We start from the raw sequence: 70,721 nt of genomic DNA on the forward strand, positions 1-70,721 counted from the left end.
TGCTGTGATGAACCGGAAGGTGCAGTGGTGAACCAGAGGGTGGTAGTGGTGAACCAGAGGGTGGCAGTGGTGAACCAGAGGGTTGCAGTGGTGAACCAGATTGTGGCAGTGATAAACCAGAGGTGGCAGCGGTGAACCAGAGGGTGCTGTGATTAACGAGAGGGTGCTGTAATGAACCAGAAGGTGCAGTGGTGAGACAGAGGGTGTCAGTGATGAACCAGAGGGTGGCAGTGGCGAACCAGAGGGTGGCAGTGTTGAACCAGAAGGTGGTAGTGGTGAACCAGAGGGTGGCAGTGATGAACCAGAGTGTGGCAGTGATAAACCAGAGGGTGGCAGTGGTGAACAAGAGGGTGGGAGTGGTGAACCAGAGGGTGGCAGTGATGAACCAGAGGGTTATAGTGATGTGCCAGAAGGTGGCAGTGATGAACCAGAGGGTGGCAGTGGTAAACCAGAGGGTTGCATTGATGAACAAGAGGGTGGCAGTGGTGAGCCGGAGGGTGGCAGTGGTGAACCAGAGGGTGCTGTGATGAACCATAGGGTGGCAGTGATGAACCAGAGGGTGGCAGTGATGAACCAGAGGGTGGCAGTGGTGAACCAGAGGGTGCTGGGATGAACCAGAGGGTGGCAGTGATGAACCAGGGGGTGACAGTAGTGAACCAGAGGGTGGCAGTGGTATACCAGAGGGTGCTGTGATGAACCAGAAGGTGGCAGTGATGAACCAGAGGGTGACAGTGGTGAACCAGAGGGTGACAGTGGTGAACCAGAGGGTGGCAGTGATGAACCAGAGGGTGGCAGTGGTGAAACCAGAGGGTACTGTGATAAACCCGAGGGTGGCAGTGATGAACCAGAGGGTGGCAGTGATGAACCAGAGGGTGGCAGTGGTGAACCAGGGGGTGGCAGTGGTGAACCAGAGGGAGGCAGTGGGGAACCAGAGTGTGGCAGTGTTGAACCAGTGTGTGACAGTGGTGAACCAGAGGGTGGCAGTGGTGTACCAGAGGGTGCTGTGATGAACCAGAAGGTGGCAGTGATGAACGAGTGGGTGGCAGTGATGAACCAGAGGGTGGCAATGGTGAACCAGAGGGTGCTGTGATGAACCAGAAGGTGGCAGTGATGAACCAGAGGGTGGCAGTGGGGAACCAGGGGGTGGCAGTGGTGAACCAGAGGGTGGCAGTGGGGAACCAGAGGGTGGCAGTGTTGAACCAGTGGGTGACAGTGGTGAACCAGAGGGTGGTAGTGGTGTACCAGAGGGTGCTGTGATGAATCAGAAGGTGGCAGTGATGAACCAGAGGGTGGCAGTGATGAACCAGTGGGTGGCAGTGGTGAACCAGAGGGTGCTGTGATGAACCAGAGGGTGGCAGTGATGAACCAGAGGGTGGCAGTGATGACCCAGAGGGTTGAAAGTGGTGAACCAGGCGGTGGCAATGGTGAACCAGAGGATGGCAATAGGGAACCAGAGGGTGGCAGTGGTGAACCAGTGGGTGACAGTGGTGAACCAGAGGGTGGCAGTGGTGTACCAGAGGGTGCTGTGATGAACCAGAAGGTGGCAGTGATGAACCAGTGGGTGGCAGTGGTGAACTTGAGGGTGACAGTAGTGAACCAGAGGGTGGCAGTGGTGAACCTGAGAGGGTGACAGTAGTGAACCAGAGGGTGGCAGTGGTGAACCAGAAGGTGCTGTGATGAACCAGATGGTGGCAGTGATGAACCAGAGGGTGGCAGTGGTGAACCAGAGGGTGGCAGTGATGAACCAGAGGGTGACAGTGGTGATCCAGAGGGTGGCAGTGGTGAACCAGAGTGTGCTGTGATGAACCAGAGGGTGGCAGTGGTGAACCAGAGGGTGGCAGTGGTGAACCAGAGGGTGGCAGTGATGAACCAGAGGGTGGCAGTGATGAACCAGAGGGTGGCAGTGGTGAACCAGAGTGTGCTGTGATGAACCAGTGGGAGACAGTGGTGAACCAGAGGGTGGCAGTGGTGTACCAGAGGGTGCTGTGATGAACCAGAAGGTGGCAGCGATGAAACAGAGGGTGGCAGTGGAGAGCCAGAAGGTGCTGTGATGAACCAGAGGGTGGCAGTGATGAACCAGAGTGTGGCAGTGGTGAACCAGAGGGTGGCAGTGATTAACCAGAGGGTGGCAGTGATGAACCAGAGGGTGCTGTGATGAACCAGAGGGTGGCAGTGGTGAACCAGAGGGAGAAAATGGTGAACCAGAGGGTTGCAGTGGTGAACCAGATTGTGGCAGTGATGAACCAGAGGGTGGCAGTGGTGAACCAGAGGGTGCTGTGAATAACCAGAGGCTGCTGTGATGAACCAGAAGGTGCAGTGGTGAACCAGAGGGTGTCAGTGATGAGCCAGAGGGTGGCAGTGGCAAACCAGAGGGTGGCAGTGATAAACCAGAGTGTGTCAGTGATGAACAAGAGGGTGGCAATGGCGAACCAGAGTGTGGCAGTGATGAACCAGAGTGTGCTGTGATGAACCAGAGGGTGGCAGTGATCAACCAGAAGGTGACAGTGATGAACCAGATGGTGGGAGTGGTGAACCAGAGGGTGGCAGTGATGAACCAGAGGGTGGTAGTGATGAACCAGAGGGTGGCATGGATGAACCAGAGGGTGGCAGTGGTGAACCAGAGGGTGCTGTGATGAACCAGAGGGTGGCTGTGATGAACCAGAGGGTGGCAGTGGTGAACCTGAGGGTGGCAGTGATGAACCAGAGGGTGGCAGTGATGAACCAGAGGGTGCTGTGGTGAACCAGAGGGTGTCAGTGATGAACCAGAGGGTGGCAGTGATGAACCAGAGGGTGGCAGTGATGAACCAGAGGGTGCTGTGGTGAACCAGAGGGTGTCAGTGATGAACCAGAGGGTGACATTGATGAACCAGAGGGTGGCAGTGGTGAACCAGAGGGTTGCAGTGATGAACCAGAGGGTGGCATTGATGAACCAGAAGGTGGCAGTGGTGAACCAGGGGGTGACAGTGGTGAACCAGAGGGTGGCAGTGATGAACCAGAGGGCGGCAGTGATGAACTAGAGGGTGCCAGGTGTGAACCAGGGGTGACAGTGGTGAACCAGAGGGTGGCAGTGGTGAACCAGAGGGTGGCAGTGATGAACCAGAGGTTGGCAGTAATGAACCAGAGGGTGGCAGTGGTGAACCAGAAGGTGCTGTGATGAACCAGAGGGTGGCAGTGATGAACCAGAGGGTGGCAGTGGTGAACCAGAGGGTGGCAGTGATGAACCAGAGGGTGACAGTGGTGATCCAGAGGGTGGCAGTGGTGAACCAGAGTGTGCTGTGATGAACCAGAGGGTGGCAGTGGTGAACCAGAGGGTGGCAGTGGTGAACCAGAGGGTGGCAGTGATGATCCAGAGGGTGGCAGTGGTGAACCAGTGTGCTGTGATGAACCAGTGGGTGACAGTGGTGAACCAGAGGGTGGCAGTGGTGTACCAGAGGGTGCTGTGATGAACCAGAAGGTGGCAGTGATGAACCAGAAGGTGGCAGTGGAGAACCAGAAGGTGTTGTGATTAACCAGAGGGTGGCAGTGATGAACCAGAGTGTGGCAGTGGTGAACCAGAGGGTGCTGTGATGAAGCAGAGGGTGGCAGTGATTAACCAGAGGGTGGCAGTGGTGAACTTGAGGGTGACAGTAGTGAACCAGAGGGTGGCAGTGGTGAACCTGAGAGGGTGACAGTAGTGAACCAGAGGGTGGCAGTGGTGAACCAGAAGGTGCTGTGATGAACCAGAGGGTGGCAGTGATGAACCAGAGGGTGACAGTGGTGATCCAGAGGGTGGCAGTGGTGAACCAGAGTGTGCTGTGATGAACCAGAGGGTGGCAGTGGTGAACCAGAGGGTGGCAGTGGTGAACCAGAGGGTGGCAGTGATGAACCAGAGGGTGGCAATGATGAACCAGAGGGTGGCAGTGGTGAACCAGAGTGTGCTGTGATGAACCAGTGGGAGACAGTGGTGAACCAGAGGGTGGCAGTGGTGTACCAGAGGGTGCTGTGATGAACCAGAAGGTGGCAGCGATGAAACAGAGGGTGGCAGTGGAGAGCCAGAAGGTGCTGTGATGAACCAGAGGGTGGCAGTGATGAACCAGAGTGTGGCAGTGGTGAACCAGAGTGTGCTGTGATGAACCAGAGGGTGGCAGTGATTAACCAGAGGGTGACAGTGATGAACCAGAGGGTGCTGTGATGAACCAGAGGGTGGCAGTGGTGAACCAGAGGGAGAAAATGGTGAACCAGAGGGTTGCAGTGGTGAACCAGATTGTGGCAGTGATGAACCAGAGGGTGGCAGTGGTGAACCAGAGGGTGCTGTGAATAACCAGAGGCTGCTGTGATGAACCAGAAGGTGCAGTGGTGAACCAGAGGGTGTCAGTGATGAGCCAGAGGGTGGCAGTGGCAAACCAGAGGGTGGCAGTGATGAACCAGAGTGTGTCAGTGATGAACAAGAGGGTGGCAATGGCGAACCAGAGTGTGGCAGTGATGAACCAGAGTGTGCTGTGATGAACCAGAGGGTGGCAGTGATCAACCAGAAGGTGACAGTGATGAACCAGACGGTGGGAGTGGTGAACCAGAGGGTGGCAGTGATGAACCAGAGGGTGGTAGTGATGAACCAGAGGGTGGCATTGATGAACCAGAGGGTGGCAGTGGTGAACCAGAGGGTGCTGTGATGAACCAGAGGGTGGCTGTGATGAACCAGAGGGTGGCAGTGGTGAACCTGAGGGTGGCAGTGATGAACCAGAGGGTGGCAGTGATGAACCAGAGGGTGCTGTGGTGAACCAGAGGGTGTCAGTGATGAACCAGAGGGTGGCAGTGATGAACCAGAGGGTGGCAGTGATGAACCAGAGGGTGCTGTGGTGAACCAGAGGGTGTCAGTGATGAACCAGAGGGTGACATTGATGAACCAGAGGGTGGCAGTGGTGAACCAGAGGGTTGCAGTGATGAACCAGAGGGTGGCATTGATGAACCAGAAGGTGGCAGTGGTGAACCAGGGGGTGACAGTGGTGAACCAGAGGGTGGCAGTGATGAACCAGAGGGCGGCAGTGATGAACTAGAGGGTGCCAGGTGTGAACCAGGGGTGACAGTGGTGAACCAGAGGGTGGCAGTGGTGAACCAGAGGGTGGCAGTGATGAACCAGAGGTTGGCAGTAATGAACCAGAGGGTGGCAGTGGTGAACCAGAAGGTGCTGTGATGAACCAGAGGGTGGCAGTGATGAACCAGAGGGTGGCAGTGGTGAACCAGAGGGTGGCAGTGATGAACCAGAGGGTGACAGTGGTGATCCAGAGGGTGGCAGTGGTGAACCAGAGTGTGCTGTGATGAACCAGAGGGTGGCAGTGGTGAACCAGAGGGTGGCAGTGGTGAACCAGAGGGTGGCAGTGATGATCCAGAGGGTGGCAGTGGTGAACCAGTGTGCTGTGATGAACCAGTGGGTGACAGTGGTGAACCAGAGGGTGGCAGTGGTGTACCAGAGGGTGCTGTGATGAACCAGAAGGTGGCAGTGATGAACCAGAAGGTGGCAGTGGAGAACCAGAAGGTGCTGTGATTAACCAGAGGGTGGCAGTGATGAACCAGAGTGTGGCAGTGGTGAACCAGAGGGTGCTGTGATGAAGCAGAGGGTGGCAGTGATTAACCAGAGGGTGGCAGTGGCGAACCAGAGGGTGGCAGTGATGAACCAGAGTGTGCTGTGATGAACCAGAGGGTGGCAAAGATGAACCAGAGGGTGACAGTGATGAACCAGAGGGTGGGAGTGGTGAACCAGAGGGTGGCAGTGATGAACCAGAGGGTGGTAGTGATGAACCAGAGGGTGGCAGTGATGAACCAGAGGGTGGCAGTGGTGAACCAGAGGGTGCTGTGATGAACCAGAGGGTGGCTGTGATGAACCAGAGGGTGGCAGTGGTGAACCTGAGGGTGTCAGTGATGAACCAGAGGGTGGCAGTGGTGAACCAGAGGGTGCTGTGATGAACCAGAGGGTGGCTGTGATGAACCAGAGGGTGGCAGTGGTGAACCTGAGGGTGTCAGTGATGAACCAGAGGGTGGCAGTGATGAATCAGAGGGTGGCAGTGGTGAACCAGAGGGTGACAGTGGTGAACCAGAGGGTGGCAGTGGTGAACCTGAGAGAGTGACATTAGTGAACCAGAGGGTGGCAGTGGTGAACCAGAAGGTGCTGTGATGAACCAGAGGGTGGCAGTGGTGAACCAGAGGGTGGCAGGGGTGAACCTGAGGGAGGAAGTGATGAACCAGAGGGTGGCAGTGGTGAACAAGAGGGTGCTGTGATGAACCAGAGGGTGGCAGTGTTGAACCAGAGGGTGCTGTGATGTACCGGAAGGTGCAGTGGTGAACCAGAGGGTGGTAGTGGTATACCAGAGGGGGGCAGTGGTGAACCAGAGGGTTGCAGTGGTGAACCAGATTGTGGCAGTGATAAACCAGAGGTGGCAGTGGTGAACCAGAGGGTGCTGTGATTAACCAGAAGGTGCAGTGGTGAGACAGAGGGTGTCAGTGATGAACCAGAGGGTGGCAGTGGCGAACCAGAGGGTGGCAGTGTTGAACCAGAAGGTGGTAGTGGTGAACCAGAGGGTGGCAGTGATGAACCAGAGTGTGGCAGTGATAAACCAGAGGGTGGCAGTGGTGAACAAGAGGGTGGGAGTGGTGAACCAGAGGGTGGCAGTGATGAACCAGAGGGTTATAGTGATGTTCCAGAAGGTGGCAGTGATGAACCAGAGGGTGGCAGTGGTAAACCAGAGGGTGGCACTGATGAACAAGAGGGTGGCAGTGGTGAGCCAGAGGGTGGCAGTGGTGAACCAGAGGGTGCTGTGATGAACCATAGGGTGGCAGTGATGAACCAGAGGGTGGCAGTGGTGAACCTGAGGGTGGCATTGATGAACCAGAGGGTGGCAGTGGTGAACCAGAGTGTGCTGGGATGAACCAGAGGGTGGCAGTGATGAACTAGAGGGTGGCAGTGGTGAACCAGTGGGTGACAGTGGTGAACCAGAGGGTGGCAGTGGTATACCAGAGGGTGCTGTGATGAACCAGAAGGTGGCAGTGATGAACCAGAGGGTGACAGTGGTGAACCAGAGGGTGACAGCGGTGAACCAGAGGGTGGCAGTGATGAACCAGAGGGTGGCAGTGGTGAAACCAGAGGGTACTGTGATAAACCAGAGGGTGGCAGTGATGAACCAGAGGGTGGCAGTGATGAACCAGAGGGTGGCAGTGGTGAACCAGGGGGTGGCAGTGGTGAACGAGAGGGAGGCAGTGGGGAACCAGAGTGTGGCAGCGGTGTACCAGAGGGTGCTGTGAGGAACCAGAAGGTGGCAGTGATGAACCAATGGGTGGCAGTGATGAACCAGAGGGTGGCAGTGGTGAACCAGAGGGTGCTGTGATGAACCAGAAGGTGGCAGTGATGAACCAGAGGGTGGCAGTGGGGAACCAGGGGGTGGCAGTGGGGAACCAGAGGGTGGCAGTGGGGAACCAGAGGGTGGCAGTGTTGAACCAGTGGGTGACAGTGGTGAACCAGAGGGTGGCAGTGGTGTACCAGAGGGTGCTGTGATGAATCAGAAGGTGGCAGTGATGAACCAGAGGGTGGCAGTGATGAACCAGTGGGTGGCAGTGGTGAACCAGAGGGTGCTGTGATGAACCAGAGGGTGGCAGTGATGAACCAGAGGGTGGCAGTGATGAACCAGAGGGTGAAAGTGGTGAACCAGGCGGTGGCAATGGTGAACCAGAGGATGGCAGTAGGGAACCAGAGGGTGGCAGTGGTGAACCAGTGGGTGACAGTGATGAGCCAGTGGGTGGCAGTGGTGAACTTGAGGGTGACAGTAGTGAACAAGAGGGTGGCAGTGGTGAACCTGAGAGGGTGACAGGAGTGAACCAGAGAGTGGCAGTGGTGAACCAGAAGGTGCTGTGATGAACCAGAGGGTGGCAGTGATGAACCAGAGGGTGGCAGTGGTGAACCAGAGGGTGGCAGTGATGAACCAGAGGGTGACAGTGGTGATCCAGAGGGTGGTAGTGGTGAACCAGAGTGTGCTGTGATGAACCAGATGGTGGCAGTGGTGAACCAGAGGGTGGAAGTGATGAACCAGAGGGTGGCAGTGATGAACCAGAGGGTGGCAGTGGTGAACCAGAGGGTGGCAGTGATGAACCAGTGGGAGACAGTGGTGAACCAGAGGGTGGCAGTGGTGTACCAGAGGGTGCTGTGATGAACCAGAAGGTGGCAGTGATAAACCAGAGGGTGGCAGTGGAGAACCAGAAGGTGCTGTGATGAACCAGAGGGTGGCAGTGATGAACCAGAGGGTGGCAGTGATGAACCAGAGTGTGGCAGTGGTGAACCAGAGGGTGCTGTGATGAACCAGAGGGTGGCAGTGATTAACCAGAGGGTGGCAGTGATGAACCCGAGGGTGCTGTGATGAACCAGAGGGTGGCAGTGGTGAACCAGAGGGAGACAATGGTGAACCAGAGGGTTGCAGTGGTGAACCAGATTGTGGCAGTGATGAACCAGAGGGTGGCAGTGGTGAACCAGAGGGTGCTGTGAATAACCAGAGGCTGCTGTGATGAACCGGAAGGTGCAGTGGTGAACCAGAGGGTGTCAGTGATGAACCAGAGGGTGGCAGTGGCAAACCAGAGGGTGGCAGTGATGAACCAGAGTGTGTCAGTGATGAACCAGAGGGTGGCAGTGGCAAACCAGAGTGTGGCAGTGATGAACCAGAGTGTGCTGTGATGAACTAGAGGGTGGCAGTGATCAACCAGAAGGTGACAGTGATGAACCAGACGGTGGGAGTGGTGAACCAGAGGGTGGCAGTGATGAACCAGAGAGTGGTAGTGATGAACCAGAGGGTGGCAGTGATGAACCAGAGGGTGGCAGTGGTGAACCAGAGGGTGCTGTGATGAACCAGAGGGTGGCTGTGATGAACCAGAGGGTGGCAGTGGTGAACCTGAGGGTGGCAGTGATGAACCAGAGGGTGGCAGTGATGAACCAGAGGGTGCTGTGGTGAACCAGGGGGTGACAGTGGTGAACCAGAGGGTGGCAGTGATGAACCAGAGGGTGGCAGTGATGAACTAGAGGGTGCCAGGTGTGAACCAGGGGTGACAGTGGTGAACCAGAGGGTGGCAGTGGTGAACCAGAGTGTGGCAGTGATGAACCAGAGGTTGGCAGTAATGAACCAGAGGGTGGCAGTGGTGAACCAGAAGGTGCTGTGATGAACCAGAGGGTGGCAGTGATGAACCAGAGGGTGGCAGTGGTGAACCAGAGGGTGGCAGTGATGAACCAGAGGGTGACAGTGGTGATCCAGAGGGTGGCAGTGGTGAACCTGAGTGTGCTGTGATGAACCAGAGGGTGGCAGTGGTGAACCAGAGGGTGGCAGTTGGGAACCAGAGGGTGGCAGTGATGATCCAGAGGGTGGCAGTGGTGAACCAGAGTGTGCTGTGATGAACCAGTGGGTGACAGTGGTGAACCGGAGGGTGGCAGTGGTGTACCAGATGGTGCTGTGATGAACCAGAAGGTGGCAGTGATGAACCAGAGGGTGGCAGTGGAGAACCAGAAGGTGCTGTGATTAACTAGAGGGTGGCAGTGATGAACCAGAGTGTGGCAGTGGTGAACCAGAAGGTGCTGTGATGAAGCAGAGGGTGGCAGTGATTAACCAGAGGGTGGCAGTGGCGAACCAGAGGGTGGCAGTGATGAACCAGAGTGTGCTGTGATGAACCAGAGGGTGACAGTGATGAACCAGAGGGTGGGAGTGGTGAACCAGAGGGTGGCAGTGATGAACCAGAGGTTGGTAGTGATGAACCAGAGGGTGGCAGTGATGAACCAGAGGGTGGCAGTGGTGAACCAGGGGGTGCTGTGATGAACCAGAGGGTGGCTGTGGTGAACCAGAGGGTGGCAGTGGTGAACCTGAGGGTGGCAGTGATGAACCAGAGGGTGGCAGTGGTGAACCAGAGGGTGCTGTGGTGAACCAGGGGGTGTCAGTGATGAACCAGAGGGTGATATTGATGAACCAGAGGGTGGCAGTGGTGAACCAGAGGGTTGCAGTGATGAACCAGAGGGTGACATTGATGAACCAGAAGGTGGCAGTGGTGAACCAGGGGGTGGCAGTGGTGAACCAGGGGGTGGCAGTGGTGAACCAGAGGGTGGCAGCGATGAACCAGAGGGTGGCAGTGATGAACTAAAGGGTGCCAGGTGTGAACCAGGGGTGACAGTGGTGAACCAGAGGGTGGCAGTGGTGAACCGGAGGGTGGCAGTGATGAACCAGAGGTTGGCAGTGATGAACCAGAGGGTGACAGTGGTGAACCAGAGGGTGCTATGATGAACCAGAGGGTGGCAGTGATGAACCAGAGTGTGGCAGTGGTGAACCAGAGGGTGCTGTGATGAACCAGAGGGTGGCAGTGGTGAACCTGAGGGTGGCAGTGATGAACCAGAGGGGGGCAGACATGAACCAGAGGGTGCAGTGGTGAACCAGAGGGTGTCAGTGATGAACCAGAGGGTTACAGTGATGAACCAGAGGGTGGCAGTGGTGAACCAGAGTGTTGCAGTGATGAACCAGAGGGTGGCATTGATGAACCAGAAGGTGGCAGTGGTGAACCAGGGGGTGGCAGTGGTGAACCAGGGGGTGGCAGTGGTGAACCAGAGGGAGGCAGTGGGGAACCAGAGTGTGGCAGTGTTGAACCAGTGGGTGACAGTGGTGAACCAGAGAGTGGCAGTGGTGTTTCCAGAGGGTGCTGTGATGAACCAGAAGGTGGAAGTGATGAACCAGTGGGTGGCAGGGATGAACCAGAGGGTGGCAGTGGTAAACCAGAGGGTGCTGTGATGAACCAGAAGGTGGCAGTGATAATCCAGAGGGTGGCAGTGGGGAACCAGGGGATGGAAGTGGTGAACCAGAGGGTGGCAGTGGGGAACCAGAGGGTGGCAGTGTTGAACCAGTGGGTGACAGTGGTGAACCAGAGGGTGGCAGTGGTGTACCAGAGGGTGCTGTGATGAACCAGAAGGTGGCAGTGATGAACCAGAGGGTGGCAGTGATGAACCAGTAGGTGGCAGTGGTGAACCAGAGGGTGCTGTGATGAACCAGAGGGTGGCAGTGATGAACCAGAGAGTGGCAGCGATTAACCAGAGGGTGGCAGTGGTGAACCAGGCGGTGGCAGTGGTGAACCAGAGGGTGGCAGTAGGAAACCAGAGGGTGGCAGTGGTGAACCAGTGGGTGACAGTGGTGAACCAGAGGGTGGCAGTGGTGTACCTGAGGGTGCTGTGATGAACCAGAAGGTGGCAGTGATGAACCAGTGGGTGTCACTGGTGAACTTGAGGGTGACAGTGGTGAACCAGAGGGTGGCAGTGGTGAACCTGAGAGGGTGACAGTAGTGAACCAGAGGGTGGCAGTGGTGAACCAGAAGGTGCTGTGATAAACCAGAGCGTGGCAGTGTTGAACCAGAGGGTGGCAGTGGTGAACCTGAGTGTGCTGTGATGAACCAGTGGGAGACAGTGGTGAACCAGAGGGTGGCAGTGGTGTACCAGAGGGTGCTGTGATGAACCAGAAGGTGGCAGTGATGAACCAGAGGGTGGCAGTGGAGAACCAGAAGGTGCTGTGATGAACCAGAGGGTGGCAGTGATGAACCAGAGTGTGGCAGTGGTGAACCAGAGGGTGCTGTGATGAACCAGAGGGCGGCAGTGATTAACCAGAGGGTGGCAGTGATGAACCAGAGGGTGCTGTGATGAACCAGAGGGTGGCAGTGGTGAACCAGAGGGTGAAAGTGGTGAACCAGAGGGTTGCAGTGGTGAACCAGATTGTTGCAGTGATGAACCAGAGGGTGGCAGTGGTGAACCAGAGGGTGCTATGAATAACCAGAGGCTGCTGTGATGAACCAGAAGGTGCAATGGTGAACCAGAGGGTGTCAGTGATGAACAAGAGGGTGGCAGTGGCAAACCAGAGGGTTGCAGTGATGAACCAGAGTGTGTCAGTGATGAACCAGAGGGTGGCAGTGGCAACCCAGAGTGTGGCAGTGATGAACCAGAGTGTGCTGTGATGAACCAGAGGGTGGCAGTGATCAACCAGAAGGTGACAGTGATGAACCAGACGGTGGGAGTGGTGAACCAGAGGGTGGCAGTGATGAACCAGAGGGTGGTAGTGATGAACCAGAGGGTGGCATTGATGAACCAGAGGGTGGTAGTGGTGAACCAGAGGGTGCTGTGATGAACCAGAGGGTGGCTATGATGAACCAGAGGGTGGCAGTGGTGAACCTGAGGGTGGCGGTGATGAACCAGAGGGTGGCAGTGATAAACCAGAGGGTGCTGTGGTGAACCAGAGGGTGTCAGTGATGAACCAGAGGGTGACCTTGATGAATCGGAGGGTGGCAGTGGTGAACCAGAGGGTTGCAGTGATGAACTAGAGGGTGACATTGATGAACCAGAAGGTGGCAGTGGTGAACCAGAGGGTGACAGTGGTGAACCAGAGGGCGGCAGTGATGAACCAGAGGGTGGCAGTGATGAACTAGAGGGTGGCAGTGGTGAACCAGAGGGTGCTGTGAATAACCAGAGGCTGCTGTGATGAACCAGAAGGTGCAATGGTGAACCAGAGGGTGTCAGTGATGAACAAGAGGGTGGCAGTGGCGAACCAGAGTGTGTCAGTGATGAACCAGAGGGTGGCAGTGGCGACCCAGAGTGTGGCAGTGATGAACCAGAGTGTGCTGTGATGAACCAGAGGGTGACAGTGATCAACCAGAAGGTGACAGTGATGAACCAGACGGTGGGAGTGGTGAACCAGAGGGTGGCAGTGATGAACCAGAGGGTGGTAGTGATGAACCAGAGGGTGGCATTGATGAACCAGAGGGTGGTAGTGGTGAACCAGAGGGTGCTGTGATGAACCAGAGGGTGGCTGTGATGAACCAGAGGGTGGCAGTGGTGAACCTGAGGGTGGCGGTGATGAACCAGAGGGTGGCAGTGATGAACCAGAGGGTGCTGTGGTGAACCAGAGGGTGTCAGTGATGAACCAGAGGGTGACATTGATGAACCAGAGGGTGGCAGTGGTGAACCAGAGGGTTGCAGTGATGAACTAGAGGGTGGCATTGATGAACCAGAAGGTGGCAGTGGTGAACCAGGGGGTGACAGTGATGAACCAGAGGGCGGCAGTGATGAACCAGAGGGTGGCAGTGATGAACTAGAGGGTGCCAGGTGTGAACCAGGGGTGACAGTGGTGAACCAGAGGGTGGCACTGGTGAACCAGAGGGTGACAGTGAAGAACCAGAGGTTGGCAGTGATGAACCAGAGGGTGACAGTGGTGAACCAGAAGGTGCTGTTATGAACCAGAGGGTGGCAGTGATGAACCAGAGGGGGGCAGTGGTGAACCAGAGGGTGGCAGTGATGAACCAGAGGGTGACAGTGGTGATCCAGAGGGTGGCAGTGGTGAATCAGAGTGTGCTGTGATGAACCAGAGGGTGGCAGTGGTGAACCAGAGGGTGGCAGTGATGAACCAGAGGGTGGCAGTGATGATCCAGAGGGTGGCATTGATGAACCAGAGTGTGCTGTGATGAACCAGTGGGTGACAGTGGTGAACCAGAGGGTGGCAGTGGTGTACCAGAGGGTGCTGTGATGAACCAGAAGGTGGCAGTGATGAACCAGAAGGTGGCAGTGGAGAACCAGAAGGTGCTGTGATTAACCAGAGGGTGGCAGTGATGAACCAGAGTGTGGCAGGGGTGATTCAGAGGGTGCTGTGATGAACCAGAGGGTGGCAGTGATTAACCAGAGGGTGGCAATGGCGAACCAGAGGGTGGCAGTGATGAACCGGAGTGTGTCAGTGATGAACAAGAGGGTGGCAGTGGTGAACCAGAGTGTGGCAGTGATGAACCTGAGTGTGCTGTGATGAACCAGAGGGTGGCAGTGATGAACCAGAGGGTGAAAGTGATGAACCAGAGGGTGGGAGTGGTGAACCAGAGGGTGGCAGTGATGAACCATAGGGTGGTAGTGATGAACCAGAGGGTGGCAGTGATGAACCAGAGGGTGGCAGTGGTGAACCAGAGGGTGGCATTGATGAACCAGAGTGTGGCAGTGGTGAACCAGAGGGTGCTGTGATGAACCAGAGGGTGGCTGTGATGAACCAGAGGGTGGCAGTGATGAACCAGAGGGTGGCATTGATGAACCAGAAGGTGGCAGTAGTGAACCAGGGGGTGGCAGTGGTGAACCAGAGGGTGGCAGTGATGAACCAGAGGGTCGCAGTGATGAACTAAAGGGTGCCAGGTGTGAACCAGGGGTGATAGTGGTGAACCAGAGGGTGGCAGTGGTGAACCAGAGGGTGGCAGTGATGAACCAGAGGTTGGCAGTGATGAACCAGAGGGTGACAGTGGTGAACCAGAGGGCGCTGTGATGAACCAGAGGGTGGCAGTGATGAACCAGAGTTTGGCAGTGGTGAACCAGAGGGTGCTGTGATGAACCAGAGGGTGGCTGTGATGAACCAGAGGGTGGCAGTGGTGAACCTGAGGGTGGCAGTGATGGACAAGAGGGTGGCAGTGGTGAACCAGAGGGTGCTGTGGTGAACCAGAGGGTGTCAGTGATGAACCAGAGGGTGACATTGATGAACCAGAGGGTGGCAGTGGTGAACCAGAGTGTTGCAGTGATGAACCAGAGGGTGGCATTGATAAACCTTAAGGTGGCAGTGGTGAACCAGGGGGTGGCAGTGGTGAACCAGATGGTGGCAGTGATGAACCAGATGGTGGCAGTGATGAACTAAAGGGTGCCAGGTGTGAACCAGGGGTGACAGTGGTGAACCAGAGGGTGGCAGTGGTGAACCAGAGGGTGGCAGTGATGAACCAGAGGTTGGCAGTGATGAACCAGAGGGGGACAGTGGTGAACCAGAGGGTGCTGTGATGAACCAGAGGGTGGCAGTGATGAACCAGAGGGTGGCAGTGATGAACCAGAGGTTGGCAGTGATGAACCAGAGGGTGACAGTGATGAACCAGAGGTTGGCAGTGATGAACCAGAGGGTGACATTGGTGAACCAGAAGGTGCTGTGATGAACCAGAGGGTGGCAGTGATGAACCAGAGGGGGGCATTGGTGAACCAGAGGGTGGCAGTGATGAACCAGAGGGTGACAGTGGTGATCCAGAGGGTGGCAGTGGTGAATCAGAGTGTGCTGTGATGAACCAGAGGGTGGCAGTGGTGAACCAGAGGGTGGCAGTGGTGAACCAGAGGGTGGCAGTGATGAACCAGAGGGTGGCAGTGATGATCCAGAGGGTGGCAGTGGTGAACCAGAGTGTGCTGTGATGAACCAGTGGGTGACAGTGGTGAACCAGAGGGTGGCAGTGGTGTATCAGAGGGTGCTGTGATGAACCAGAAGGTGGCAGTGATGAACCAGAAGGTGGCAGTGGAGAACCAGAAGGTGCTGTGATTAACCAGAGGGTGGCAGTGATGAACCAGAGTGTGGCAGGGGTGAACCAGAGGGTGCTGTGATGAACCAGAGGGTGGCAGTGATTAACCAGAGGGTGGCAATGGCGAACCAGAGGGTGGCAGTGATGAACCGGAGTGTGTCAGTGATGAACAAGAGGGTGGCAGTGGTGAACCAGAGTGTGGCAGTGATGAACCTGAGTGTGCTGTGATGAACCAGAGGGTGGCAGTGATGAACCAGAGGGTGACAGTGATGAACCAGAGGGTGGGAGTGGTGAACCAGAGGGTGGCAGTGATGAACCATAGGGTGGTAGTGATGAACCAGAGGGTGGCAGTGATGAACCAGAGGGTGGCAGTGGTGAACCAGAGGGTGGCATTGATGAACCAGAGTGTGGCAGTGGTGAACCAGAGGGTGCTGTGATGAACCAGTGGGTGGCAGTGGTGAACCAGAGGGTGCTGTGATGAACCAGAGGGTGGCAGTGATGAACCAGAGGGTGGCAGTGATGAACCAGAGGGTTAAAGTGGTGAACCAGGCGGTGGCAATGGTGAACCAGAGGATGGCAGTAGGGAACCAGAGGGTGGCAGTGGTGAACCAGTGGGTGACAGTGATGAACCAGTGGGTGGCAGTGGTGAACTTGAGGGTGACAGTAGTGAACCAGAGGGTGGCAGTGGTGAACCTGAGAGGGTGACAGGAGTGAACCAGAGAGTGGCAGTGGTGAACCAGAAGGTGCTGTGATGAACCAGAGGGTGGCAGTGATGAACCAGAGGGTGGCAGTGGTGAACCAGAGGGTGGCAGTGATGAACCAGAGGGTGACAGTGGTGATCCAGAGGGTGGTAGTGGTGAACCAGAGTGTGCTGTGATGAACCAGATGGTGGCAGTGGTGAACCAGAGGGTGGCAGTGATGAACCAGAGGGTGGCAGTGATGAACCAGAGGGTGGCAGTGGTGAACCAGAGGGTGGCAGTGATGAACCAGTGGGAGACAGTGGTGAACCAGAGGGTGGCAGTGGTGTACCAGAGGGTGCTGTGATGAACCAGAAGGTGGCAGTGATGAACCAGAGGGTGGCAGTGGAGAACCAGACGGTGCTGTGATGAACCAGAGGGTGGCAGTGATGAACCAGAGTGTGGCAGTGGTGAACCAGAGGGTGCTGTGATGAACCAGAGGGTGGCAGTGATTAACCAGAGGGTGGCAGTGATGAACCAGAGGATGCTGTGATGAACCAGAGGGTGGCAGTGGTGAACCAGAGGGAGAAAATGGTGAACCAGAGGGTTGCAGTGGTGAACCAGATTGTGGCAGTGATGAACCAGAGGGTGGCAGTGGTGAACCAGAGGGTGCTGTGAATAACCAGAGGCTGCTGTGATGAACCAGAAGGTGCAGTGGTGAACCAGAGGGTGTCAGTGATGAACCAGAGGGTGGCAGTGGCAAACCAGAGGGTGGCAGTGATGAACCAGAGTGTGTCAGTGATGAACCAGAGGGTGGCAGTGGCAAACCAGAGTGTGGCAGTGATGAACCAGAGTGTGCTGTGATGAACCAGAGGGTGGCAGTGGAGAACCAGAAGGTGCTGTGATGAACCAGAGGGTGGCAGTGATGAACCAGAGTGTGGCAGTGGTGAACCAGAGGGTGCTGTGATGAACCAGAGGGCGGCAGTGATTAACCAGAGGGTGGCAGTGATGAACCAGAGGGTGCTGTGATGAACCAGAGGGTGGCAGTGGTGAACCAGAGGGTGAAAGTGGTGAACCAGAGGGTTGCAGTGGTGAACCAGATTGTTGCAGTGATGAACCAGAGGGAGGCAGTGGTGAACCAGAGGGTGCTATGAATAACCAGAGGCTGCTGTGATGAACCAGAAGGTGCAATGGTGAACCAGAGGGTGTCAGTGATGAACAAGAGGGTGGCAGTGGCGAACCAGAGGGTTGCAGTGATGAACCAGAGTGTGTCAGTGATGAACCAGAGGGTGGCAGTGGCGACCCAGAGTGTGGCAGTGATGAACCAGAGTGTGCTGTGATGAACCAGAGGGTGGCAGTGATCAACCAGAAGGTGACAGTGATGAACCAGACAGTGGGAGTGGTGAACCAGAGGGTGGCAGTGATGAACCAGAGGGTGGTAGTGATGAACCAGAGGGTGGCATTGATGAACCAGAGGGTGGTAGTGGTGAACCAGAGGGTGCTGTGATGAACCAGAGGGTGGCTATGATGAACCAGAGGGTGGCAGTGGTGAACCTGAGGGTGGCGGTGATGAACCAGAGGGTGGCAGTGATAAACCAGAGGGTGCTGTGGTGAACCAGAGGGTGTCAGTGATGAACCAGAGGGTGACCTTGATGAACCGGAGGGTGGCAGTGGTGAACCAGAGGGTTGCAGTGATGAACTAGAGGGTGGCATTGATGAACCAGAAGGTGGCAGTGGTGAACCAGGGGGTGACAGTGGTGAACCAGAGGGCGGCAGTGATGAACCAGAGGGTGGCAGTGATGAACTAGAGGGTGGCAGTGGTGAACCAGAGGGTGCTGTGAATAACCAGAGGCTGCTGTGATGAACCAGAAGGTGCAATGGTGAACCAGAGGGTGTCAGTGATGAACAAGAGGGTGGCAGTGGCAAACCAGAGTGTGTCAGTGATGAACCAGAGGGTGGCAGTGGCGACCCAGAGTGTGGCAGGGATGAACCAGAGTGTGCTGTGATGAACCAGAGGGTGGCAGTGATCAACCAGAAGGTGACAGTGATGAACCAGACGGTGGGAGTGGTGAACCAGAGGGTGGCAGTGATGAACCAGAGGGTGGTAGTGATGAACCAGAGGGTGGCATTGATGAACCAGAGGGTGGTAGTGGTGAACCAGAGGGTGCTGTGATGAACCAGAGGGTGGCTGTGATGAACCAGAGGGTGGCAGTGGTGAACCTGAGGGTGGCGGTGATGAACCAGAGGGTGGCAGTGATGAACCAGAGGGTGCTGTGGTGAACCAGAGGGTGTCAGTGATGAACCAGAGGGTGACATTGATGAACCAGAGGGTGGCAGTGGTGAACCAGAGGGTTGCAGTGATGAACTAGAGGGTGGCATTGATGAACCAGAAGGTGGCAGTGGTGAACCAGGGGGTGACAGTGATGAACCAGAGGGCGGCAGTGATGAACCAGAGGGTGGCAGTGATGAACTAGAGGGTGCCAGGTGTGAACCAGGGGTGACAGTGGTGAACCAGAGGGTGGCACTGGTGAACCAGAGGGTGACAGTGATGAACCAGAGGTTGGCAGTGATGAACCAGAGGGTGACAGTGGTGAACCAGAAGGTGCTGTGATGAACCAGAGGGTGGCAGTGATGAACCAGAGGGGGGCAGTGGTGAACCAGAGGGTGGCAGTGATGAACCAGAGGGTGACAGTGGTGATCCAGAGGGTGGCAGTGGTGAATCAGAGTGTGCTGTGATGAACCAGAGGGTGGCAGTGGTGAACCAGAGGGTGGCAGTGATGAACCAGAGGGTGGCAGTGATGATCCAGAGGGTGGCAGTGATGAACCAGAGTGTGCTGTGATGAACCAGTGGGTGACAGTGGTGAACCAGAGGGTGGCAGTGGTGTACCAGAGGGTGCTGTGATGAACCAGAAGGTGGCAGTGATGAACCAGAAGGTGGCAGTGGAGAACCAGAAGGTGCTGTGATTAACCAGAGGGTGGCAGTGATGAACCAGAGTGTGGCAGGGGTGAACCAGAGGGTGCTGTGATGAACCAGAGGGTGGCAGTGATTAACCAGAGGGTGGCAATGGCGAACCAGAGGGTGGCAGTGATGAACCGGAGTGTGTCAGTGATGAACAAGAGGGTGGCAGTGGTGAACCAGAGTGTGGCAGTGATGAACCTGAGTGTGCTGTGATGAACCAGAGGGTGGCAGTGATGAACCAGAGGGTGAAAGTGATGAACCAGAGGGTGGGAGTGGTGAACCAGAGGGTGGCAGTGATGAACCATAGGGTGGTAGTGATGAACCAGAGGGTGGCAGTGATGAACCAGAGGGTGGCAGTGGTGAACCAGAGGGTGGCATTGATGAACCAGAGTGTGGCAGTGGTGAACCAGAGGGTGCTGTGATGAACCAGAGGGTGGCTGTGATGAACCAGAGGGTGGCAGTGATGAACCAGAGGGTGGCATTGATGAACCAGAAGGTGGCAGTAGTGAACCAGGGGGTGGCAGTGGTGAACCAGAGGGTGGCAGTGATGAACCAGAGGGTCGCAGTGATGAACTAAAGGGTGCCAGGTGTGAACCAGGGGTGATAGTGGTGAACCAGAGGGTGGCAGTGGTGAACCAGAGGGTGGCAGTGATGAACCAGAGGTTGGCAGTGATGAACCAGAGGGTGACAGTGGTGAACCAGAGGGCGCTGCGATGAACCAGAGGGTGGCAGTGATGAACCAGAGTTTGGCAGTGGTGAACCAGAGGGTGCTGTGATGAACCAGAGGGTGGCTGTGATGAACCAGAGGGTGGCAGTGGTGAACCTGAGGGTGGCAGTGATGGACAAGAGGGTGGCAGTGGTGAACCAGAGGGTGCTGTGGTGAACCAGAGGGTGTCAGTGATGAACCAGAGGGTGACATTGATGAACCAGAGGGTGGCAGTGGTGAACCAGAGTGTTGCAGTGATGAACCAGAGGGTGGCATTGATAAACCTTAAGGTGGCAGTGGTGAACCAGGGGGTGGCAGTGGTGAACCAGATGGTGGCAGTGATGAACCAGAGGGTGGCAGTGATGAACTAAAGGGTGCCAGGTGTGAACCAGGGGTGACAGTGGTGAACCAGAGGGTGGCAGTGGTGAACCAGAGGGTGGCAGTGATGAACCAGAGGTTGGCAGTGATGAACCAGAGGGGGACAGTGGTGAACCAGAGGGTGCTGTGATGAACCAGAGGGTGGCAGTGATGAACCAGAGGGTGGCAGTGATGAACCAGAGGTTGGCAGTGATGAACCAGAGGGTGACAGTGATGAACCAGAGGTTGGCAGTGATGAACCAGAGGGTGACATTGGTGAACCAGAAGGTGCTGTGATGAACCAGAGGGTGGCAGTGATGAACCAGAGGGGGGCATTGGTGAACCAGAGGGTGGCAGTGATGAACCAGAGGGTGACAGTGGTGATCCAGAGGGTGGCAGTGGTGAATCAGAGTGTGCTGTGATGAACCAGAGGGTGGCAGTGGTGAACCAGAGGGTGGCAGTGGTGAACCAGAGGGTGGCAGTGATGAACCAGAGGGTGGCAGTGATGATCCAGAGGGTGGCAGTGGTGAACCAGAGTGTGCTGTGATGAACCAGTGGGTGACAGTGGTGAACCAGAGGGTGGCAGTGGTGTACCAGAGGGTGCTGTGATGAACCAGAAGGTGGCAGTGATGAACCAGAAGGTGGCAGTGGAGAACCAGAAGGTGCTGTGATTAACCAGAGGGTGGCAGTGATGAACCAGAGTGTGGCAGGGGTGAACCAGAGGGTGCTGTGATGAACCAGAGGGTGGCAGTGATTAACCAGAGGGTGGCAATGGCAAACCAGAGGGTGGCAGTGATGAAACGGTTTGTGTCAGTGATGAACAAGAGGGTGGCAGTGGTGAACCAGAGTGTGGCAGTGATGAACCTGAGTGTGCTGTGATGAACCAGAGGGTGGCAGTGATGAACCAGAGGGTGACAGTGATGAACCAGAGGGTGGGAGTGGTGAACCAGAGGGTGGCAGTGATGAACCATAGGGTGGTAGTGATGAACCAGAGGGTGGCAGTGATGAACCAGAGGGTGGCAGTGGTGAACCAGAGGGTGGCATTGATGAACCAGAGTGTGGCAGTGGTGAACCAGAGGGTGCTGTGATGAACCAGTGGGTGGCAGTGGTGAACCAGAGGGTGCTGTGATGAACCAGAGGGTGGCATTGATGAACCAGAGGGTGGCAGTGATGAACCAGAGGGTGAAAGTGGTGAACCAGGTGGTGGCAATGGTGAACCAGAGGATGGCAGTAGGGAACCGGAGGGTGGCAGTGGTGAACCAGTGGGTGACAGTGATGAACCAGTGGGTGGCAGTGGTGAACTTGAGGGTGACAGTAGTGAACCAGAGGGTGGCAGTGGTGAACCTGAGAGGGTGACAGGAGTGAACCGGAGAGTGGCAGTGGTGAACCAGAAGGTGCTGTGATGAACCAGAGGGTGGCAGTGATGAACCAGAGGGTGGCAGTGGTGAACCAGAGGGTGGCAGTGATGAACCAGAGGGTGACAGTGGTGATCCAGAGGGTGGTAGTGGTGAACCAGAGTGTGCTGTGATGAACCAGATGGTGGCAGTGGTGAACCAGGGGTGGCAGTGATGAACCAGAGGGTGGCAGTGATGAACCAGAGGGTGACAGTGGTGAACCAGAGGGTGGCAGTGATGAACCAGTGGGAGACAGTGGTGAACCAGAGGGTGGCAGTGGTGTACCAGAGGGTGCTGTGATGAACCAGAAGGTGGCAGTGATGAACCAGAGGGTGGCAGTGGAGAACCAGAAGGTGCTGTGATGAACCAGAGGGTGGCAATGATGAACCAGAGTGTGGCAGTGGTGAACCAGAGGGTGCTGTGATGAACCAGAGGGTGGCAGTTATTAACCAGAGGGTGGCAGTGATGAACCAGAGGGTGCTGTGATGAACCAGAGGGTGGCAGTGGTGAACCAGAGGGAGAAAATGGTGAACCAGAGGGTTGCAGTGGTGAACCAGATTGTGGCAGTGATGAACCAGAGGGTGGCAGTGGTGAACCAGAGGGTGCTGTGAATAACCAGAGGCTGCTGTGATGAACCAGAAGGTGCAGTGGTGAACCAGAGGGTGTCAGTGATGAACCAGAGGGTGGCAGTGGCAAACCAGAGGGTGGCAGTGATGAACCAGAGTGTGTCAGTGATGAACCAGAGGGTGGCAGTGGCAAACCAGAGTGTGGCAGTGATGAACCAGAGTGTGCTGTGATGAACCAGAGGGTGGCAGTGATCAACCAGAAGGTGACAGTGATGAACCAGATGGTGGGAGTGGTGAACCAGAGGGTGGCAGTGATGAACCAGAGGGTGGTAGTGATGAACCAAAGGGTGGCAGTGATGAACCAGAGGGTGGCAGTGGTGAACCAGAGGGTGCTGTGATGAACCAGAGGGTGGCTGTGATGAACCAGAGGGTGGCAGTGGTGAACCTGGGGGTGGCAGTGATGAAGCAGAGGGTGGCAGTGATGAACCAGAGGGTGCTGTGGTGAACCAGGGGGTGACAGTGGTGAACCAGAGGGTGGCAGTGATGAACCAGAGGGTGGCAGTGATGAACTAGAGGGTGCCAGGTGTGAACCAGGGGTGACAGTGGTGAACCAGAGGGTGGCAGTGGTGAACCAGAGGGTGGCAGTGATGAACCAGAGGTTGGCAGTAATGAACCAGAGGGTGGCAGTGGTGAACCAGAAGGTGCTGTGATGAACCAGAGGGTGGCAGTGATGAACCAGAGGGTGGCAGTGGTGAACCAGAGGGTGGCAGTGATGAACCAGAGGTTGACAGTGGTGATCCAGAGGGTGGCCGTGGTGAACCAGAGTGTGCTGTGATGAACCAGAGGGTGGCAGTTGGGAACCAGAGGGTGGCAGTGATGATCCAGAGGGTGGCAGTGGTGAACCAGAGTGTGCTGTGATGAACCAGTGGGTGACAGTGGTGAACCAGAGGGTGGCAGTGGTGTACCAGATGGTGCTGTGATGAACCAGAAGGTGGCAGTGATGAACCAGAGGGTGGCAGTGGAGAACCAGAAGGTGCTGTGATTAACTAGAGGGTGGCAGTGATGAACCAGAGTGTGGCAGTGGTGAACCAGAGGGTGCTGTGATGAAGCAGAGGGTGGCAGTGATTAACCAGAGGGTGGCAGTGGCGAACCAGAGGGTGGCAGTGATGAACCAGAGTGTGCTGTGATGAACCAGAGGGTGACAGTGATGAACCAGAGGGTGGGAGTGGTGAACCAGAGGGTGGCAGTGATGAACCAGAGGGTGGTAGTGATGAACCAGAGGGTGGCAGTGATGAACCAGAGGGTGGCAGTGGTGAACCAGGGGGTGCTGTGATGAACCAGAGGGTGGCTGTGGTGAACCAGAGGGTGGCAGTGGTGAACCTGAGGGTGGCAGTGATGAACCAGAGGGTGGCAGTGGTGAACCAGAGGGTGCTGTGGTGAACCAGGGGGTTTCAGTGATGAACCAGAGGGTGGCATTGATGAACCAGAAGGAGGCAGTGGTGAACCAGGGGGTGGCAGTGGTGAACCAGAGGGTGGCAGTGATGGACCAGAGGGTGGCAGTGATGAACTAAAGGGTGCCAGGTGTGAACCAGGGGTGACAGTGGTGAACCAGAGGGTGGCAGTGGTGAACCGGAGGGTGGCAGTGATGAACCAGAGGTTGGCAGTGATGAACCAGAGGGTGACAGTGGTGAACCAGAGGGTGCTATGATGAACCAGAGGGTGGCAGTGATGAACCAGAGTGTGGCAGTGGTGAACCAGAGGGTGCTGTGATGAACCAGAGGGTGGCGGTGGTGAACCTCAGGGTGGCAGTGATGAACCAGAGGGGGGCAGTGGTGAACCAGAGGGTGCTGTGGTGAACCAGAGGGTGTCAGTGATGAACCAGAGGGTGACAGTGATGAACCAGAGGGTGGCAGTGGTGAACCAGAGTGTTGCAGTGATGAACCAGAGGGTGGCATTGATGAACCAGAAGGTGGCAGTGGTGAACCAGGGGGTGGCAGTGGTGAACCAGGGGGTGGCAGTGGTGAACCAGAGGGAGGCAGTGGGGAACCAGAGTGTGGCAGTGTTGAACCAGTGGGTGACAGTGGTGAACCAGAGAGTGGCAGTGGTGTACCAGAGGGTGCTGTGATGAACCAGAAGGTGGCAGTGATGAACCAGTGGGTGGCAGGGATGAACCAGAGGGTGCTGTGATGAACCAGAAGGTGGCAGTGATAATCCAGAGGGTGGCAGTGGGGAACCAGGGGATGGCAGTGGTGAACCAGAGGGTGGCAGTGGGGAACCAGAGGGTGGCAGTGTTGAACCAGTGGGTGACAGTGGTGAACCAGAGGGTGGCAGTGGTGTACCAGAGGGTGCTGTGATGAACCAGAAGGTGGCAGTGATGAACCAGAGGGTGGCAGTGATGAACCAGTGGGTGGCAGTGGTGAACCAGAGGGTGCTGTGATGAACCAGAGGGTGGCAGTGATGAACCAGAGAGTGGCAGTGATGAACCAGAGGGTGGCAGTGGTGAACCAGGCGGTGGCAGTGGTGAACCAGAGGGTGGCAGTAGGAAACCAGAGGGTGGCAGTGGTGAACCAGTGGGTGACAGTGGTGAACCAGAGGGTGGCAGTGGTGTACCTGAGGGTGCTGTGATGAACCAGAAGGTGGCAGTGATGAACCAGTGGGTGTCACTGGTGAACTTGAGGGTGACAGTGGTGAACCAGAGGGTGGCAGTGGTGAACCTGAGAGGGTGACAGTAGTGAACCAGAGGGTGGCAGTGGTGAACCAGAAGGTGCTGTGATAAACCAGAGGGTGGCAGTGATGAACCAGAGGGTGGCAGTGGTGAACCAGAGGGTGGCAGTGATGAACCAGAGGGTGACAGTGGTGATCCAGAGGGTGGCAGTGGTGAACCAGAGTGTGCTGTGATGAATCAGAGGGTGGCAGTGGTGAACCAGAGGGTGGCAGTGGTGAACCAGAGGGTGGCAGTGATGAACCAGAGCGTGGCAGTGATGAACCAGAGGGTGGCAATGGTGAACCTGAGTGTGCTGTGATGAACCAGTGGGAGACAGTGGTGAACCAGAGGGTGGCAGTGGTGTACCAGAGGGTGCTGTGATGAACCAGAAGGTGGCAGTGATGAACCAGAGGGTGGCAGTGGAGAACCAGAAGGTGCTGTGATGAACCAGAGGGTGGCAGTGATGAACCAGAGTGTGGCAGTGGTGAACCAGAGGGTGCTGTGATGAACCAGAGGGCGGCAGTGATTAACCAGAGGGTGGCAGTGATGAACCAGAGGGTGCTGTGATGAACCAGAGGGTGGCAGTGGTGAACCAGAGGGTGAAAGTGGTGAACCAGAGGGTTGCAGTGGTGAACCAGATTGTGGCAGTGATGAACCAGAGGGTGGCAGTGGTGAACCAGAGGGTGCTGTGAATAACCAGAGGCTGCTGTGATGAACCAGAAGGTGCAGTGGTGAACCAGAGGGTGCTGTGATGAACCAGAGGGTGGCTGTGGTGAACCAGAGGGTGGCAGTGGTGAACCTGAGGGTGGCAGTGATGAACCAGAGGGTGGCAGTGGTGAACCAGAGGGTGCTGTGGTGAACCAGGGGGTGTCAGTGATGAACCAGAGGGTGGCAGTGGTGAACCAGAGGGTTGCAGTGATGAACCAGAGGGTGGCATTGATGAACCAGAAGGTGGCAGTGGTGAACCAGGGGGTGGCAGTGGTGAACCAGAGGGTGGCAGTGATGAACCAGAGGGTGGCAGTGATGAACTAAAGGGTGCCAGGTGTGAACCAGGGGTGACAGTGGTGAACCAGAGGGTGGCAGTGGTGAACCGGAGGGTGGCAGTGATGAACCAGAGGTTGGCAGTGATGAACCAGAGGGTGACAGTGGTGAACCAGAGGGTGCTATGATGAACCAGAGGGTGGCAGTGATGAACCAGAGTGTGGCAGTGGTGAACCAGAGGGTGCTGTGATGAACCAGAGGGTGGCAGTGGTGAACCTGAGGGTGGCAGTGATGAACCAGAGGGGGGCAGTGGTGAACCAGAGGGTGCTGTGGTGAACCAGAGGGTGTCAGTGATGAACCAGAGGGTGACAGTGATGAACCAGAGGGAGGCAGTGGTGAACCAGAGTGTTGCAGTGATGAACCAGAGGGTGGCATTGATGAACCAGAAGGTGGCAGTGGTGAACCAGGGGGTGGCAGTGGTGAACCAGGGGGTGGCAGTGGTGAACCAGAGGGAGGCAGTGGGGAACCAGAGTGTGGCAGTGTTGAACCAGTGGGTGACAGTGGTGAACCAGAGAGTGGCAGTGGTGTACCAGAGGGTGCTGTGATGAACCAGAAGGTGGCAGTGATGAACCAGTGGGTGGCAGGGATGAACCAGAGGGTGGCAGTGGTAAACCAGAGGGTGCTGTGATGAACCAGAAGGTGGCAGTGATAATCCAGAGGGTGGCAGTGGGGAACCAGGGGATGGCAGTGGTGAACCAGAGGGTGGCAGTGGGGAACCAGAGGGTGGCAGTATTGAACCAGTGGGTGACAGTGGTGAACCAGAGGGTGGCAGTGGTGTACCAGAGGGTGCTGTGATGAACCAGAAGGTGGCAGTGATGAACCAGAGGGTGGCAGTGATGAACCAGTGGGTGGCAGTGGTGAACCAGAGGGTGCTGTGATGAACCAGAGGGTGGCAGTGATGAACCAGAGAGTGGCAGTGATGAACCAGAGCGTGGCAGTGGTGAACCAAACGGTGGCAGTGGTGAAGCAGAGGGTGGCAGTAGGAAACCAAAGGGTGGCAGTGGTGAACCAGTGGGTGACAGTGGTGAACCAGAGGGTGGCAGTGGTGTACCTGAGGGTGCTGTGATGAACCAGAAGGTGGCAGTGATGAACCAGTGGGTGTCACTGGTGAACTTGAGGGTGACAGTGGTGAACCAGAGGGTGGCAGTGGTGAACCTGAGAGGGTGACAGTAGTGAACCAGAGGGTGGCAGTGGTGAACCAGAAGGTGCTGTGATAAACCAGAGGGTGGCAGTGATGAACCAGAGGGTGGCAGTGGTGAACCAGAGGGTGGCAGTGATGAACCAGAGGGTGACAGTGGTGATCCAGAGGGTGGCAGTGGTGAACCAGAGTGTGCTGTGATGAACCAGAGGGTGGCAGTGGTGAACCAGAGGGTGGCAGTGGTGAACCAGAGGGTGGCAGTGATGAACCAGAGCGTGGCAGTGATGAACAAGAGGGTGGCAGTGGTGAACCTGAGTGTGCTGTGATGAACCAGTGGGAGACAGTTGAGGTTCCGTGACGGTTCCGTGACGACTTGAACCCGTGTTTTCAAGTTTGTCGGAAATACATAAAATTAGTATCAGCGAACCGCAAATGATCCATTTAGTATATCCTAGTGTTTTCGCTACGCTACGAGCAAGAGCACTCCTTCCATTGACATATTTCTGATATACCCACGGCATCCATCTTAGATTATGGCCGCCATTTTGTGGTTCCTTGCCCTCACATATGCAATAGCCTCTGATCATTTCATTTACTCCACTTTGATTAAGGACACGTAGCCTTAGCCGGAGATTCACCTCTTACATGACACGTGCACCTTAAACCAGATCACGCTGTAGCTGCATGACTCGACAAAGGCTGCCTCCTCTGCCCGAGGCCAGCCCACCTGAACTGGTTTTCCTGTCCATTGTACCTGATCATGATTAGGCGGCCGAAGCCGGTAGCCTTGCCCATTTACAACCTACAAACATCTCTTATCCCGCTTGTCTATCTTCTGCACCTGGCTCTGCTCCTTTCCTTCTGGGCCTTTATTAGGGGGAGGTAACGAACTTTACGATGAGGCGGTCCGGCTCTTGAATGCAATATTGACAAGGGATTGTGATGGACTGGTGGGAACCCCTCTTCGTGATGTTTGGTATCAGATATTATCGACAGTTCCTGTGTAACGCCAAATATTTATTGTTTAGAGACACAAAAGGTTTGGGAATGTACCGACATGTGAAATATTTGCCTAGAGCACAATTTTTGGTATATAAGGAGCAACCCTCAATGTACAAATCGAACAGGCTCCTAGTTTCTGCCCGTGCGTAGATTCTGTGACTTCTGTGTCCCTGCAGTAATAAACCTTTGGTCTTTGACGCCACCATCGAGAAGCCCGTGTTTCTGTTCATTTGTGCACCAAGGCAGGTGGAACTCCGGGGTCTTTGGGTGTTGTACCCTGACACCTCTGGACGGAACCAAAAAGTCCAGAACTCCAATTGGCGCCCAACGTGGGGCGACGTCATTCGGTACCGGTCCAAAAGCCTGAAGAGTTCGAGAAGCTTCGTGTGAAGATTCCTGAGGGAGGCGCCCCACTTCATCGATCCCGGCATATCGCAAAAGTGGCCCTGAAGTTCTCTTCCACGAGGGTTTCCCGTTCAGGACGGCTGCAGTGGGCCGTTGCCTTGACCGTCGCCCTGTCTTGGACCCGAAGTGGTGCAGTCCTTAGTACGGCGAAACGTGACGGGTTTCTCCTTGGTGACGTCTTCAGTGACTCAGTTAAGTATTTAGTGATAGCTAGCTGGTTACTTTGTGAGGATTGTTAAAAATCCTTGATCGGTTCTTGGTTTAGTTTGGTTTTGTTAGATTATCATTGGTTGTTCTAGTTACGATAATCTATTTGGTTTAGTTTTGGGTATCGATACATCAGTTCGTTTTGGTAGGCCTAAGTTCTTGGTTCAAGTGCACAAATTTGTTCTGTGTTTGTTTGTCTTGTGTTCTAGACTGAAAATGGTAAGTCGGAAAATGTTGTCTTGTTTTAGTTGCAACAGTGACTCACAATTAGAGGACTCTTGTCTGGTTCCTCCGATTGGGACTCCCCTATATGATTTATATTGTAAGTATGGCGTGGGTCCTATAAATTATAATGAGATATGGGTCCGCTATTGTAAGAAGGATGGTGTCCTTAGTTGGCCACTGCATGGTAGTTTTGAACAAGAGATTCTCGACAATTTAGAAGCGAAATTGTTCAAGAAGAAAGCCCGGCCGGCAATGTTTGATTCCTTTCGTTATTGGCGGAAAGAATCCAAACAGAGAGAAATGAAAAGGTTGAAGAAAGAGCAAAAAGAACAAGAAGAGTTAACTCTAGAGCAAGCGACTAAACAGTTGCAGGCTAACGAGTGTGAGAAGGTCATAGATGTAGCCATTAGAGAGCATAACTTAGCGATTGACAAGTGCTATCCTGCCTTGCCATCGAAAATGGCTAAGATATTGGAGGACTCCGAAAACGATCCTCTGCTGTCTTATCTGTTACGGTCACCTCCACCGTATGCACAAGGTGCTACGGCTCCGCTCGTCCCGAATGTTCAATTGCCGGTTGCTGGACAACCTGGTGTTCCTGCTCCTGTTCCTCAGAATCAAGTTCCTATACTTCCTGTGGTGAATGTAAATGTTCCTACAGCTCCTCCTCTTCCTACACTGCCAACTCTTATACCTACCTCTGTACCTACTGCTCCAGAAGCTATTTTCCTCGATACTCCTACTGCTTCCTCATCTATTCCTACCTCCACTGCATTCTCTATGTCTGCGAGTGTACTAACTCCACTTTCTGTTCGTCGAAGAATCACTGATTCAGTTACTAATATGCTGTCTCCTATATATAAAACCCTGATTAAGACTCCTACTCCTGACTCTGTACAGAGACGGAGTCAGCTTCCAAGTACTGAGGAACGGGGAGTTTTAGACTCCACGGCTCTCAGATGGATTACAAAAGTTAGAAGATATAGTACGAGAGATGTGTTAGAGACATTTATGCAATGGGGAGAGCCAACGCAGCGATACGTCTTTGACGAGATGTGCTCGTTGTTACGTGAAGAGATAGAAGAAGACGATGTCGAATCAGATTTGGAAGATTTAATTAGGGTTCAAAAGGAGTTTGCTGCTGGAATGATAGTGGGTGAGAAAATAAAGCAAGCGATGGAACTCATTTTAAGTTTTAGGAATGATCCATCTCTTCGTTCACCGAGAGATTTAGAGAAAGGTAAAGTGAAGCCAAGTCGCCAATATCCTATGAGGGAGGTTCCTCCAATTTGGCGCGAAGCAGTACAACGTGATGATAATGCAGGAATTGCAGCTGCTCCAGCACAGTTCCAACGAGTATGGATACATATTCCATGGAAGCGAGCAGAAGTGTTAGCAGTGAAGCAGGCCTTGCCAGATCCGCGTAAGAATCCAGCCGGATATTACAAGGAATTAACACAGACAGTTGAGGCTTGTATAATGAACTTAGCCGACATTGATATGTTATTTGGTAATGTAGTTCCGCAACCAGTGTGGGCTAAAATTCGTAGAGAGGATCATCAGGCTGCTTTAGGTGGTGATTGGGCAGCTATCACTGCAGCAGATGGTCAACAAATAGGTGGTGCGAAACCCGAACCTTTGATCGCTAATCTGCCAGGTAGAATAATTGATTTAATGAAGACTCTGATGCCAGCATTGCGTGTTAATTGGGACAAGTTGTCAGCGTGTAAACAGAAGAAAGACGAAAGCGTCTCGGACTTCTTCACGAGGTTCGAAGAGACTTTTGTAGATCATAGTGGTCAGGATATGAGCACAGAAGGGGGACAAAGATTGTTTGTCGATAAATTTGTGCATAATTTGTTACCTGAATTATGCAATAAATTGAAAGACTCAGAAAGTGCGTGGGCTGTATCTACGACAGCGCAAATACTTGCGACTGCACAGTACTACGAAAATAGGGATAAAGAGGAAAAGGAGAAATCAGAGAAGAAAACGAAAGATTTAAAAACTAAAGTTCTTTTGCAGCAGGCGTATCCGCCTCGTACGAATCAGACTAATACACAGCAAAACTCATATCAAAGGATAGATTATAGTACATCAAGGCCTCAATATCAATGGAATCAATGCGCGTACTGTAAGAAAGAGGGTCACTATAAAAATGATTGTCAGATTTTAGCGCAAAATAATGCAGCAGCAGCTCAGAGAGGTCGTGGTGGTTTTGTGCAGAATTCTAGAGGACGAGGACGAGGTGCTATGCCTCCACAAACGAATGATCGTCCATCCAATCACTTTGATCAACGAAATGGACAATCTGTTCAGCAAAATAGATCTCAGCAATATCTTGTTGAAGATTATTGTGAAGTAGAAGAGGGTTTTCAACAAAATGGGTACTAGGACAGCCATGGACAGAGAGAGGGAGTAGTATCAGTTTCAGTGGATCAGAGTGGGCCTTATGTCGCAGTAGCAACATCAGGTGTAGTCGAACCGTTTCTGTTGGATACTGGTGCCGCAAAAAGTTCTATAATGCATGCGAAACTCCCTGGCGCACCTTGGTCTGGCTCAACAAATGTTTCCGTAGGTTTTTCAGGCGCCCCTGTGTACAACCCGATATCTGGTCCTTTGTCTATTTCTGTTGGACCGTGCCAATTGAAAGCACCCCTGATTTTGACGACAGGTTGTAATGAAAATCTGCTTGGTTTAGATTTGTTAAAGCGACTATATGCGACATTGTACTGTTCTCCGGAAGGAGTACAACTTACACTGGGAAAAAACATCACCTCTCCGATGTACTTGTCAATGGACGCACTCCCGCCGGAGCTCCGTTCACTCCCTGATTCTCTTTGGGCGACTGGTCCTAATGATGTAGGTCTACTAGAGATTCCACCGTATGTAGTGACTTTGAAAGCAAATGTGAAATTTCCAAGAATTCCCCAGTATAAAATATCGAGTGAAGGTGAGCGTGCACTTTTATTGATTGTGCAAGACTTGATTAAGAAGGGTGTAGTTGAAGAAACTAGAGGAAATGTCTGTAACAGTCCTGTATTACCGATTCTGAAACGAACTGACCCTACAAAACCTCCAGTTTATAGGTTTGTCATAGACCTTAGAGAAGTTAATAAGATTGTAATTCCGCAGTTTCCTGTAGTGCCAGACATTACTGCCTTGTTAACATTGATACCTGCTACAGCTACATGGTTCTCAGTTATAGACCTAAAGAATGCTTTCTTTAGCATTCCGATAGCCGAGGAAAGCAGAGATATTTTTGGCTTCTGTCTAGGAGGTCGCAGTTTCAGATTCAAACGCGCTCCACAAGGCTATTGTGAAAGTCCATCCATTTATAGTCAAGCTTTAAAAAGTCAGCTAGATTCTTTTGTCCTTCCTCCAGGTTCTGCCCTAGTACAATACGTAGACGATCTTTTAGTGGCTGCCGATGACAAGGAAACTTGCAAAGCAGCTACGATTTCGTTATTGCATCATTTGTCCAATTTGAATCATAAGGTGTCTCCTTCCAAGATGCAATACTGCTGCCAAGAGGTAACCTACCTAGGTCACCTCTTATCAAAGGAGGGAAGGAAGTTGACCCCAGAAAGAATAAAAGCAATTACGCAGATGAGTGTTCCACGCACACAGAGAGAAGTACGTGCCTTCCTAGGTATTACCTCCTACTGTAGGCAGTGGATTCCAAATTTTTCACTTTTAGCAAAGCCATTGGTAGCTTTGACTGGGAAAAATGTTCCGAGTCCGGTGCCATGGTCTGATGAATGTCAAGAGAGTTTTATTGAGTTACGAAAAGCACTGTGTTCAGCTCCTGTATTGGGCACACCTGATTATAGCAAGCCATTCACGCTCTACGTTCACGAAAGAGAAGGTTGCGCGTTGAGTGTTCTGACACAGAAATTTGGTGATAAACAACGCCCTTGTGCGTATTTCTCATCAACATTAGATCCGGTAGCTAGAGCATTGCCTAGTTGTTTGAGGGCTACAGCGGCAGCTGCAGCTTCCATTCGACAATCTGCTGGTTTGGTGATGAACAATATGCTAGTGGTCATGGTTCCTCATGCAGTGGATACACTCATGAACCGAACGAAGACTCAACACCTTACTAGTGCGAGATTATCTGGTTACGAGCTGACATTATTAGCGAGTCATATTCAGATCAAAAGATGCAATGTATTGAATCCAGCAACATTGTTGCCGACTGATCAAGAGTCGAGTGATTCTGAGCCACATGACTGTTATTTCAAAACAGAGGAAGAGACAAAAGGTCGCATCGACTTGAGGGATACTCCCCTATCCGACCCAGATGGTACGCTATATGTGGACGGGTCATGTTTTAAATTGGAGAATGGTGATGTGACTGCTGCCTATGCGGTAACGACTTTGAAGACGATTGTGGAGACTGCAAGAGTGAGTCAGAATTCTGCCCAAGCTGCAGAGTTAATAGCTCTTACGAGAGCGTGTGTTTTAGCTGAGGGAAAGAGAGTGAATGTGTTTACAGATAGTCAGTACGCATTTGGCGTGGCCCATAGTTTTGGCCGGTTGTGGAGAGAAAGAGGTTTCATTACGTCCCATGGGACTAAGATCCAACATGGTCAGCTAGTTAACGACTTGTTGGAATCTCTAACCTTGCCGACTGAAGTTGCAATTGTGAAGTGCAGTGCTCATAAAGCAATCACGGATGATGTTGGTCGGGGAAATGCCTTTGCTGATGAAACCGCTAAACAGACAGCTAGAGACACGATGAGTAGAATGTACGTTGCTACGTCTGCAAGATGGATTGCTGAGTCTGGAATGTGTGAGGACACTATGGAAAGTGTGAAAGAGATTCAGAAAGAAGCGACTGAGGAAGAGAAACGTGTATGGAGAGAAAGTACGGGCAAATTGGACTCGAATGGATGTTGGATCGATTTGACAGAACAGCAGCGTTGGATGTTGCCTGATGCGTATGTGCTTGCAGTAGTGACGATGGCGCATGGAGTGGCGCATATAAGTTCTAAAGGGATATGTAAGATGTTAGCTCCGGTCTGGAAGAATGAGGGAATCAGTAAGTGTGCAGAGAGAGTGGTGAAAAATTGTATGGTGTGCTTGATGCATAATCCTGGCAAGGGAACTCCAACTCCAGCTGGTCATTTCGCTCCTCCTTCCTGTCCCTTTGAAGTAATTCAGTTAGACTTCATTCACATGGAACGCTGCAACAATTTAAAGTACGTCCTGGTGGTAGTTTGTGCTTTTTCCAGGTGGATAGAAGCATACCCACTAAAGGACAACACTGCTTTATCAACTGCCAAAATTCTTCTCAAAGAATTTTTTCCTAGGTATGGAATGCCACGGATTGTATGGTCAGATAACGGAAGTGAGTTTATAGGGAAAGTTATGCAGAGTGTGTGTGCTGGTCTAGGATTGAAACAAAAATTTCATAGTGCGAACCATCCCCAGTCAGCTGGTCTAGTAGAGGGTTACAATGGCACCCTCAAGCTTAAAATAGCCAAAATACAAGCATCCACAGGTTTAGCCTGGCCAGACGCACTTCCTTTGGCCTTGTTATCAACGAGAGCAACAGTGCATTCTAGAATAGGGCTTTCTCCCTATGAGATTGTGTTTGGCCGTCCGGCAAATATCTGGGGTGTGCCGAGGCCTAAACACTTTTGCTCCATTGAATATCCTATGTTGATAGACTACCTTTACGACTTGACTGCTAAATTGAGTCTTATTCATCAACAGGTCTTTGATGCTTTGCCAAAGCCTCCGGAGAGTCCAGGGCATCAGCTGAAACCCGGCGACCACGTGGTGGTCAGAAATTTTGCGAGGACAAAGAATCTTCAGCCTCGCTACATCGGCCCCTTCCAGGTCCTGCTGGCGACGAGGACAGCTGTACGTGTTGCTGGTCGCAAGCACTGGATCCACGCTTCTCACGTAAAGCGTGTTCCACTGCCGCTGCCCTACGACGACTGGGTGAAGAAGGGAATTGGTGCCTCCGAATCTGAAATAACTCCAAAATTTGTCCCTTTCAGCGATGCCGATTTGATTTCTGACACTTTGAAACTTGACTCTCCTCCTGAAAAGACTGTTTTGAACATTGAACATTTGTCTCCAGCATCAAAAGAAACTTTGCCATCTGCGAACGTAAACTCTGCAACAGCTGCTAGTAATACACTATTTTCCGATCAGACAGTACCAGCGAAGAAAAGATACAACCTTAGAAGCCATAAAAAGGACTAATAAAGCAGGCAACTGCATACTGTGATTTTGATATATTTATATATATTTTGAACTTTTGCCTTCAGCCAGGAAGTTTGCTATTGTTTATTGTTTTTAAAATTGCCTTGCCGTCTGGGTAGCCGTAGGGTCGTGGCTGTGTGCCTAGTTTGAATTTGCAGGGGTCTGACACAAGGTCGATCTTTCTGTTGGTTCTGGGAACTCCCAGGGCTGATAGAGGCATTTTCATCTACGTACACATCATCAGTGGTCGCGAGCGGATTGTAGAAGATGGAGCTTCCTGCGCTGCAACGAAAGAATGTGATTTACGTTCGCAGAAACAGACTTAATAGAATTCTTCACAGCAAATGTTTCTTGATGCAATGTGCCGTTACATTTTTGATTGTTTTAGCAACATTGGTGGGTGGAATTGTCTTTAGCATAAATTTGATTTTTGTGCCAGTTTCTACAGTACCTCCCCTTGATCCTGCTATTTCTACTGTCTCTTCTATACACTCTTTTCACTCGTTTCCGGAACATGAGCAAGCTCGACGCTCAGAATTCATTAATAACACTTTTGTACAGCTCTTGCACCAACACCAACTGGTAGTTAACACTACAGACTGCTGGGTATGTGGCTTGATACCTCACACTATGGATAAAGGTATTCCCTATTTGGTTTTGCCTTACAGCTATAATGGATCATTTCAGGCCTTCCAAACCATCTTTGCTTATGCCCTTGAAACCTATCCTCCACGTCCACCACGTTCCACTAAATATAACTCTGCCAACAAAGCTTTAGTCCAGGGAATTATTGATATGGTCAAGGACGTCAATAATACTCCATCTTACCCTAGAGACGAATTGCGAGTATATTTAAGTTGGAATACTTCAGAGTATCGCCTTAGTTTAGGAGAAAGCAAGCGTAAAAGCTCAACTCCAATCTGGGTCGTACCTCACCGAGGTCAGGTCTGTTTGCAAGGTAATGGGAGAAATCCGAGAGCTCAGCTAGGGAGGAGTGAGTGCGTAGAGACTTATGTGTTTCCGGCTAACTCTTCCCCTACCTTTCTTACTGCTAGGGGTACCTATTTCATTTGTCGAGACAGAGCTTATACATGGTTGCCTGCCGACTTCTCAGGATCATGTTATATTGCTCGATTGTTACCTCCGACATACACTGCTTCACCGGATTACCACAGAACAAGAGTAGCTAGAGGTGTTTTCAGCAAGGAAGATACAGCTGGTCAGGAAGCTGGAGACTTCTTCAAAGGCTTCCTTCCGTTCTGGGGACCTATGGCCAATAGTAGAAACATACGCCAGCTAACACGGGTAGTTGAATCTACTATTACCGAAACTGCTGGTGCCCTTAGCAATCTGACAGCTGAGCTTCAGGCGGATAGACTCATGACATTGCAGAACCGTATGGTTCTAGATGTTATACTTGCAGATCGAGGTGGGGTATGCAGAATGATCCAATCGAGCTGCTGTGTCTTTATTCCTAATAATGCTCCAACAGTCTACGAGGCGATCTCTAAGTTGCACAAGATTTCGGACTCCATTCATGTAGACAAGGGAAACTGGTCCTTCATGGAGTGGTTTTGGACTCTGATCTCAGCGTGGGGATGGAAAGTTCTAATGGTCATTGGTGTCATCCTAGTATTCCTATTCTCATGTTGTCTGATTATCCAGTGTGGTCCTGCTCTGTGTAGTCTTTGTGCTGCAACTTGTCTCAGAAAACCACCTGCGTTTGGAGAAAAGACACGAGAAAGGATGATGATACAACAGCATGTCACTGACCTGATGAGCATAGAACTAGATTCAGACATAGATTGAGTAATTGCCTATGTAAGGGCAAAAGGAGGGTCTGAGGTTCCGTGACGGTTCCGTGACGACTTGAACCCGTGTTTTCAAGTTTGTCGGAAATACATAAAATTAGTATCAGCGAACCGCAAATGATCCATTTAGTATATCCTAGTGTTTTCGCTACGCTACGAGCAAGAGCACTCCTTCCATTGACATATTTCTGATATACCCACGGCATCCATCTTAGATTATGGCCGCCATTTTGTGGTTCCTTGCCCTCACATATGCAATAGCCTCTGATCATTTCATTTACTCCACTTTGATTAAGGACACGTAGCCTTAGCCGGAGATTCACCTCTTACATGACACGTGCACCTTAAACCAGATCACGCTGTAGCTGCATGACTCGACAAAGGCTGCCTCCTCTGCCCGAGGCCAGCCCACCTGAACTGGTTTTCCTGTCCATTGTACCTGATCATGATTAGGCGGCCGAAGCCGGTAGCCTTGCCCATTTACAACCTACAAACATCTCTTATCCCGCTTGTCTATCTTCTGCACCTGGCTCTGCTCCTTTCCTTCTGGGCCTTTATTAGGGGGAGGTAACGAACTTTACGATGAGGCGGTCCGGCTCTTGAATGCAATATTGACAAGGGATTGTGATGGACTGGTGGGAACCCCTCTTCGTGATGTTTGGTATCAGATATTATCGACAGTTCCTGTGTAACGCCAAATATTTATTGTTTAGAGACACAAAAGGTTTGGGAATGTACCGACATGTGAAATATTTGCCTAGAGCACAATTTTTGGTATATAAGGAGCAACCCTCAATGTACAAATCGAACAGGCTCCTAGTTTCTGCCCGTGCGTAGATTCTGTGACTTCTGTGTCCCTGCAGTAATAAACCTTTGGTCTTTGACGCCACCATCGAGAAGCCCGTGTTTCTGTTCATTTGTGCACCAAGGCAGGTGGAACTCCGGGGTCTTTGGGTGTTGTACCCTGACACCTCTGGACGGAACCAAAAAGTCCAGAACTCCACAGTGGTGAACCAGAGGGTGGCAGTGGTGTACCAGAGGGTGCTGTGATGAACCAGAAGGGGGCAGTGATGAACCAGAGGGTGGCAGTGGAGAACCAGAAGGTGCTGTGATGAACCAGAGGGTGGCAGTGATGAACCAGAGTGTGGCAGTGGTGAACCAGAGGGTGCTGTGATGAACCAGAGGGCGGCAGTGATTAACCAGAGGGTGGCAGTGATGAACCAGAGGGTGCTGTGATGAACCAGAGGGTGGCAGTGGTGAACCAGAGGGTGAAAGTGGTGAACCAGAGGGTTGCAGTGGTGAACCAGATTGTGGCAGTGATGAACCAGAGGGTGGCAGTGGTGAACCAGAGGGTGCTGTGAATAACCAGAGGCTGCTGTGATGAACCAGAAGGTGCAATGGTGAACCAGAGGGTGTCAGTGATGAACAAGAGGGTGGCAGTGGCGAACCAGAGGATGGCAGTGATGAACCAGAGTGTGTCACTGATGAACCAGAGGGTGGCAGTGGCGACCCAGAGTGTGGCAGTGATGAACCAGAGTGTGCTGTGATGAACCAGAGGGTGGCAGTGATCAACCAGAAGGTGACAGTGATGAGCCAGACAGTGGGAGTGGTGAACCAGAGGGTGGCAGTGATGAACCAGAGGGTGGTAGTGATGAACCAGAGGGTGGCATTGATGAACCAGAGGGTGGTAGTGGTGAACCAGAGGGTGCTGTGATGAACCAGAGGGTGGCTGTGATGAACCAGAGGGTGGCAGTGGTGAACCTGAGGGTGGCGGTGATGAACCAGAGGGTGGCAGTGATGAACCAGAGGGTGCTGTGGTGAACCAGAGGGTGTCAGTGATGAACCAGAGGGTGACATTGATGAACCAGAGGGTGGCAGTGGTGAACCAGAGGGTTGCAGTGATGAACCAGAGGGTGACATTGATGAACCAGAAGGTGGCAGTGGTGAACCAGGGTGTGGCAGTGGTGAACCAGAGGGTGGCAGTGATGAACCAGAGGGTGGCAGTGATGAACTAAAGGGTGCCAGGTGTGAACCAGGGGTGACAGTGGTGAACCAGAGGGTGGCAGTGGTGAACCGGAGGGTGGCAGTGATGAACCAGAGGTTGGCAGTGATGAACCAGAGGGTGACAGTGGTGAACCAGATGGTGCTATGATGAACCAGAGGGTGGCAGTGATGAACCAGAGTGTGGCAGTGGTGAACCAGAGGGTGCTGTGATGAACCAGAGGGTGGCAGTGGTGAACCTGAGGGTGGCAGTGATGAACCAGAGGGGGGCAGACGTGAACCAGAGGGTGCAGTGGTGAACCAGAGGGTGTCAGTGATGAACCAGAGGGTTACAGTGATGAACCAGAGGGTGGCAGTGGTGAACCAGAGTGTTGCAGTGATGAACCAGAGGGTGGCATTGATGAACCAGAAGGTGGCAGTGGTGAACCAGGGGGTGGCAGTGGTGAACCAGGGGGTGGCAGTGGTGAACCAGAGGGAGGCAGTGGGGAACCAGAGTGTGGCAGTGTTGAACCAGTGGGTGACAGTGGTGAACCAGAGAGTGGCAGTGGTGTACCAGAGGGTGCTGTGATGAACCAGAAGGTGGCAGTGATGAACCAGTGGGTGGCAGGGATGAACCAGAGGGTGGCAGTGGTAAACCAGAGGGTGCTGTGATGAACCAGAAGGTGGCAGTGATAATCCAGAGGGTGGCAGTGGGGAACCAGGGGATGGCAGTGGTGAACCAGAGGGTGGCAGTGGGGAACCAGAGGGTGGCAGTGTTGAACCAGTGGGTGACAGTGGTGAACCAGAGGGTGGCAGTGGTGTACCAGAGGGTGCTGTGATGAACCAGAAGGTGGCATTGATGAACCAGAGGGTGGCAGTGATGAACCAGTGGGTGGCAGTGGTGAACCAGAGGGTGCTGTGATGAACCAGAGGGTGGCAGTGATGAACCAGAGAGTGGCAGTGATTAACCAGAGGGTGGCAGTGGTGAACCAGGCGGTGGCAGTGGTGAACCAGAGGGTGGCAGTAGGAAACCAGAGGGTGGCAGTGGTGAACCAGTGGGTGACAGTGGTGAACCAGAGGGTGGCAGTGGTGTACCTGAGGGTGCTGTGATGAACCAGAAGGTGGCAGTGATGAACCAGTGGGTGTCACTGGTGAACTTGAGGGTGACAGTGGTGAACCAGAGGGTGGCAGTGGTGAACCTGAGAGGGTGACAGTAGTGAACCAGAGGGTGGCAGTGGTGAACCAGAAGGTGCTGTGATAAACCAGAGCGTGGCAGTGATGAACCAGAGGGTGGCAGTGGTGAACCTGAGTGTGCTGTGATAAACCAGTGGGAGACAGTGGTGAACCAGAGGGTGGCAGTGGTGTACCAGAGGGTGCTGTGATGAACCAGAAGGTGGCAGTGATGAACCAGAGGGTGGCAGTGGAGAACCAGAAGGTGCTGTGATGAACCAGAGGGTGGCAGTGATGAACCAGAGTGTGGCAGTGGTGAACCAGAGGGTGCTGTGATGAACCAGAGGGCGGCAGTGATTAACCAGAGGGTGGCAGTGATGAACCAGAGGGTGCTGTGATGAACCAGAGGGTGGCAGTGGTGAACCAGAGGGTGAAAGTGGTGAACCAGAGGGTTGCAGTGGTGAACCAGATTGTTGCAGTGATGAACCAGAGGGTGGCAGTGGTGAACCAGAGGGTGCTGTGAATAACCAGAGGCTGCTGTGATGAACCAGAAGGTGCAATGGTGAACCAGAGGGTGTCAGTGATGAACAAGAGGGTGGCAGTGGCGAACCAGAGGGTGGCAGTGATGAACCAGAGTGTGTCAGTGATGAACCAGAGGGTGGCAGTGGCGACCCAGAGTGTGGCAGTGATGAACCAGAGTGTGCTGTGATGAACCAGAGGGTGGCAGTGATCAACCAGAAGGTGACAGTGATGAACCAGACGGTGGGAGTGGTGAACCAGAGGGTGGCAGTGATGAACCAGAGGGTGGTAGTGATGAACCAGAGGGTGGCATTGATGAACCAGAGGGTGGTAGTGGTGAACCAGAGGGTGCTGTGATGAACCAGAGGGTGGCTGTGATGAACCAGAGGTTGGCAGTGGTGAACCTGAGGGTGGCGGTGATGAACCAGAGGGTGGCAGTGATAAACCAGAGGGTGCTGTGGTGAACCAGAGGGTGTCAGTGATGAACCAGAGGGTGACCTTGATGAACCGGAGGGTGGCAGTGGTGAACCAGAGGGTTGCAGTGATGAACTAGAGGGTGGCATTGATGAACCAGAAGGTGGCAGTGGTGATCCAGGGGGTGACAGTGGTGAACCAGAGGGTGGCAGTGATGAACCAGAGGGTGGCAGTGATGAACTAGAGGGTGGCAGTGGTGAACCAGAGGGTGCTGTGAATAACCAGAGGCTGCTGTGATGAACCAGAAGGTGCAATGGTGAACCAGAGGGTGTCAGTGATGAACAAGAGGGTGGCAGTGGCGAACCAGAGTGTGTCAGTGATGAACCAGAGGGTGGCAGTGGCTATCCAGAGTGTGGCAGTGATGAACCAGAGTGTGCTGTGATGAACCAGAGGGTGGCAGTGATCAACCAGAAGGTGACAGTGATGAACCAGACGGTGGGAGTGGTGAACCAGAGGGTGGCAGTGATGAACCAGAGGGTGGTAGTGATGAACCAGAGGGTGGCATTGATGAACCAGAGGGTGGTAGTGGTGAACCAGAGGGTGCTGTGATGAACCAGAGGGTGGCTGTGATGAACCAGAGGGTGGCAGTGGTGAACCTGAGGGTGGCGGTGATGAACCAGAGGGTGGCAGTGATGAACCAGAGGGTGGCAGTGGTGAACCTGAGGGTGGCGGTGATGAACCAGAGGGTGGCAGTGATGAACCAGAGGGTGCTGTGGTGAACCAGAGGGTGGCAGTGGTGAACCAGAGGGTTGCAGTGATGAACTAGAGGGTGGCATTGATGAACCAGAAGGTGGCAGTGGTGAACCAGGGGGTGACAGTGGTGAACCAGAGGGCGGCAGTGATGAACCAGAGGGTGGCAGTGATGAACTAGAGGGTGCCAGGTGTGAACCAGGGGTGACAGTGGTGAACCAGAGGGTGGCAGTGGTGAACCAGAGGGTGACAGTGATGAACCAGAGGTTGGCAGTGATGAACCAGAGGGTGACAGTGGTGAACCAGAAGGTGCTGTGATGAACCAGAGGGTGGCAGTGATGAACCAGAGGGGGGCAGTGGTGAACCAGAGGGTGGCAGTGATGAACCAGAGGGTGACAGTGGTGATCCAGAGGGTGGCAGTGGTGAATCAGAGTGTGCTGTGATGAACCAGAGGGTGGCAGTGGTGAACCAGAGGGTGGCAGTGATGAACCAGAGGGTGGCAGTGATGATCCAGAGGGTGGCAGTGATGAACTAGAGTGTGCTGTGATGAACCAGTGGGTGACAGTGGTGAACCAGAGGGTGGCAGTGGTGTACCAGAGGGTGCTGTGTTGAACCAGAAGGTGGCAGTGATGAACCAGAAGGTGGCAGTGGAGAACCAGAAGGTGCTGTGATTAACCAGAGGGTGGCAGTGATGAACCAGAGTGTGGCAGGGGTGAACCAGAGGGTGCTGTGATGAACCAGAGGGTGGCAGTGATTAACCAGAGGGTGGCAATGGCGAACAAGAGGGTGGCAGTGATGAACCGGAGTGTGTCAGTGATGAACAAGAGGGTGGCAGTGGTGAACCAGAGTGTGGCAGTGATGAACCTGAGTGTGCTGTGATGAACCAGAGGGTGGCAGTGATGAACCAGAGGGTGACAGTGATGAACCAGAGGGTGGGAGTGGTGAACCAGAGGGTGGCAGTGATGAACCATAGGGTGGTAGTGATGAACCAGAGGGTGGCAGTGATGAACCAGAGGGTGGCAGTGGTGAACCAGAGGGTGGCATTGATGAACCAGAGTGTGGCAGTGGTGAACCAGAGGGTGCTGTGATGAACCAGAGGGTGGCTGTGATGAACCAGAGGGTGGCAGTGATGAACCAGAGGGTGGCATTGATGAACCAGAAGGTGGCAGTAGTGAACCAGGGGGTGGCAGTGGTGAACCAGAGGGTGGCAGTGATGAACCAGAGGGTCGCAGTGATGAACTAAAGGGTGCCAGGTGTGAACCAGGGGTGATAGTGGTGAACCAGAGGGTGGCAGTGGTGAACCAGAGGGTGGCAGTGATGAACCAGAGGTTGGCAGTGATGAACCAGAGGGTGACAGTGGTGAACCAGAGGGTGCTGTGATGAACCAGAGGGTGGCAGTGATGAACCAGAGTTTGGCAGTGGTGAACCGGAGGGTGCTGTGATGAACCAGAGGGTGGCTGTGATGAACCAGAGGGTGGCAGTGGTGAACCTGAGGGTGGCAGTGATGGACAAGAGGGTGGCAGTGGTGAACCAGAGGGTGCTGTGGTGAACCAGAGGGTGTCAGTGATGAACCAGAGGGTGACATTGATGAACCAGAGGGTGGCAGTGGTGAACCAGAGTGTTGCAGTGATGAACCAGAGGGTGGCATTGATAAACCTTAAGGTGGCAGTGGTGAACCAGGGGGTGGCAGTGGTGAACCAGATGGTGGCAGTGATGAACCAGAGGGTGGCAGTGATGAACTAAAGGGTGCCAGGTGTGAACCAGGGGTGACAGTGGTGAACCAGAGGGTGGCAGTGGTGAACCAGAGGGTGGCAGTGATGAACCAGAGGTTGGCAGTGATGAACCAGAGGGGGACAGTGGTGAACCAGAGGGTGCTGTGATGAACCAGAGGGTGGCAGTGATGAACCAGAGGGTGGCAGTGATGAACCAGAGGTTGGCAGTGATGAACCAGAGGGTGACAGTGATGAACCAGAGGTTGGCAGTGATGAACCAGAGGGTGACATTGGTGAACCAGAAGGTGCTGTGATGAACCAGAGGGTGGCAGTGATGAACCAGAGGGGGGCATTGGTGAACCAGAGGGTGGCAGTGATGAACCAGAGGGTGACAGTGGTGATCCAGAGGGTGGCAGTGGTGAATCAGAGTGTGCTGTGATGAACCAGAGGGTGGCAGTGGTGAACCAGAGGGTGGCAGTGGTGAACCAGAGGGTGGCAGTGATGAACCAGAGGGTGGCAGTGATGATCCAGAGGGTGGCAGTGGTGAACCAGAGTGTGCTGTGATGAACCAGTGGGTGACAGTGGTGAACCAGAGGGTGGCAGTGGTGTACCAGAGGGTGCTGTGATGAACCAGAAGGTGGCAGTGATGAACCAGAAGGTGGCAGTGGAGAACCAGAAGGTGCTGTGATTAACCAGAGGGTGGCAGTGATGAACCAGAGTGTGGCAGGGGTGAACCAGAGGGTGCTGTGATGAACCAGAGGGTGGCAGTGATTAACCAGAGGGTGGCAATGGCGAACCAGAGGGTGGCAGTGATGAACCGGAGTGTGTCAGTGATGAACAAGAGGGTGGCAGTGGTGAACCAGAGTGTGGCAGTGATGAACCTGAGTGTGCTGTGATGAACCAGAGGGTGGCAGTGACGAACCAGAGGGTGACAGTGATGAACCAGAGGGTGGGAGTGGTGAACCAGAGGGTGGCAGTGATGAACCATAGGGTGGTAGTGATGAACCAGAGGGTGGCAGTGATGAACCAGAGGGTGGCAGTGGTGAACCAGAGGGTGGCATTGATGAACCAGAGTGTGGCAGTGGTGAACCAGAGGGTGCTGTGATGAACCAGTGGGTGGCAGTGGTGAACCAGAGGGTGCTGTGATGAACCAGAGGGTGGCATTGATGAACCAGAGGGTGGCAGTGATGAACCAGAGGGTGAAAGTGGTGAACCAGGCGGTGGCAATGGTGAACCAGAGGATGGCAGTAGGGAACCAGAGGGTGGCAGTGGTGAACCAGTGGGTGACAGTGATGAACCAGTGGGTGGCAGTGGTGAACTTGAGGGTGACAGTAGTGAACCAGAGGGTGGCAGTGGTGAACCTGAGAGGGTGACAGGAGTGAACCAGAGAGTGGCAGTGGTGAACCAGAAGGTGCTGTGATGAACCAGAGGGTGGCAGTGATGAACCAGAGGGTGGCAGTGGTGAACCAGAGGGTGGCAGTGATGAACCAGAGGGTGACAGTGGTGATCCAGAGGGTGGTAGTGGTGAACCAGAGTGTGCTGTGATGAACCAGATGGTGGCAGTGGTGAACCAGGGGTGGCAGTGATGAACCAGAGGGTGGCAGTGATGAACCAGAGGGTGACAGTGGTGAACCAGAGGGTGGCAGTGATGAACCAGTGGGAGACAGTGGTGAACCAGAGGGTGGCAGTGGTGTACCAGAGGGTGCTGTGATGAACCAGAAGGTGGCAGTGATGAACCAGAGGGTGGAAGTGGAGAACCAGAAGGTGCTGTGATGAACCAGAGGGTGGCAGTGATGAACCAGAGTGTGGCAGTGGTGAACCAGAGGGTGCTGTGATGAACCAGAGGGTGGCAGTTATTAACCAGAGGGTGGCAGTGATGAACCAGAGGGTGCTGTGATGAACCAGAGGGTGGCAGTGGTGAACCAGAGAGAGAAAATGGTGAACCAGAGGGTTGCAGTGGTGAACCAGATTGTGGCAGTGATGAACCAGAGGGTGGCAGTGGTGAACCAGAGGGTGCTGTGAATAACCAGAGGCTGCTGTGATGAACCAGAAGGTGCAGTGGTGAACCAGAGGGTGTCAGTGATGAACCAGAGGGTGGCAGTGGCAAACCAGAGGGTGGCAGTGATGAACCAGAGTGTGTCAGTGATGAACCAGAGGGTGGCAGTGGCAAACCAGAGTGTGGCAGTGATGAACCAGAGTGTGCTGTGATGAACCAGAGGGTGGCAGTGATCAACCAGAAGGTGACAGTGATGAACCAGATGGTGGGAGTGGTGAACCAGAGGGTGGCAGTGATGAACCAGAGGGTGGTAGTGATGAACCAAAGGGTGGCAGTGATGAACCAGAGGGTGGCAGTGTTGAACCAGAGGGTGCTGTGATGAACCAGAGGGTGGCTGTGATGAACCAGAGGGTGGCAGTGGTGAACCTGGGGGTGGCAGTGATGAAGCAGAGGGTGGCAGTGATGAACCAGAGGGTGCTGTGGTGAACCAGGGGGTGACAGTGGTGAACCAGAGGGTGGCAGTGATGAACCAGAGGGTGTCAGTGATGAACTAGAGGGTGCCAGGTGTGAACCAGGGGTGACAGTGGTGAACCAGAGGGTGGCAGTGGTGAACCAGAGGGTGGCAGTGATGAACCAGAGGTTGGCAGTAATGAACCAGAGGGTGGCAGTGGTGAACCAGAAGGTGCTGTGATGAACCAGAGGGTGGCAGTGATGAACCAGAGGGTGGCAGTGGTGAACCAGAGGGTGGCAGTGATGAACCAGAGGTTGACAGTGGTGATCCAGAGGGTGGCAGTGGTGAACCAGAGTGTGCTGTGATGAACCAGAGGGTGGCAGTGGTGAACCAGAGGGTGGCAGTTGGGAACCAGAGGGTGGCAGTGATGATCCAGAGGGTGGCAGTGGTGAACCAGAGTGTGCTGTGATGAACCAGTGGGTGACAGTGGTGAACCAGAGGGTGGCAGTGGTGTACCAGATGGTGCTGTGATGAACCAGAAGGTGGCAGTGATGAACCAGAGGGTGGCAGTGGAGAACCAGAAGGTGCTGTGATTAACTAGAGGGTGGCAGTGATGAACCAGAGTGTGGCAGTGGTGAACCAGAGGGTGCTGTGATGAAGCAGAGGGTGGCAGTGATTAACCAGAGGGTGGCAGTGGCGAACCAGAGGGTGGCAGTGATGAACCAGAGTGTGCTGTGATGAACCAGAGGGTGACAGTGATGAACCAGAGGGTGGAAGTGGTGAACCAGAGGGTGGCAGTGATGAACCAGAGGGTGGTAGTGATGAACCAGAGGGTGGCAGTGATGAACCAGAGGGTGGCAGTGGTGAACCAGGGGGTGCTGTGATGAACCAGAGGGTGGCTGTGGTGAACCAGAGGGTGGCAGTGGTGAACCTGAGGGTGGCAGTGATGAACCAGAGGGTGGCAGTGGTGAACCAGAGGGTGCTGTGGTGAACCAGGGGGTGTCAGTGATGAACCAGAGGGTGGCAGTGGTGAACCAGAGGGTTGCAGTGATGAACCAGAGGGTGGCATTGATGAACCAGAAGGTGGCAGTGGTGAACCAGGGGGTGGCAGTGGTGAACCAGAGGGTGGCAGTGATGAACCAGAGGGTGGCAGTGATGAAGTAAAGGGTGCCAGGTGTGAACCAGGGGTGACAGTGGTGAACCAGAGGGTGGCAGTGGTGAACCGGAGGGTGGCAGTGATGAACCAGAGGTTGGCAGTGATGAACCAGAGGGTGACAGTGGTGAACCAGAGGGTGCTATGATGAACCAGAGGGTGGCAGTGATGAACCAGAGTGTGGCAGTGGTGAACCAGAGGGTGCTGTGATGAACCAGAGGGTGGCGGTGGTGAACCTCAGGGTGGCAGTGATGAACCAGAGGGGGGCAGTGGTGAACCAGAGGGTGCTGTGGTGAACCAGAGGGTGTCAGTGATGAACCAGAGGGTGACAGTGATGAACCAGAGGGTGGCAGTGGTGAACCAGAGTGTTGCAGTGATGAACCAGAGGGTGGCATTGATGAACCAGAAGGTGGCAGTGGTGAACCAGGGGGTGGCAGTGGTGAACCAGGGGGTGGCAGTGGTGAACCAGAGGGAGGCAGTGGGGAACCAGAGTGTGGCAGTGTTGAACCAGTGGGTGACAGTGGTGAACCAGAGAGTGGCAGTGGTGTACCAGAGGGTGCTGTGATGAACCAGAAGGTGGCAGTGATGAACCAGTGGGTGGCAGGGATGAACCAGAGGGTGGCAGTGGTAAACCAGAGGGTGCTGTGATGAACCAGAAGGTGGCAGTGATAATCCAGAGGGTGGCAGTGGGGAACCAGGGGATGGCAGTGGTGAACCAGAGGGTGGCAGTGGGGAACCAGAGGGTGGCAGTGTTGAACCAGTGGGTGACAGTGGTGAACCAGAGGGTGGCAGTGGTGTACCAGAGGGTGCTGTGATGAACCAGAAGGTGGCAGTGATGAACCAGAGGGTGGCAGTGATGAACCAGTGGGTGGCAGTGGTGAACCAGAGGGTGCTGTGATGAACCAGAGGGTGACAGTGATGAACCAGAGAGTGGCAGTGATGAACCAGAGGGTGGCAGTGGTGAACCAGGCGGTGGCAGTGGTGAACCAGAGGGTGGCAGTAGGAAACCAGAGGGTGGCCGTGGTGAACCAGTGGGTGACAGTGGTGAACCAGAGGGTGGCAGTGGTGTACCTGAGGGTGCTGTGATGAACCAGAAGGTGGCAGTGATGAACCAGTGGGTGTCACTGGTTACCTTGAGGGTGACAGTGGTGAACCAGAGGGTGGCAGTGGTGAACCTGAGAGGGTGACAGTAGTGAACCAGAGGGTGGCAGTGGTGAACCAGAAGGTGCTGTGATAAACCAGAGGGTGGTAGTGATGAACCAGAGGGTGGCAGTGGTGAACCAGAGGGTGGCAGTGATGAACCAGAGGGTGACAGTGGTGATCCAGAGGGTGGCAGTGGTGAACCAGAGTGTGCTGTGATGAACCAGAGGGTGGCAGTGGTGAACCAGAGGGTGGCAGTGGTGAACCAGAGGGTGGCAGTGATGAACCAGAGCGTGGCAGTGATGAACCAGAGGGTGGCAGTGGTGAACCTGAGTGTGCTGTGATGAACCAGTGGGAGACAGTGGTGAACCAGAGGGTGGCAGTGGTGTACCAGAGGGTGCTGTGATGAACCAGAAGGTGGCAGTGATGAACCAGAGGGTGGCAGTGGAGAACCAGAAGGTGCTGTGATGAACCAGAGGGTGCTGTGATGAACCAGAGGGCGGCAGTGATTAACCAGAGGGTGGCAGTGATGAACCAGAGGGTGCTGTGATGAACCAGAGGGTGGCAGTGGTGAACCAGAGGGTGAAAGTGGTGAACCAGAGGGTTGCAGTGGTGAACCAGATTGTGGCAGTGATGAACCAGAGGGTGGCAGTGGTGAACCAGAGGGTGCTGTGAATAACCAGAGGCTGCTGTGATGAACCAGAAGGTGCAGTGGTGAACCAGAGGGTGCTGTGATGAACCAGAGGGTGGCTGTGGTGAACCAGAGGGTGGCAGTGGTGAACCTGAGGGTGGCAGTGATGAACCAGAGGGTGGCAGTGGTGAACCAGAGGGTGCTGTGGTGAACCAGGGGGTGTCAGTGATGAACCAGAGGGTGGCAGTGGTGAACCAGAGGGTTGCAGTGATGAACCAGAGGGTGGCATTGATGAACCAGAAGGTGGCAGTGGTGAACCAGGGGGTGGCAGTGGTGAACCAGAGGGTGGCAGTGATGAACCAGAGGGTGGCAGTGATGAACTAAAGGGTGCCAGGTGTGAACCAGGGGTGACAGTGGTGAACCAGAGGGTGGCAGTGGTGAACCGGAGGGTGGCAGTGATGAACCAGAGGTTGGCAGTGATGAACCAGAGGGTGACAGTGGTGAACCAGAGGGTGCTATGATGAACCAGAGGGTGGCAGTGATGAACCAGAGTGTGGCAGTGGTGAACCAGAGGGTGCTGTGATGAACCAGAGGGTGGCAGTGGTGAACCTGAGGGTGGCAGTGATGAACCAGAGGGGGGCAGTGGTGAACCAGAGGGTGCTGTGGTGAACCAGAGGGTGTCAGTGATGAACCAGAGGGTGACAGTGATGAACCAGAGGGTGGCAGTGGTGAACCAGAGTGTTGCAGTGATGAACCAGAGGGTGGCATTGATGAACCAGAAGGTGGCAGTGGTGAACCAGGGGGTGGCAGTGGTGAACCAGGGGGTGGCAGTGGTGAACCAGAGGGAGGCAGTGGGGAACCAGAGTGTGGCAGTGTTGAACCAGTGGGTGACAGTGGTGAACCAGAGAGTGGCAGTGGTGTACCAGAGGGTGCTGTGATGAACCAGAAGGTGGCAGTGATGAACCAGTGGGTGGCAGGGATGAACCAGAGGGTGGCAGTGGTAAACCAGAGGGTGCTGTGATGAACCAGAAGGTGGCAGTGATAATCCAGAGGGTGGCAGTGGGGAACCAGGGGATGGCAGTGGTGAACCAGAGGGTGGCAGTGGGGAACCAGAGGGTGGCAGTATTGAACCAGTGGGTGACAGTGGTGAACCAGAGGGTGGCAGTGGTGTACCAGAGGGTGCTGTGATGAACCAGAAGGTGGCAGTGATGAACCAGAGGGTGGCAGTGATGAACCAGTGGGTGGCAGTGGTGAACCAGAGGGTGCTGTGATGAACCAGAGGGTGGCAGTGATGAACCAGAGAGTGGCAGTGATGAACCAGAGGGTGGCAGTGGTGAACCAGGCGGTGGCAGTGGTGAACCAGAGGGTGGCAGTAGGAAACCAGAGGGTGGCAGTGGTGAACCAGTGGGTGACAGTGGTGAACCAGAGGGTGGCAGTGGTGTACCTGAGGGTGCTGTGATGAACCAGAAGGTGGCAGTGATGAACCAGTGGGTGTCACTGGTGAACTTGAGGGTGACAGTGGTGAACCAGAGGGTGGCAGTGGTGAACCTGAGAGGGTGACAGTAGTGAACCAGAGGGTGGCAGTGGTGAACCAGAAGGTGCTGTGATAAACCAGAGGGTGGCAGTGATGAACCAGAGGGTGGCAGTGGTGAACCAGAGGGTGGCAGTGATGAACCAGAGGGTGACAGTGGTGATCCAGAGGGTGGCAGTGGTGAACCAGAGTGTGCTGTGATGAACCAGAGGGTGGCAGTGGTGAACCAGAGGGTGGCAGTGGTGAACCAGAGGGTGGCAGTGATGAACCAGAGCGTGGCAGTGATGAACCAGAGGGTGGCAGTGGTGAACCTGAGTGTGCTGTGATGAACCAGTGGGAGACAGTGGTGAACCAGAGGGTGGCAGTGGTGTACCAGAGGGTGCTGTGATGAACCAGAAGGTGGCAGTGATGAACCAGAGGGTGGCAGTGGAGAACCAGAAGGTGCTGTGATGAACCAGAGGGTGGCAGTGATGAACCAGAGTGTGGCAGTGGTGAACCAGAGGGTGCTGTGATGAACCAGAGGGCGGCAGTGATTAACCAGAGGGTGGCAGTGATGAAACAGAGGGTGCTGTGATGAACCAGAGGGTGGCAGTGGTGAACCAGAGGGTGAAAGTTGTGAACCAGAGGGTTGCAGTGGTAAACCAGATTGTGGCAGTGATGAACCAGAGGGTGGCAGTGGTGAACCAGAGGGTGCTGTGAATAACCAGAGGCTGCTGTGATGAACCAGAAGGTGCAATGGTGAACCAGAGGGTGTCAGTGATGAACAAGAGGGTGGCAGTGGCGAACCAGAGGGTGGCAGTGATGAACCAGAGTGTGTCACTGATGAACCAGAGGGTGGCAGTGGCGACCCAGAGTGTGGCAGTGATGAACCAGAGTGTGCTGTGATGAACCAGAGGGTGGCAGTGATCAACCAGAAGGTGACAGTGATGAACCAGACGGTGGGAGTGGTGAACCAGAGGGTGGCAGTGATGAACCAGAGGGTGGTAGTGATGAACCAGAGGGTGGCATTGATGAACCAGAGGGTGGTAGTGGTGAACCAGAGGGTGCTGTGATGAACCAGAGGGTGGCTGTGATGAACCAGAGGGTGGCAGTGGTGAACCTGAGGGTGGCGGTGATGAACCAGAGGGTGGCAGTGATGAACCAGAGGGTGCTGTGGTGAACCAGAGGGTGTCAGTGATGAACCAGAGGGTGACATTGATGAACCAGAAGGTGGCAGTGGTGAACCAGGGTGTGGCAGTGGTGAACCAGAGGGTGGCAGTGATGAACCAGAGGGTGGCAGTGATGAACTAAAGGGTGCCAGGTGTGAACCAGGGGTGACAGTGGTGAACCAGAGGGTGGCAGTGGTGAACCGGAGGGTGGCAGTGATGAACCAGAGGTTGGCAGTGATGAACCAGAGGGTGACAGTGGTGAACCAGAGGGTGCTATGATGAACCAGAGGGTGGCAGTGATGAACCAGAGTGTGGCAGTGGTGAACCAGAGGGTGCTGTGATGAACCAGAGGGTGGCAGTGGTGAACCTGAGGGTGGCAGTGATGAACCAGAGGGGGGCAGACGTGAACCAGAGGGTGCAGTGGTGAACCAGAGGGTGTCAGTGATGAACCAGAGGGTTACAGTGATGAACCAGAGGGTGGCAGTGGTGAACCAGAGTGTTGCAGTGATGAACCAGAGGGTGGCATTGATGAACCAGAAGGTGGCAGTGGTGAACCAGGGGGTGGCAGTGGTGAACCAGGGGGTGGCAGTGGTGAACCAGAGGGAGGCAGTGGGGAACCAGAGTGTGGCAGTGTTGAACCAGTGGGTGACAGTGGTGAACCAGAGAGTGGCAGTGGTGTACCAGAGGGTGCTGTGATGAACCAGAAGGTGGCAGTGATGAACCAGTGGGTGGCAGGGATGAACCAGAGGGTGGCAGTGGTAAACCAGAGGGTGCTGTGATGAACCAGAAGGTGGCAGTGATAATCCAGAGGGTGGCAGTGGGGAACCAGGGGATGGCAATGGTGAACCAGAGGGTGGCAGTGGGGAACCAGAGGGTGGCAGTGTTGAACCAGTGGGTGACAGTGGTGAACCAGAGGGTGGCAGTGGTGTACCAGAGGGTGCTGTGATGAACCAGAAGGTGGCATTGATGAACCAGAGGGTGGCAGTGATGAACCAGTGGGTGGCAGTGGTGAACCAGAGGGTGCTGTGATGAACCAGAGGGTGGCAGTGATGAACCAGAGAGTGGCAGTGATTAACCTGAGGGTGGCAGTGGTGAACCAGGCGGTGGCAGTGGTGAACCAGAGGGTGGCAGTAGGAAACCAGAGGGTGGCAGTGGTGAACCAGTGGGTGACAGTGGTGAACCAGAGGGTGGCAGTGGTGTACCTGAGGGTGCTGTGATGAACCAGAAGGTGGCAGTGATGAACCAGAGGGTGGCAGTGGTGAACCAGAGGGTGGCAGTGATGAACCAGTGGGAGACAGTGATGAACCAGAGGGTGGCAGTGGTGAACCAGAGGGTGGCAGTGATGAACCAGTGGGAGACAGTGGTGAACCAGAGGGTGGCAGTGGTGTACCAGAGGGTGCTGTGATGAACCAGAAGGTGGCAGTGATGAACCAGAGGGTGGCAGTGGAGAACCAGAAGGTGCTGTGATGAACCAGAGGGTGGCAGTGATGAACCAGAGGGTGGTAGTGATGAACCAGAGGGTGGCATTGATGAACCAGAGGGTGGTAGTGGTGAACCAGAGGGTGCTGTGATGAACCAGAGGGTGGCTGTGATGAACCAGAGGTTGGCAGTGGTGAACCTGAGGGTGGCGGTGATGAACCAGAGGGTGGCAGTGATAAACCAGAGGGTGCTGTGGTGAACCAGAGGGTGTCAGTGATGAACCAGAGGGTGACCTTGATGAACCGGAGGGTGGCAGTGGTGAACCAGAGGGTTGCAGTGATGAACTAGAGGGTGGCATTGATGAACCAGAAGGTGGCAGTGGTGATCCAGGGGGTGACAGTGGTGAACCAGAGGGTGGCAGTGATGAACCAGAGGGTGGCAGTGATGAACTAGAGGGTGGCAGTGGTGAACCAGAGGGTGCTGTGAATAACCAGAGGCTGCTGTGATGAACCAGAAGGTGCAATGGTGAACCAGAGGGTGTCAGTGATGAACAAGAGGGTGGCAGTGGCGAACCAGAGTGTGTCAGTGATGAACCAGAGGGTGGCAGTGGCGATCCAGAGTGTGGCAGTGATGAACCAGAGTGTGCTGTGATGAACCAGAGGGTGGCAGTGATCAACCAGAAGGTGACAGTGATGAACCAGACGGTGGGAGTGGTGAACCAGAGGGTGGCAGTGATGAACCAGAGGGTGGTAGTGATGAACCAGAGGGTGGCATTGATGAACCAGAGGGTGGTAGTGGTGAACCAGAGGGTGCTGTGATGAACCAGAGGGTGGCTGTGATGAACCAGAGGGTGGCAGTGGTGAACCTGAGGGTGGCGGTGATGAACCAGAGGGTGGCAGTGATGAACCAGAGGGTGGCAGTGGTGAACCTGAGGGTGGCGGTGATGAACCAGAGGGTGGCAGTGATGAACCAGAGGGTGCTGTGGTGAACCAGAGGGTGGCAGTGGTGAACCAGAGGGTTGCAGTGATGAACTAGAGGGTGGCATTGATGAACCAGAAGGTGGCAGTGGTGAACCAGGGGGTGACAGTGGTGAACCAGAGGGCGGCAGTGATGAACCAGAGGGTGGCAGTGATGAACTAGAGGGTGCCAGGTGTGAACCAGGGGTGACAGTGGTGAACCAGAGGGTGGCAGTGGTGAACCAGAGGGTGACAGTGATGAACCAGAGGTTGGCAGTGATGAACCAGAGGGTGACAGTGGTGAACCAGAAGGTGCTGTGATGAACCAGAGGGTGGCAGTGATGAACCAGAGGGGGGCAGTGGTGAACCAGAGGGTGGCAGTGATGAACCAGAGGGTGACAGTGGTGATCCAGAGGGTGGCAGTGGTGAATCAGAGTGTGCTGTGATGAACCAGAGGGTGGCAGTGGTGAACCAGAGGGTGGCAGTGATGAACCAGAGGGTGGCAGTGATGATCCAGAGGGTGGCAGTGATGAACTAGAGTGTGCTGTGATGAACCAGTGGGTGACAGTGGTGAACCAGAGGGTGGCAGTGGTGTACCAGAGGGTGCTGTGTTGAACCAGAAGGTGGCAGTGATGAACCAGAAGGTGGCAGTGGAGAACCAGAAGGTGCTGTGATTAACCAGAGGGTGGCAGTGATGAACCAGAGTGTGGCAGGGGTGAACCAGAGGGTGCTGTGATGAACCAGAGGGTGGCAGTGATTAACCAGAGGGTGGCAATGGCGAACAAGAGGGTGGCAGTGATGAACCGGAGTGTGTCAGTGATGAACAAGAGGGTGGCAGTGGTGAACCAGAGTGTGGCAGTGATGAACCTGAGTGTGCTGTGATGAACCAGAGGGTGGCAGTGATGAACCAGAGGGTGACAGTGATGAACCAGAGGGTGGGAGTGGTGAACCAGAGGGTGGCAGTGATGAACCATAGGGTGGTAGTGATGAACCAGAGGGTGGCAGTGATGAACCAGAGGGTGGCAGTGGTGAACCAGAGGGTGGCATTGATGAACCAGAGTGTGGCAGTGGTGAACCAGAGGGTGCTGTGATGAACCAGAGGGTGGCTGTGATGAACCAGAGGGTGGCAGTGATGAACCAGAGGGTGGCATTGATGAACCAGAAGGTGGCAGTAGTGAACCAGGGGGTGGCAGTGGTGAACCAGAGGGTGGCAGTGATGAACCAGAGGGTCGCAGTGATGAACTAAAGGGTGCCAGGTGTGAACCAGGGGTGATAGTGGTGAACCAGAGGGTGGCAGTGGTGAACCAGAGGGTGGCAGTGATGAACCAGAGGTTGGCAGTGATGAACCAGAGGGTGACAGTGGTGAACCAGAGGGTGCTGTGATGAACCAGAGGGTGGCAGTGATGAACCAGAGTTTGGCAGTGGTGAACCGGAGGGTGCTGTGATGAACCAGAGGGTGGCTGTGATGAACCAGAGGGTGGCAGTGGTGAACCTGAGGGTGGCAGTGATGGACAAGAGGGTGGCAGTGGTGAACCAGAGGGTGCTGTGGTGAACCAGAGGGTGTCAGTGATGAACCAGAGGGTGACATTGATGAACCAGAGGGTGGCAGTGGTGAACCAGAGTGTTGCAGTGATGAACCAGAGGGTGGCATTGATAAACCTTAAGGTGGCAGTGGTGAACCAGGGGGTGGCAGTGGTGAACCAGATGGTGGCAGTGATGAACCAGAGGGTGGCAGTGATGAACTAAAGGGTGCCAGGTGTGAACCAGGGGTGACAGTGGTGAACCAGAGGGTGGCAGTGGTGAACCAGAGGGTGGCAGTGATGAACCAGAGGTTGGCAGTGATGAACCAGAGGGGGACAGTGGTGAACCAGAGGGTGCTGTGATGAACCAGAGGGTGGCAGTGATGAACCAGAGGGTGGCAGTGATGAACCAGAGGTTGGCAGTGATGAACCAGAGGGTGACAGTGATGAACCAGAGGTTGGCAGTGATGAACCAGAGGGTGACATTGGTGAACCAGAAGGTGCTGTGATGAACCAGAGGGTGGCAGTGATGAACCAGAGGGGGGCATTGGTGAACCAGAGGGTGGCAGTGATGAACCAGAGGGTGACAGTGGTGATCCAGAGGGTGGCAGTGGTGAATCAGAGTGTGCTGTGATGAACCAGAGGGTGGCAGTGGTGAACCAGAGGGTGGCAGTGGTGAACCAGAGGGTGGCAGTGATGAACCAGAGGGTGGCAGTGATGATCCAGAGGGTGGCAGTGGTGAACCAGAGTGTGCTGTGATGAACCAGTGGGTGACAGTGGTGAACCAGAGGGTGGCAGTGGTGTACCAGAGGGTGCTGTGATGAACCAGAAGGTGGCAGTGATGAACCAGAAGGTGGCAGTGGAGAACCAGAAGGTGCTGTGATTAACCAGAGGGTGGCAGTGATGAACCAGAGTGTGGCAGGGGTGAACCAGAGGGTGCTGTGATGAACCAGAGGGTGGCAGTGATTAACCAGAGGGTGGCAATGGCGAACCAGAGGGTGGCAGTGATGAACCGGAGTGTGTCAGTGATGAACAAGAGGGTGGCAGTGGTGAACCAGAGTGTGGCAGTGATGAACCTGAGTGTGCTGTGATGAACCAGAGGGTGGCAGTGACGAACCAGAGGGTGACAGTGATGAACCAGAGGGTGGGAGTGGTGAACCAGAGGGTGGCAGTGATGAACCATAGGGTGGTAGTGATGAACCAGAGGGTGGCAGTGATGAACCAGAGGGTGGCAGTGGTGAACCAGAGGGTGGCATTGATGAACCAGAGTGTGGCAGTGGTGAACCAGAGGGTGCTGTGATGAACCAGTGGGTGGCAGTGGTGAACCAGAGGGTGCTGTGATGAACCAGAGGGTGGCATTGATGAACCAGAGGGTGGCAGTGATGAACCAGAGGGTGAAAGTGGTGAACCAGGCGGTGGCAATGGTGAACCAGAGGATGGCAGTAGGGAACCAGAGGGTGGCAGTGGTGAACCAGTGGGTGACAGTGATGAACCAGTGGGTGGCAGTGGTGAACTTGAGGGTGACAGTAGTGAACCAGAGGGTGGCAGTGGTGAACCTGAGAGGGTGACAGGAGTGAACCAGAGAGTGGCAGTGGTGAACCAGAAGGTGCTGTGATGAACCAGAGGGTGGCAGTGATGAACCAGAGGGTGGCAGTGGTGAACCAGAGGGTGGCAGTGATGAACCAGAGGGTGACAGTGGTGATCCAGAGGGTGGTAGTGGTGAACCAGAGTGTGCTGTGATGAACCAGATGGTGGCAGTGGTGAACCAGGGGTGGCAGTGATGAACCAGAGGGTGGCAGTGATGAACCAGAGGGTGACAGTGGTGAACCAGAGGGTGGCAGTGATGAACCAGTGGGAGACAGTGGTGAACCAGAGGGTGGCAGTGGTGTACCAGAGGGTGCTGTGATGAACCAGAAGGTGGCAGTGATGAACCAGAGGGTGGAAGTGGAGAACCAGAAGGTGCTGTGATGAACCAGAGGGTGGCAGTGATGAACCAGAGTGTGGCAGTGGTGAACCAGAGGGTGCTGTGATGAACCAGAGGGTGGCAGTTATTAACCAGAGGGTGGCAGTGATGAACCAGAGGGTGCTGTGATGAACCAGAGGGTGGCAGTGGTGAACCAGAGAGAGAAAATGGTGAACCAGAGGGTTGCAGTGGTGAACCAGATTGTGGCAGTGATGAACCAGAGGGTGGCAGTGGTGAACCAGAGGGTGCTGTGAATAACCAGAGGCTGCTGTGATGAACCAGAAGGTGCAGTGGTGAACCAGAGGGTGTCAGTGATGAACCAGAGGGTGGCAGTGGCAAACCAGAGGGTGGCAGTGATGAACCAGAGTGTGTCAGTGATGAACCAGAGGGTGGCAGTGGCAAACCAGAGTGTGGCAGTGATGAACCAGAGTGTGCTGTGATGAACCAGAGGGTGGCAGTGATCAACCAGAAGGTGACAGTGATGAACCAGATGGTGGGAGTGGTGAACCAGAGGGTGGCAGTGATGAACCAGAGGGTGGTAGTGATGAACCAAAGGGTGGCAGTGATGAACCAGAGGGTGGCAGTGTTGAACCAGAGGGTGCTGTGATGAACCAGAGGGTGGCTGTGATGAACCAGAGGGTGGCAGTGGTGAACCTGGGGGTGGCAGTGATGAAGCAGAGGGTGGCAGTGATGAACCAGAGGGTGCTGTGGTGAACCAGGGGGTGACAGTGGTGAACCAGAGGGTGGCAGTGATGAACCAGAGGGTGTCAGTGATGAACTAGAGGGTGCCAGGTGTGAACCAGGGGTGACAGTGGTGAACCAGAGGGTGGCAGTGGTGAACCAGAGGGTGGCAGTGATGAACCAGAGGTTGGCAGTAATGAACCAGAGGGTGGCAGTGGTGAACCAGAAGGTGCTGTGATGAACCAGAGGGTGGCAGTGATGAACCAGAGGGTGGCAGTGGTGAACCAGAGGGTGGCAGTGATGAACCAGAGGTTGACAGTGGTGATCCAGAGGGTGGCAGTGGTGAACCAGAGTGTGCTGTGATGAACCAGAGGGTGGCAGTGGTGAACCAGAGGGTGGCAGTTGGGAACCAGAGGGTGGCAGTGATGATCCAGAGGGTGGCAGTGGTGAACCAGAGTGTGCTGTGATGAACCAGTGGGTGACAGTGGTGAACCAGAGGGTGGCAGTGGTGTACCAGATGGTGCTGTGATGAACCAGAAGGTGGCAGTGATGAACCAGAGGGTGGCAGTGGAGAACCAGAAGGTGCTGTGATTAACTAGAGGGTGGCAGTGATGAACCAGAGTGTGGCAGTGGTGAACCAGAGGGTGCTGTGATGAAGCAGAGGGTGGCAGTGATTAACCAGAGGGTGGCAGTGGCGAACCAGAGGGTGGCAGTGATGAACCAGAGTGTGCTGTGATGAACCAGAGGGTGACAGTGATGAACCAGAGGGTGGAAGTGGTGAACCAGAGGGTGGCAGTGATGAACCAGAGGGTGGTAGTGATGAACCAGAGGGTGGCAGTGATGAACCAGAGGGTGGCAGTGGTGAACCAGGGGGTGCTGTGATGAACCAGAGGGTGGCTGTGGTGAACCAGAGGGTGGCAGTGGTGAACCTGAGGGTGGCAGTGATGAACCAGAGGGTGGCAGTGGTGAACCAGAGGGTGCTGTGGTGAACCAGGGGGTGTCAGTGATGAACCAGAGGGTGGCAGTGGTGAACCAGAGGGTTGCAGTGATGAACCAGAGGGTGGCATTGATGAACCAGAAGGTGGCAGTGGTGAACCAGGGGGTGGCAGTGGTGAACCAGAGGGTGGCAGTGATGAACCAGAGGGTGGCAGTGATGAAGTAAAGGGTGCCAGGTGTGAACCAGGGGTGACAGTGGTGAACCAGAGGGTGGCAGTGGTGAACCGGAGGGTGGCAGTGATGAACCAGAGGTTGGCAGTGATGAACCAGAGGGTGACAGTGGTGAACCAGAGGGTGCTATGATGAACCAGAGGGTGGCAGTGATGAACCAGAGTGTGGCAGTGGTGAACCAGAGGGTGCTGTGATGAACCAGAGGGTGGCGGTGGTGAACCTCAGGGTGGCAGTGATGAACCAGAGGGGGGCAGTGGTGAACCAGAGGGTGCTGTGGTGAACCAGAGGGTGTCAGTGATGAACCAGAGGGTGACAGTGATGAACCAGAGGGTGGCAGTGGTGAACCAGAGTGTTGCAGTGATGAACCAGAGGGTGGCATTGATGAACCAGAAGGTGGCAGTGGTGAACCAGGGGGTGGCAGTGGTGAACCAGGGGGTGGCAGTGGTGAACCAGAGGGAGGCAGTGGGGAACCAGAGTGTGGCAGTGTTGAACCAGTGGGTGACAGTGGTGAACCAGAGAGTGGCAGTGGTGTACCAGAGGGTGCTGTGATGAACCAGAAGGTGGCAGTGATGAACCAGTGGGTGGCAGGGATGAACCAGAGGGTGGCAGTGGTAAACCAGAGGGTGCTGTGATGAACCAGAAGGTGGCAGTGATAATCCAGAGGGTGGCAGTGGGGAACCAGGGGATGGCAGTGGTGAACCAGAGGGTGGCAGTGGGGAACCAGAGGGTGGCAGTGTTGAACCAGTGGGTGACAGTGGTGAACCAGAGGGTGGCAGTGGTGTACCAGAGGGTGCTGTGATGAACCAGAAGGTGGCAGTGATGAACCAGAGGGTGGCAGTGATGAACCAGTGGGTGGCAGTGGTGAACCAGAGGGTGCTGTGATGAACCAGAGGGTGACAGTGATGAACCAGAGAGTGGCAGTGATGAACCAGAGGGTGGCACTGGTGAACCAGGCGGTGGCAGTGGTGAACCAGAGGGTGGCAGTAGGAAACCAGAGGGTGGCCGTGGTGAACCAGTGGGTGACAGTGGTGAACCAGAGGGTGGCAGTGGTGTACCTGAGGGTGCTGTGATGAACCAGAAGGTGGCAGTGATGAACCAGTGGGTGTCACTGGTGAACTTGAGGGTGACAGTGGTGAACCAGAGGGTGGCAGTGGTGAACCTGAGAGGGTGACAGTAGTGAACCAGAGGGTGGCAGTGGTGAACCAGAAGGTGCTGTGATAAACCAGAGGGTGGTAGTGATGAACCAGAGGGTGGCAGTGGTGAACCAGAGGGTGGCAGTGATGAACCAGAGGGTGACAGTGGTGATCCAGAGGGTGGCAGTGGTGAACCAGAGTGTGCTGTGATGAACCAGAGGGTGGCAGTGGTGAACCAGAGGGTGGCAGTGGTGAACCAGAGGGTGGCAGTGATGAACCAGAGCGTGGCAGTGATGAACCAGAGGGTGGCAGTGGTGAACCTGAGTGTGCTGTGATGAACCAGTGGGAGACAGTGGTGAACCAGAGGGTGGCAGTGGTGTACCAGAGGGTGCTGTGATGAACCAGAAGGTGGCAGTGATGAACCAGAGGGTGGCAGTGGAGAACCAGAAGGTGCTGTGATGAACCAGAGGGTGCTGTGATGAACCAGAGGGCGGCAGTGATTAACCAGAGGGTGGCAGTGATGAACCAGAGGGTGCTGTGATGAACCAGAGGGTGGCAGTGGTGAACCAGAGGGTGAAAGTGGTGAACCAGAGGGTTGCAGTGGTGAACCAGATTGTGGCAGTGATGAACCAGAGGGTGGCAGTGGTGAACCAGAGGGTGCTGTGAATAACCAGAGGCTGCTGTGATGAACCAGAAGGTGCAGTGGTGAACCAGAGGGTGCTGTGATGAACCAGAGGGTGGCTGTGGTGAACCAGAGGGTGGCAGTGGTGAACCTGAGGGTGGCAGTGATGAACCAGAGGGTGGCAGTGGTGAACCAGAGGGTGCTGTGGTGAACCAGGGGGTGTCAGTGATGAACCAGAGGGTGGCAGTGGTGAACCAGAGGGTTGCAGTGATGAACCAGAGGGTGGCATTGATGAACCAGAAGGTGGCAGTGGTGAACCAGGGGGTGGCAGTGGTGAACCAGAGGGTGGCAGTGATGAACCAGAGGGTGGCAGTGATGAACTAAAGGGTGCCAGGTGTGAACCAGGGGTGACAGTGGTGAACCAGAGGGTGGCAGTGGTGAACCGGAGGGTGGCAGTGATGAACCAGAGGTTGGCAGTGATGAACCAGAGGGTGACAGTGGTGAACCAGAGGGTGCTATGATGAACCAGAGGGTGGCAGTGATGAACCAGAGTGTGGCAGTGGTGAACCAGAGGGTGCTGTGATGAACCAGAGGGTGGCAGTGGTGAACCTGAGGGTGGCAGTGATGAACCAGAGGGGGGCAGTGGTGAACCAGAGGGTGCTGTGGTGAACCAGAGGGTGTCAGTGATGAACCAGAGGGTGACAGTGATGAACCAGAGGGTGGCAGTGGTGAACCAGAGTGTTGCAGTGATGAACCAGAGGGTGGCATTGATGAACCAGAAGGTGGCAGTGGTGAACCAGGGGGTGGCAGTGGTGAACCAGGGGGTGGCAGTGGTGAACCAGAGGGAGGCAGTGGGGAACCAGAGTGTGGCAGTGTTGAACCAGTGGGTGACAGTGGTGAACCAGAGAGTGGCAGTGGTGTACCAGAGGGTGCTGTGATGAACCAGAAGGTGGCAGTGATGAACCAGTGGGTGGCAGGGATGAACCAGAGGGTGGCAGTGGTAAACCAGAGGGTGCTGTGATGAACCAGAAGGTGGCAGTGATAATCCAGAGGGTGGCAGTGGGGAACCAGGGGATGGCAGTGGTGAACCAGAGGGTGGCAGTGGGGAACCAGAGGGTGGCAGTATTGAACCAGTGGGTGACAGTGGTGAACCAGAGGGTGGCAGTGGTGTACCAGAGGGTGCTGTGATGAACCAGAAGGTGGCAGTGATGAACCAGAGGGTGGCAGTGATGAACCAGTGGGTGGCAGTGGTGAACCAGAGGGTGCTGTGATGAACCAGAGGGTGGCAGTGATGAACCAGAGAGTGGCAGTGATGAACCAGAGGGTGGCAGTGGTGAACCAGGCGGTGGCAGTGGTGAACCAGAGGGTGGCAGTAGGAAACCAGAGGGTGGCAGTGGTGAACCAGTGGGTGACAGTGGTGAACCAGAGGGTGGCAGTGGTGTACCTGAGGGTGCTGTGATGAACCAGAAGGTGGCAGTGATGAACCAGTGGGTGTCACTGGTGAACTTGAGGGTGACAGTGGTGAACCAGAGGGTGGCAGTGGTGAACCTGAGAGGGTGACAGTAGTGAACCAGAGGGTGGCAGTGGTGAACCAGAAGGTGCTGTGATAAACCAGAGGGTGGCAGTGATGAACCAGAGGGTGGCAGTGGTGAACCAGAGGGTGGCAGTGATGAACCAGAGGGTGACAGTGGTGATCCAGAGGGTGGCAGTGGTGAACCAGAGTGTGCTGTGATGAACCAGAGGGTGGCAGTGGTGAACCAGAGGGTGGCAGTGGTGAACCAGAGGGTGGCAGTGATGAACCAGAGCGTGGCAGTGATGAACCAGAGGGTGGCAGTGGTGAACCTGAGTGTGCTGTGATGAACCAGTGGGAGACAGTGGTGAACCAGAGGGTGGCAGTGGTGTACCAGAGGGTGCTGTGATGAACCAGAAGGTGGCAGTGATGAACCAGAGGGTGGCAGTGGAGAACCAGAAGGTGCTGTGATGAACCAGAGGGTGGCAGTGATGAACCAGAGTGTGGCAGTGGTGAACCAGAGGGTGCTGTGATGAACCAGAGGGCGGCAGTGATTAACCAGAGGGTGGCAGTGATGAACCAGAGGGTGCTGTGATGAACCAGAGGGTGGCAGTGGTGAACCAGAGGGTGAAAGTTGTGAACCAGAGGGTTGCAGTGGTAAACCAGATTGTGGCAGTGATGAACCAGAGGGTGGCAGTGGTGAACCAGAGGGTGCTGTGAATAACCAGAGGCTGCTGTGATGAACCAGAAGGTGCAATGGTGAACCAGAGGGTGTCAGTGATGAACAAGAGGGTGGCAGTGGCGAACCAGAGGGTGGCAGTGATGAACCAGAGTGTGTCACTGATGAACCAGAGGGTGGCAGTGGCGACCCAGAGTGTGGCAGTGATGAACCAGAGTGTGCTGTGATGAACCAGAGGGTGGCAGTGATCAACCAGAAGGTGACAGTGATGAACCAGACGGTGGGAGTGGTGAACCAGAGGGTGGCAGTGATGAACCAGAGGGTGGTAGTGATGAACCAGAGGGTGGCATTGATGAACCAGAGGGTGGTAGTGGTGAACCAGAGGGTGCTGTGATGAACCAGAGGGTGGCTGTGATGAACCAGAGGGTGGCAGTGGTGAACCTGAGGGTGGCGGTGATGAACCAGAGGGTGGCAGTGATGAACCAGAGGGTGCTGTGGTGAACCAGAGGGTGTCAGTGATGAACCAGAGGGTGACATTGATGAACCAGAAGGTGGCAGTGGTGAACCAGGGTGTGGCAGTGGTGAACCAGAGGGTGGCAGTGATGAACCAGAGGGTGGCAGTGATGAACTAAAGGGTGCCAGGTGTGAACCAGGGGTGACAGTGGTGAACCAGAGGGTGGCAGTGGTGAACCGGAGGGTGGCAGTGATGAACCAGAGGTTGGCAGTGATGAACCAGAGGGTGACAGTGGTGAACCAGAGGGTGCTATGATGAACCAGAGGGTGGCAGTGATGAACCAGAGTGTGGCAGTGGTGAACCAGAGGGTGCTGTGATGAACCAGAGGGTGGCAGTGGTGAACCTGAGGGTGGCAGTGATGAACCAGAGGGGGGCAGACGTGAACCAGAGGGTGCAGTGGTGAACCAGAGGGTGTCAGTGATGAACCAGAGGGTTACAGTGATGAACCAGAGGGTGGCAGTGGTGAACCAGAGTGTTGCAGTGATGAACCAGAGGGTGGCATTGATGAACCAGAAGGTGGCAGTGGTGAACCAGGGGGTGGCAGTGGTGAACCAGGGGGTGGCAGTGGTGAACCAGAGGGAGGCAGTGGGGAACCAGAGTGTGGCAGTGTTGAACCAGTGGGTGACAGTGGTGAACCAGAGAGTGGCAGTGGTGTACCAGAGGGTGCTGTGATGAACCAGAAGGTGGCAGTGATGAACCAGTGGGTGGCAGGGATGAACCAGAGGGTGGCAGTGGTAAACCAGAGGGTGCTGTGATGAACCAGAAGGTGGCAGTGATAATCCAGAGGGTGGCAGTGGGGAACCAGGGGATGGCAATGGTGAACCAGAGGGTGGCAGTGGGGAACCAGAGGGTGGCAGTGTTGAACCAGTGGGTGACAGTGGTGAACCAGAGGGTGGCAGTGGTGTACCAGAGGGTGCTGTGATGAACCAGAAGGTGGCATTGATGAACCAGAGGGTGGCAGTGATGAACCAGTGGGTGGCAGTGGTGAACCAGAGGGTGCTGTGATGAACCAGAGGGTGGCAGTGATGAACCAGAGAGTGGCAGTGATTAACCAGAGGGTGGCAGTGGTGAACCAGGCGGTGGCAGTGGTGAACCAGAGGGTGGCAGTAGGAAACCAGAGGGTGGCAGTGGTGAACCAGTGGGTGACAGTGGTGAACCAGAGGGTGGCAGTGGTGTACCTGAGGGTGCTGTGATGAACCAGAAGGTGGCAGTGATGAACCAGAGGGTGGCAGTGGTGAACCAGAGGGTGGCAGTGATGAACCAGTGGGAGACAGTGATGAACCAGAGGGTGGCAGTGGTGAACCAGAGGGTGGCAGTGATGAACCAGTGGGAGACAGTGGTGAACCAGAGGGTGGCAGTGGTGTACCAGAGGGTGCTGTGATGAACCAGAAGGTGGCAGTGATGAACCAGAGGGTGGCAGTGGAGAACCAGAAGGTGCTGTGATGAACCAGAGGGTGGCAGTGATGAACCAGAGTGTGGCAGTGGTGAACCAGAGGGTGCTGTGATGAACCAGAGGGTGGCAGTGATTAACCAGAGGGTGGCAGTGATGAACCAGAGGGTGCTGTGATGAACCAGAGGGTGGCAGTGGTGAACCAGAGGGAGAAAATGGTGAACCAGAGGGTTGCAGTGGTGAACCAGATTGTGGCAGTGATGAACCAGAGGGTGGCAGTGGTGAACCAGAGGGTGCTGTGAATAACCAGAGGCTTCTGTGATGAACCAGAAGGTGCAGTGGTGAACCAGAGGGTGTCAGTGATGAACCAGAGGGTGGCAGTGGCAAACCAGAGGGTGGCAGTGATGAACCAGAGTGTGTCAGTGATGAACCAGAGGGTGGCAGTGGCAAACCAGAGTGTGGCAGTGATGCACCAGAGTGTGCTGTGATGAACCAGAGGGTGGCAGTGATCAACCAGAAGGTGACAGTGATGAACCAGATGGTGGGAGTGGTGAACCAGAGGGTGGCAGTGATGAACCAGAGGGTGGTAGTGATGAACCAGAGGGTGGCAGTGATGAACCAGAGGGTGGCAGTGGTGAACCAGAGGGTGCTGTGATGAACCAGAGGGTGGCTGTGATGAACCAGAGGGTGGCAGTGGTGAACCTGAGGGTGGCAGTGATGAAGCAGAGGGTGGCAGTGATGAACCAGAGGGTGCTGTGGTGAACCAGGGGGTGACAGTGGTGAACCAGAGGGTGGCAGTGATGAACCAGAGGGTGGCAGTGATGAACTAGAGGGTGCCAGGTGTGAACCAGGGGTGACAGTGGTGAACCAGAGGGTGGCAGTGGTGAACCAGAGGGTGGCAGTGATGAACCAGAGGTTGGCAGTAATGAACCAGAGGGTGGCAGTGGTGAACCAGAAGGTGCTGTGATGAACCAGAGGGTGGCAGTGATGAACCAGAGGGTGGCAGTGGTGAACCGGAGGGTGGCAGTGATGAACCAGAGGTTGACAGTGGTGATCCAGAGGGTGGCAGTGGTGAACCAGAGTGTGCTGTGATGAACCAGAGGGTGGCAGTGGTGAACCAGAGGGTGGTAGTTGGGAACCAGAGGGTGGCAGTGATGATCCAGAGGGTGGCAGTGGTGAACCAGAGTGTGCTGTGATGAACCAGTGGGTGACAGTGGTGACCCAGAGGGTGGCAGTGGTGTACCAGATGGTGCTGTGATGAACCAGAAGGTGGCAGTGATGAACCAGAGGGTGGCAGTGGCGAACCAGAGGGTGGCAGTGATGAACCAGAGTGTGCTGTGATGAACCAGAGGGTGACAGTGATGAACCAGAGGGTGGGAGTGGTGAACCAGAGGGTGGCAGTGATGAACCAGAGGGTGGTAGTGATGAACCAGAGGGTGGCAGTGATGAACCAGAGGGTGGCAGTGGTGAACCAGAGGGTGCTGTGATGAACCAGAGGGTGGCTGTGGTGAACCAGAGGGTGGCAGTGGTGAACCTGAGGGTGGCAGTGATGAACCAGAGGGTGGCAGTGGTGAACCAGAGGGTGCTGTGGTGAACCAGGGGGTGTCAGTGATGAACCAGAGGGTGGCAGTGGTGAACCAGAGGGTTGCAGTGATGAACCAGGGGGTGGCATTGATGAACCAGAAGGTGGCAGTGGTGAACCAGGGGGTGGCAGTGGTGAACCAGAGGGTGGCAGTGATGAACCAGAGGGTGGCAGTGATGAACTAAAGGGTGCCAGGTGTGAACCAGGGGTGACAGTGGTGAACCAGAGGGTGGCAGTGGTGAACCGGAGGGTGGCAGTGATGAACCAGAGGTTGGCAGTGATGAACCAGAGGGTGACAGTGGTGAACCAGAGGGTGCTATGATGAACCAGAGGGTGGCAGTGATGAACCAGAGTGTGGCAGTGGTGAACCAGAGGGTGCTGTGATGAACCAGAGGGTGGCGGTGGTGAACCTGAGGGTGGCAGTGATGAACCAGTAGGGGGCAGTGGTGAACCAGAGGGTGCTGTGGTGAACCAGAGGGTGTCAGTGATGAACCAGAGGGTGACAGTGATGAACCAGAGGGTGGCAGTGGTGAACCAGAGTGTTGCAGTGATGAACCAGAGGGTGGCATTGATGAACCAGAAGGTGGCAGTGGTGAACCAGGGGGTGGCAGTGGTGAACCAGGGGGTGGCAGTGGTGAACCAGAGGGAGGCAGTGGGGAACCAGAGTGTGGCAGTGTTGAACCAGTGGGTGACAGTGGTGAACCAGAGAGTGGCAGTGGTGTACCAGAGGGTGCTGTGATGAACCAGAAGGTGGCAGTGATGAACCAGTGGGTGGCAGGGATGAACCAGAGGGTGGCAGTGGTAAACCAGAGGGTGCTGTGATGAACCAGAAGGTGGCAGTGATAATCCAGAGGGTGGCAGTGGGGAACCAGGGGATGGCAGTGGTGAACCAGAGGGTGGCAGTGGGGAACCAGAGGGTGGCAGTGTTGAACCAGTGGGTGACAGTGGTGAACCAGAGGGTGGCAGTGGTGTACCAGAGGGTGCTGTGATGAACCAGAAGGTGGCAGTGATGAACCAGAGGGTGGCAGTGATGAACCAGTGGGTGGCAGTGGTGAACCAGAGGGTGCTGTGATGAACCAGAGGGTGGCAGTGATGAACCAGAGAGTGGCAGTGATGAACCAGAGGGTGGCAGTGGTGAACCAGGCGGTGGCAGTGGTTAACCAGAGGGTGGCAGTAGGAAACCAGAGGGTGGCAGTGGTGAGCCAGTGGGTGACAGTGGTGAACCAGAGGGTGGCAGTGGTGTACCTGAGGGTGCTGTGAAGAACCAGAAGGTGGCAGTGATGAACCAGTGGGTGTCACTGGTGAACTTGAGGGTGACAGTGGTGAACCAGAGGGTGGCAGTGGTGAACCTGAGAGGGTGACAGTAGTGAACCAGAGGGTGGCAGTGGTGAACCAGAAGGTGCTGTGATAAACCAGAGGGTGACAGTGATGAACCAGAGGGTGGCAGTGGTGAACCAGAGGGTGGCAGTGATGAACCAGAGGGTGACAGTGGTGATCCAGAGGGTGGCAGTGGTGAACCAGTGGGTGACAGTGGTGAACCAGAGGGTGGCAGTGGTGTACCTGAGGGTGCTGTGATGAACCAGAAGGTGGCAGTGATGAACCAGAGGGTGGCAGTGGTGAACCAGAGGGTGGCAGTGATGAACCAGTGGGAGACAGTGATGAACCAGAGGGTGGCAGTGGTGAACCAGAGGGTGGCAGTGATGAACCAGTGGGAGACAGTGGTGAACCAGAGGGTGGCAGTGGTGTACCAGAGGGTGCTGTGATGAACCAGAAGGTGGCAGTGATGAACCAGAGGGTGGCAGTGGAGAACCAGAAGGTGCTGTGATGAACCAGAGGGTGGCAGTGATGAACCAGAGTGTGGCAGTGGTGAACCAGAGGGTGCTGTGATGAACCAGAGGGTGGCAGTGATTAACCAGAGGGTGGCAGTGATGAACCAGAGGGTGCTGTGATGAACCAGAGGGTGGCAGTGGTGAACCAGAGGGAGAAAATGGTGAACCAGAGGGTTGCAGTGGTGAACCAGATTGTGGCAGTGATGAACCAGAGGGTGGCAGTGGTGAACCAGAGGGTGCTGTGAATAACCAGAGGCTTCTGTGATGAACCAGAAGGTGCAGTGGTGAACCAGAGGGTGTCAGTGATGAACCAGAGGGTGGCAGTGGCAAACCAGAGGGTGGCAGTGATGAACCAGAGTGTGTCAGTGATGAACCAGAGGGTGGCAGTGGCAAACCAGAGTGTGGCAGTGATGCACCAGAGTGTGCTGTGATGAACCAGAGGGTGGCAGTGATCAACCAGAAGGTGACAGTGATGAACCAGATGGTGGGAGTGGTGAACCAGAGGGTGGCAGTGATGAACCAGAGGGTGGTAGTGATGAACCAGAGGGTGGCAGTGATGAACCAGAGGGTGGCAGTGGTGAACCAGAGGGTGCTGTGATGAACCAGAGGGTGGCTGTGATGAACCAGAGGGTGGCAGTGGTGAACCTGAGGGTGGCAGTGATGAAGCAGAGGGTGGCAGTGATGAACCAGAGGGTGCTGTGGTGAACCAGGGGGTGACAGTGGTGAACCAGAGGGTGGCAGTGATGAACCAGAGGGTGGCAGTGATGAACTAGAGGGTGCCAGGTGTGAACCAGGGGTGACAGTGGTGAACCAGAGGGTGGCAGTGGTGAACCAGAGGGTGGCAGTGATGAACCAGAGGTTGGCAGTAATGAACCAGAGGGTGGCAGTGGTGAACCAGAAGGTGCTGTGATGAACCAGAGGGTGGCAGTGATGAACCAGAGGGTGGCAGTGGTGAACCGGAGGGTGGCAGTGATGAACCAGAGGTTGACAGTGGTGATCCAGAGGGTGGCAGTGGTGAACCAGAGTGTGCTGTGATGAACCAGAGGGTGGCAGTGGTGAACCAGAGGGTGGTAGGTGGGAACCAGAGGGTGGCAGTGATGATCCAGAGGGTGGCAGTGGTGAACCAGAGTGTGCTGTGATGAACCAGTGGGTGACAGTGGTGACCCAGAGGGTGGCAGTGGTGTACCAGATGGTGCTGTGATGAACCAGAAGGTGGCAGTGATGAACCAGAGGGTGGCAATGGCGAACCAGAGGGTGGCAGTGATGAACCAGAGTGTGCTGTGATGAACCAGAGGGTGACAGTGATGAACCAGAGGGTGGGAGTGGTGAACCAGAGGGTGGCAGTGATGAACCAGAGGGTGGTAGTGATGAACCAGAGGGTGGCAGTGATGAACCAGAGGGTGGCAGTGGTGAACCAGAGGGTGCTGTGATGAACCAGAGGGTGGCTGTGGTGAACCAGAGGGTGGCAGTGGTGAACCTGAGGGTGGCAGTGATGAACCAGAGGGTGGCAGTGGTGAACCAGAGGGTGCTGTGGTGAACCAGGGGGTGTCAGTGATGAACCAGAGGGTGGCAGTGGTGAACCAGAGGGTTGCAGTGATGAACCAGGGGGTGGCATTGATGAACCAGAAGGTGGCAGTGGTGAACCAGGGGGTGGCAGTGGTGAACCAGAGGGTGGCAGTGATGAACCAGAGGGTGGCAGTGATGAACTAAAGGGTGCCAGGTGTGAACCAGGGGTGACAGTGGTGAACCAGAGGGTGGCAGTGGTGAACCGGAGGGTGGCAGTGATGAACCAGAGGTTGGCAGTGATGAACCGGAGGGTGACAGTGGTGAACCAGAGGGTGCTATGATGAACCAGAGGGTGGCAGTGATGAACCAGAGTGTGGCAGTGGTGAACCAGAGGGTGCTGTGATGAACCAGAGGGTGGCGGTGGTGAACCTGAGGGTGGCAGTGATGAACCAGTAGGGGGCAGTGGTGAACCAGAGGGTGCTGTGGTGAACCAGAGGGTGTCAGTGATGAACCAGAGGGTGACAGTGATGAACCAGAGGGTGGCAGTGGTGAACCAGAGTGTTGCAGTGATGAACCAGAGGGTGGCATTGATGAACCAGAAGGTGGCAGTGGTGAACCAGGGGGTGGCAGTGGTGAACCAGGGGGTGGCAGTGGTGAACCAGAGGGAGGCAGTGGGGAACCAGAGTGTGGCAGTGTTGAACCAGTGGGTGACAGTGGTGAACCAGAGAGTGGCAGTGGTGTACCAGAGGGTGCTGTGATGAACCAGAAGGTGGCAGTGATGAACCAGTGGGTGGCAGGGATGAACCAGAGGGTGGCAGTGGTAAACCAGAGGGTGCTGTGATGAACCAGAAGGTGGCAGTGATAATCCAGAGGGTGGCAGTGGGGAACCAGGGGATGGCAGTGGTGAACCAGAGGGTGGCAGTGGGGAACCA

The sequence above is a fragment of the Lissotriton vulgaris genome, chromosome 1_1, assembly GCF_964263255.1.
Source record: "Lissotriton vulgaris chromosome 1_1, aLisVul1.2, whole genome shotgun sequence".
NCBI classification, from domain to species: domain Eukaryota; kingdom Metazoa; phylum Chordata; class Amphibia; order Caudata; family Salamandridae; genus Lissotriton; species Lissotriton vulgaris.